The sequence below is a fragment of the Paramisgurnus dabryanus genome, chromosome 19 (genome assembly GCF_030506205.2).
Source record: "Paramisgurnus dabryanus chromosome 19, PD_genome_1.1, whole genome shotgun sequence".
Lineage (NCBI taxonomy): Eukaryota > Metazoa > Chordata > Actinopteri > Cypriniformes > Cobitidae > Paramisgurnus > Paramisgurnus dabryanus.
Window position 1 is genome coordinate 30,279,869 of NC_133355.1, and position 72,089 is coordinate 30,351,957.

The window sequence follows — 72,089 nt, forward strand, 5'->3', positions numbered from 1 at the left end:
TTTGCATTGCACTCCTTGTTTCAAATTAATATTTAATAATATCCAGATCATTGACTGTTTTTAAACAATTAGCCAACAGTGTCCAACAAAAGGAAAATTAGCTTTTATTTGTCGATACCAGGCTCTTTTTTTAGGAAATATGGTATAATTTCATCATTCAAGGATCAGCTGCAAAACATCAAGTTGAAGAAATACAAATACTGCTGACTCAGTATGTTCATAATCGTATATCTGTATGGTCGCCGTCATTTTAGAAAACAAGATGTGATGCTGGATGAACCCAACATTTTAATCAAAGAAACCCCAAATTACCCTTAACTCAAACCCTAACCATTTTACCCCTCAATTAGTTTGAAATAATAGTTTGAAGATCTTTTTAAAAGCCCCTAAATCTAAAAGGCACCCTAATCCTGCAATCTGATTGGTTAATGAAATTTTTGATTCAGGACCAACAATGGTGTTAATCCAGGATCCCATCTTACTTTGTAAAATCAATATTTACATAAAAGATTAAAGATTTTCCAGAGATTTTGTTTTGAATTGCATAGTGCAAAACTTTTTCGTGCAAGCGTGTGTGTTGGGAGGGCATTAACATCTTAACAAATGTATAATTGGACGTTCTCTCCTCAGTATGTGGGCTCGTATAAATGACACTCCCCCTGAGAGATCCTGATCCACTTTCTGATGTCACAGATCAAAACCAGTGCCGCTTCAAACAGCCGGGACCCCTGCCAGCGGGGGACCACACACCCCTCACTACAGGCTGCATTCGAGCGACCAGTTTCATATAAAACATCACAGTTGTTGTGGACTTGTTTAAAGCAGGCTCATGAATAGAAAATGATCTCGTTTTTTTTTTTTTTTTTTGGAACCCACATACAGTGCGGTATGGATAACCTCCACCCACGTCCAGCATGTTACGAAACACCTCAGATGTTATCCATCATAGCGTGGCCCTGGAGAATTCACACAGACAGCAACTATTATCACCTTCAACCCACCATCATCATTATGATAACAGACAGTCCGGTGGCCTACAGGAAGAGCAAGAGTTCAGATCTGCTGTCCTCTGCTGGCCTGGGGACAGCCGTTCTAGCTTATATTTACTTCATTGAAAAGCCGATGAGATGCTACAGTAACTCATAATTCGAGCACGCGTCAGAGCATAGACGGCGTGGAAAATCACGCAGTGATCATCGCATGGAAAGCAATTAAATAGTCGGAGGTCAAATCGCTGCACTTCTGGTCTCTAGTAGGCGTTGTATTTGCCTCCAGGTGGGGCATCATGTGACCTCCACTGTCGCATCACATTTTTGCTCATTTGCATTAAAGTTAAACTCCCCTCAACTTTGTCGTATTTCGAATGATCTCTTTTGCTTAAAATTGCTAACTTAGATTCAAAGTAAATGACTGCAACATAAATATTTGCTTTAAACAATGATCTGGGTATGATCACAATGTTGATGATGATTGTGTAAAGTTCATGGTCTGCACATCGAGAAGCACAGTGGCACAAATGTAGTAGACGTAAATACATATCAGCAGAGTTTTTAGGTCCATACCCGCGGTTATCGGAGTGTATGCAAATCAGAGGTGGTATATGAAATGACAATGAATATACGATCATGAATAATGCAACAATATCTACGAGTTTTTGGAAAACCCTTAGAGCTGTGAAAGAATTTCAGAATAGAATGCATAATAGAATAAGAATCGAAATAGAAAAGGTTGGGGGGGGCTGTCACAGTGCTGTCACTTCCTCTGTCAGAATAAATCCATCAAACGCTGGGAATAAATCAGGCTGCTCTCATTTGCATTCAGCGTGGTGAGAAAAGCGGGTTCAATAACACATGCTGTTTTGACAAATCCTGCTCTCAGGGATGAAAAGGGCCCGTGAATCCGGAAGCTTCTATTGTCTGCTGTTAATGGCTGCGCTTGATACTTGAAATGCACGTGGAGACGGAGGCCGCTGGTGCTACACATGTGAGATTGGACACATCAGTGATAAGAGTTTATGGTGACAATAGTTTATTGTTCATGATAGCTAATGCATTTACTGATTTTAACAAATACAACCTTATTGTAAATGGTTTTATTTTTCTTTACAGGACAAAAAATGTCAAAAAAAAGTAAATAAAGCAAAAAGGTCCTTATATGTACCATTTAGGTACAGATATGTATATGTTTGGTACCTCAATACTATTATGAATTAGGCACAAATGTGTATTTTTTGAAAGGCTCCTGCTACCCCAGCGACAGCTAGGGACCATTTTCGGACCATTTTCTCTGACAGTGTATAAATTCACATGTTAGTTTATTTGAAAAGGTTAATAAATAAAATGCAGTTCTGTGTTTTCAGATATGAAAAGATTTTGAAATGAAGAATTGTCACAGCAGCTGTTTTCATACCTCATACAGTAGTGCCCTTACTCATGCCTTTCAACAAGCACCAAAAAGGACAAAAGCAAAACAACATGAGTCTTGTAAAAACATATACACTGTCAGAAATAAAGGTACCTTTTCCGTCATTGGGATGGCACCCTCAGAGGTTTTTTGTACCTTTATGGGTATACAATACATTTAAAATGTTGCACCTTTTGGAGTACAATATTATACGCTACCCTATTGTGGACCAATTTTGTACCAGTGAAATGTTAGGGGTATAAAACACAGTAATTTTCCTAAAAAGGTGCAACATTGTTTAGGGGTGATCCCGGACAGGGATTATCTTAAGCCAGGACTAGGCCTTAGTTTAATTGGGAAATATAAGTAAGGAATAATTGACGAAGGGACATTGAATTATAATAAAATAATGCACACCCAAAGTGCAATGCGGCACGATGTGAAGCGTTACACCGCAGGTGTGCATTATTTTCAAATAATTCAAAGGACTGGAGTCAATTATTCCTCTTATACCACGGTTACCACAAACATTGCTCTGGTGCCTATTTTTAAGACATTTGACAAGTTAGGTGTGCGGTTATCAGAAATTAATGCATACCCATCAAAATACAGCATTCAACAGACCCGTGGTATAACTAGTTTTAACAAGCATGCCTTACTAAAACATTACTTGTGTGCATTTTGAGGCAAAACAAATGGCACTGATGTATTTTAAGATATGTCAGTGCAAGTTGTATTTTTAGTTTGTACAGCTCTCAACATTTATTTTAGTCCAGGATTAGTCTAATCCCTGTCCGGGAATCCGTCCAATAATGTTTGGTATACCTGTAAACATGGTTACTGTCCCATTTTTTCTGATAGTGTAAAAATGTACTTACACTATTAAAAGTTTTGCTTTATACACTTGACTGAAAGAGTTCTCATGATCTTGAAAGATATTTTAATCTGAAGGTGCATGCTTAAATGTTTACATTTCTTTTGTAGACAAAAATATAATCGTGCCAAACATTTTAATTTCTTTCATTAGAAAACTTTAATTTTTAAAAATGTATTATATTTTTGAAATGGATGACTTGCATGCGAACTCCTTTAATACAGTTTAAAACATCTCAAAAAGCTGCTTGATAAAATAACAGGCGATAATAAAATGAAATAGCTTTGATTTATTTTGAATGCTTTTAGGTCTCCATATAATTATATTTATCTATTTCCGTAATTATAATTTTTTATAAGTATAATATTATTCTACACTTTAATCCCGGAAAAGTCAAATTACTTAAAAAAATTTAGGAAAGTTGTTTCCCTAATAAAATTAAAAAGTAATTTGAAATAAAACAAGAGTACATTTAACTTAAAAATTTTAGTAGCCTAATTCCAATATAATTCAGCAAGTTGATAAAATGTAATCTTAAATTGATTTAACTTGAAATAATTTGTAATATCAATTGCTCTGTCCAACATCTCCATTTAGTTAACCGAAATTCAAAGATTTTCTATTCTTTTATTAATTTATTTTACTTTTAGTGTTGTAAATGGTATTATAACACACAATTCATGACTGACTAAACAAGTATATTCCTTACAACATCACATGTACTATTTTATATGCTTAAAAGTTAAATGAACTTAAATGAGAAGATTTGTTGTCCAAAACTCAAAATATTAAATTTTGTTTACGTCATTGTTTAAGTAAAGGCAATATTTGGGTTAACAGTAGAAAATGTTATAATTTCAAACAGTAGTGTATGTAACATCTACTATTTGTGACACGTGTCTGATGCTGTTTGGCTGATTTCAAATAAAATCAAAATTATATATAATTTAATTCCTCACACATTTGTTCCACCTTCTTTCAGAAGACTTGAAATATACCCACTGTACAGTTATGTAGTCTCCTTGTTAAGACCATGATAAATGTGGTCCCTATCGCTGTTGTATGGAACGGAGCTGCCTGAACGTGATTACAAAATCCTCCATGAAAAAAAAGTGATATGGGTTTGGAATGATATAAGAATGAATAAATGATGACAGAATTATAATTGTTGTGCAAAAGAGGATTTTTTAAAGATAAATTAGAGTCTGGTATGGTTTTTATGGTGATAATTGTTCATGGGGGTGGGGACCGGCCATGTTAAGAGCATGTGTTTCCAGTCGTCTTTCTTTTTGGTTTTTTATTTCTCTCACGACTCAGTTGTCCGTTTCTCGCTCACGCACAGTCGCCTGTGGAGGCGAGGCAGAGCCAGAGATGAGCGGAGTCAATTAGACGCACAGCAGTGTGTGTGTTTGTGCGTGCGTGCGTGTGTGTGTGTGTCAGAGAAAGACATGGAAGAGTATATGGCACTGCAGATGTGAGCGTTCCCTCAGTGAGAAAGCTTCCATTGGGACAAGGACAGCTGTGGTTCAGCATCAGTGCTGTTAACCAGCCTTATCACACACACACACACACACACACACACACACTTTACATCTGCACATACTCTATGATCAAATTTAGTGAACTGCTAGGCACTACATTTTCAAAAGGTTTTTCAAATGAGATACACTCTTTAAAATAAAGCTGCTGCACGATGCAATAGAAAATCATTTACCTTTAACATCTGAAGAAGCTTTCTGTTTTATAAAAGGACTCAATGGTTCTTTAAGGAACCAAAATAGTTCACTATTTTTATGTTTATACACATCATTTAGTGAGACAACAATGGTTGATAAATTTTTATTATAAATTTACAGAAAAGTATAACTAAAAATAGTTTAAAAAAAAATAGGAATTTTTCAGAATAGCCTATTCTGTCTGTGTAGACAGCAGACAAGAAGTTAAATTGTTTTTTAACATGAACTGCATTTCCTCTTGTCACCGTATCAAATTCTTTAGCGCACACACACATACATCCACCAAGTATTATTCTCGTTGACTTTAATGCCATCCAGGGAAAAATTTTACTGCTGGGAAGTTGCACCACAACACACTTGCACACTTAATTCTTCTTTATGTTTCATTTAAGTATCAACTTTGTCTTTCAGCCTTGTCTTTTTGTTTTTCCTATGAAGCTCCTTGGGAGAAATTAAATTATACACAATTGTTAAGAGCACAAAGCTATAAAATGAACGTGTGTATCATAGTTCATAGTGTCATGTCATATGTCTTCTGAAAGTCATGACTCCGGCGGTTCCCATCATCCTCCACGCTCCCTCACCTGCCAGTCATCATCCTCGTCATCTCTACTTTTTAAGGTATTACAATATAGAGTGTGTTACCTGCCTGTCTATTTCTTCATTTATTATTAAAGTTTATCATTATCCTTGTTTTTCCGAGTCTCCAGTCGTCTCCTTCCTCACACATGCCTAATAATGAGACTGAGAGATTTGGGTCTTAAATTGTAAGTGGACGTACTTCGGATAAGCAGATGCAAAGTCTGTGTTTGATGTTTGGTGCTATACAGTTGAGATAATAAAAAGCTTGTGTTTTTATGTTTACATTGTAAAAAATGACATCAAATCAACTTATATGTTTATGTTACTTAAAGGGGCCATGTCACAAGAATTTTTTAAGATGTCAAATAAATCTTTGGTGTCCCCAGAGCACATATGTGAAGTTTTAGCTCAAAATAAAATATAAATAATTTATTATAGCATGTTAAAATCGCCACTTTGTAGGTGTGTGCAAAAATGTGCCATTTTGGGTGTGTCCTTTAAAATGCAAATGAGTGGATGAAGTGCAAACACTGATCGCAATGATGGTACTGTTAGTGATGGTCGTTTTCGAAGCACTGCTTCATGAGGCTTCGAAACATTTACGAATCTTTTGTTTCGAATCAGTGGTTACGTCATAACTGTTTCGAAACGTTTCGAAAATCCGATGGTTCACCACTAGGGGGAGTTGATCACATGACCAGTGTCGAATATGTTTAGGTGAACTCGGGTCAGTTTTATTATGAAAGTTTATAAAACATTTATCCTTCTGAGTAATAACACTGCCATTTTGTCTACTTTTTGTTTATAGACAGATTTAATGGGGTAGTTAGTTTTAATGATTTGTTTGCCCTAAATAAAACTAAAAACACATAATAGACTTTTAACTATGTCTTAATTAAGTTAAATAATTTTTTTAACATATTTTAATACAAATCTTGCTATTATTTTGTTGAAAAAAGTGTAAAATGTTTGGACATATCTGCTTTTACACTATTTTGACCAGCGTGTGTGGTGTTTCGAACTGCTTCGAAAAACTGAATCAATTTTCGGAGCAATTGGTTCAATTGATTCGAAGCTTCGAAAAGCTTCATTTCTCCCATCACTAGGTACTGTAGTTTGTTGAAATTGAAACTCAATTGTGCTGTGAATTATTTTTTCTCTCACCCACTTTTCTCTCTGCAATAAATGGCAGTGCTGTGATTGGACAGTGCAGATTAAGGGGTGGTATTATTATAATAAGAGCTCCTTATGACATCATAAGGAGAGCCACATTTTTTCATGTGCTTGTAGAGAATGGTTTTCCAAAACTAAGTTACTGGGTTGATCTTTTTCACATTTTCTAGGTTGATAGAAGGACTGGGGACCCAATCATAGCACTTAAACATGGAAAAAGTCAGATTTTCATGCCATGGCCCCTTTAACAAATAAAGTTTTGTTAGTAAAACTTAAAATACTAAATTGAAATAAGTTGCAAAACTATTTGTTTTTACTTAATGCTGCATTTTTTTACCAACCTGATATCACGAATTTCCGTGGCATAGTCACAGAATTTTTTGCTCATTTTTCTGTGGCATTCTCACGGATCTCCGCATATTTCAGTGGCCCTGCCACGGACTTTCTTTTCCGTGGCATTCTCGCGGATTGGTTACTCAACTGTTTTGTCCTATTTTCTTACCATTGTCGCTTCGGTTTAGGGTTAGATTTACATAAAATGACATCCCTACCCAAACCCAACTCTAACCCCAACGCCAGGCAACAATTGTTTAAAGTTTAGAAAATATAAAAGAATACATCAAAAAAAAATAGTATAAACCAATACTTAAAGTGACAAACTAATGCAAACACCAAATCTAACCCGAAGCGACAATGGTTTGAAAATAGGAAAAAGCAGTTGAGTAACCAATCCGTGAGAATGCCACGGAAAAGAAAGTCTGTGGCAGGGCCACGGAAATATGCGGAGATCCGTGAGAATGCCACGGAAAAATTAGCAAAAAATTCCTTGACTATCCCACGGAACTTTGTGAGATCATGTTGTTTTTTACGGTGTACGGCCTACGTCACAAACACACACACACACACACAAACATATGCAGAAGGCAAAAGGCTCAAGTTCTGTTTTGTTTTATTTTACAGGCCACAAGATGAGCAGATACATCATTTAGAAAAAGGAAATAAAACCGATATTTGTCAAAAATATTATACAATTTTCTCAATACAGATTTTTGTACAGCATGAAACAGAAATGAACTGTAATAGAATCATGGTCTTGTCATAAAGATGAACGAAATACAAGAGCTCCATATCATCACCCACAAACCCATCTTTATACCCAATAAATATAAACTGTGTATATTATATTATTGATAGGCCAGGCGTAGTAAATACCAGGGCACGATTTCAATGAATTTTAAAACTCACATCAGGTACGTCACTGTGCTACACACACACGCGCACACACACGCACGCACACACATAAAGTGGAGCACATAAGTAGGTGTGGGCCAGCAATCAGTATTACCACTGGATCACAACAGATTCCTGGACACCTCCAGAAAAAACATAAAGAAATGAAAGGGAGAATCGGATCAGGATGGGGCTTACTGTCCTTGGCAGGAAAGAGAAACAGTGTGAAAGAGGGATGGCTATCTGATCGGGCTGTGTGAGAAACACTGTGGAGAGCCACTTGACATTTGGCCTGATTCAGCTCTGCTGAGGAAAAGCTACTCTGACAGACTCCCTCTCTCTCTTTTTCTTTCTTTCACACTCTCTTTCAAACTCTATATGTGAGGGCTTTTTCTTTCAAGCAACACAATGTCGTCCTTTTCAACTCATTCGCTTCTGTAACCACCTTCGTTTATCTTCATCAAATTTTAAGCAGAACATAAAGGTTCGCTTCAAGTCGTGTGTCCGTAAAAGACGGCATCTTTTTTCCCAATATGAGGTGGAAAATTGCACTAAAACACAAATCATAGTAGACAAACGCAAGATACAATGGTACACAAAGAGTGGGCAAAATTACAGGAACAACAAGGACATAAGACGCTGTTTATTTTTTTTCTGAAATGTTGGAGGAAAAAATTTCTCTTTAACAATGAAGAATCTGCACTCTTGAATCTTATATAAAGATTTGATTTGATGATGGAAGGTGATTTTACCCTGCTATTCATAAAGTGACTCTTGAATATATCTAGTATTGTGCTTGGAGGCATTAAACTTATGAAATATCATTCTTTCACCATCTGAAAATCAGTATGTATCAGTATTTTAGGCACTGTTAGATGAGTCTCATTTCTTACGTGCGGTTGGACCTTTTTTTGGGCACATATACAGTATATAATTCATTTCTATTTATGTAGTATCAGTTTGTAGCTGTATTTGTAATGACTTCAATCTTTTTCCATGTTTCTCTTGCATATCTAGTGGCTCAAATAGGATAAGACATTTAGGAAATACACTGTATGTTTCCTCCAACCTCACAAAGTCATAATTACAACAGCAGTCTTTCCTTTGAACCCTTGGTGTTGTGTTGCATTCAGAATGAAAACTACACACCTTAACTTAATCACTGGAGGCTGTGTGATCACTGAATAAAGGCGTTACGAAAGGGAAATGTTTGCAACGAGAAGAAATGTTTCAGTAAGAACTTCAGCAGTGTAGGACACATAAGCTGGTGGAATATAATCAATCCGTAAAGCTCTATAGCCGGATATAAGACGACTTCCCTTTGTAACCTTGAGGGAGAACCAGCATCGAATAGTTATTTAGTAAAGTTGATGCAATGTTAAGTCATTAAGGATAAATTTCCAAATTCCAGCTCTGTATTAAATTAACACACAGTTAATGGGGTCAGACAACCCTGATAGCAATAGGCTCCGGAACGGATCTGCAATGGATCTGCTCCGAAGCCGACAGCTCCGGTCTGGATCCGTTGCGGATCCGTCCCGGAGCTTATTGCTATCAGGGAAGGCTTCAAATTCAATCAATCAACATTGATTACCTAAAGTAACACTACGTGGGGAGGGGGATAATGTAGCCAAAATGAAGCCAGCGCGTTGGCTGCTGACACGGAGAAGTTAGGCCGAGGTGAACCAGGAAAAAGCCACGCACAGGATGTGGTGTTGTGTTAGATCGTTCCTTATTTCATTACAGGAAAAGCTTTAGAAATTCACGGAATGGAGAGGAAGGGGCATAGTGAGAATATATTTGCATTTCTCCTTTCCCCCTCTATCTCTCCATCTCCGCCTCCCCCAGCTCCCCCACTTACTGCAGAGAGTGACTTTAATCATCACTTTCGCCAAAACACATTAAGCCGTTGTGTGTCCGGGGGAAAAACAGCCCTGCGTACTCTGAGCATCACATTCTATTTGCAACAGTGATGCATAGCTGGTGCATTACTTTGGAGATTAAAAAGGATATGCTGAATATCAATAGAGTGTGGCTGATGGATGACTGTCCTGGCCCACAATAAAGGGACATCCAATAGACCTCCATAGGAGGAGGTGCGCACATTTAGCAAAAAAAAGCAGCTCCACACTCACAATCGCACACACACACTCACACACTGACGAAAACGCGAATGACGGCACAGACACTCAGACAGCTATAGCGACTGCTCAATCCTGTACTCATGTTTAGCAAAACAACACCAACGCTTAATTATTTATTTACTTTTTTGTTCAGGAAGGATAACAAAGTCGTTTGCATACATTAAACCCAGGCCAGCAGACAATGCGATTCCTCCCGGGTCGCGGGGTGGTCGTTACAGCGTCGGAATGGATGGCGACAGATGTAAAGTGCTTCTGAGCCTGTGCCCAGAAAGAGACGGAGTTGACGAATCGACCACAAACCGAAGGACGTGAACCACAAAAAGGACTCTTAGGGCGCTATGACATTATTCCACAGCGGGGGAAATGGATTCGGAGGAAGAGGGGAGGGAATCGTTTTCATTTTAAGTAGATAACTATCCAGAATCTGACATCAACAAAAGGGAATCTTGGTCAAATTGTTAGTTTCCGTCCCCAACTTGACCTGCTGCCCTTCAGAAGGCAGTACGGTTGAAGGTTTGCCTGCATTTAGCTCACCCAGGAACCCAGCTCTGGCTGTTGTGTGATTGTTGAGATCCTACAAATGCCCCCATTCCCATCCCCAAACCCATACCCATGCCAACCCCCTGCGACAACGACCCATCAAAGTTAAAGTCCATTCCCTCTGTCGAGTCCATCAAGTCATTCAGGAGAATCGATTCTACATCGCAATCCAGACTGCTCTGGTGCACTTCCATTTCAAGCTCAGACTGCAACCGGCTGTGAGGATCCTGGTGAGGGTTAGCTTGATGGTTGCCATGGTAATTGGGATTCTGCGATGGGTGGTGGTAATACCCGTGCCAGGGTTCTGTCATCCCCTGGAGAAGGTGGGCACCCGGGTAGGATTGATGGCGAGGGTGGGATGCTGAGGCCAGGCGACAGGGGTCCTGGGGTACATCCAAGACACTGGCAGGGTTAGGAGGCAGGGCGGTGGAAGGGAGGTGAGCACGTGAGCCATAAAGGCTTTGTGATTTGTGATTGTAGGGTTGTAACATGTCATTGCTGACCCTGGGAGAAAGGTCTGTTTGTCTGGAGTTGCTGTGTTGCATGTGATTGTGCATGTGATTGGGACTAGCATTGAGTTTGTGCTCATGAGACTGAACATAGTCGTGGCCACGGTGGTGCTTGTGGCCGTGACTGTAGTCGAGACCCGGATGATGCTTATTATGAGCTGGATTGGGATTGTGGTGATGGCTTGGGTTTGGCTCGTGCGATACTCCATGGCCGTTGTGAAGACTTTGACTGGGATTGTGGCCATGCTCATGATTATGATTGTGATTCTGGCTGTGATTGTGACTCTGATTGTGGCCATGAGAGTGCACGGCACTGTTAGATTGTGACAGAAGTGAATGGGATGCTCCTGTTTGCCCCACAATCATGTCCTTACCACAATACTGTGGCCCACCAGTAAGCAGACTTTCGAGGGCATTGTTCTCTGAGTATGCTCTAAGGGCACGCTGGAAGCTGGTAGGCTTGTTTTCCTGAATGGTCTGCATAGGCGTATGATGCCTAAGCATACCCATAGATGGTTGCCCGTAGACGGTTCCACAATAGGACGTCTCTGCCTTGGGCCCAGGGCCATAGTGGTAGCCATTGCGCTTGACTGGCAAAGGCTGGGAGTAACCTTCGTCCAAGCTGATGGCTCCCGTTAAATCGGCTAAGTGCGGGAGCTCGACAGATGGACAGTGTCCCCCTGTTCCCAGGGCTGGAGATCTAGTGCTAGTGGGGCTAGGGTAAAGTCTTGGGGAAGCTGAGCAGGAGAGCCCTCCTTCCTCTGGCTCATCAGGCTCTGCCTCAGCCAGAATAGGCGATAGACATCCACTTAACGTCGATGCAGATGAACTAGTTCTGGAGTGGAGGTCTGTCCACGCGTCATACTCTTCGCTCCCGACTCCCAGTGCCCCCTTACCAGCTGGGCTTCCATGTTCTGGTGATCCCTGTATTCCAGGCCCTCCAAGCTCTCTGCCCATTCCCACAGCTCCTGCTCTCTTTCGACTCACTCGGCCTCGGCTCTTCAAGTACTTGGTGCCATTGTCCATGGAAACAGCTCGTCGACGGGGACCTTTGCCCATTTTCCCGCCCTCAGGGTTTAGCATCCACCAGGAACTTTTTCCTGTTCCCTCATTTTGCACACGGATGAAACGGGTGTGTAAGGAAAGGTTGTGTCTGATAGAGTTCTGTGGAGAGGAAAAACAAGAAGAAATATATATTAGGAATTTATAATGAAATTAGGAATCATGCTATCAATTAGGGTTCCTTTACAATACCATACCAGGATATAAACATATTTTAATATATTTAAACAATATGTAAATCGTTCCAAAGCATCATTCAAAAGAAAGTAGTGCATTAGTATATATATATAGGTATTCGAAGTGACCTGATTCAGGGTATATCTTATCTTTATCCCTATTATTTAATCTTTTTCCCTTTAATAAAATTCTATAAAACAGCATTTGAGGGGACTGAGTGCAAGAAGAGGTGAAGCCCCTCTTGGCTGCTCAGGCAAATCAATACTGTAAGCAGACCAGCTCCTCCAAGCCGCACGCTTTCTCTGACTCACACTGCAGCCAGCCAAGCCGAGTCCACACGCACATCAAACCGTAGTCAAGGTTACCCAAATGAATCACACGTGGCAACCTGATCACAGACGCCTCTATCGATTGCAGTCTTGGGAAAATATGAGGGAAAGCCAGAGAGTGAGACACATAAGAAAGCAAGAGCGAGGCACGATTTTGGCATTCTAGGGATCCTGGAGGAGCACCAGACAAAGGAAAGAAAAATCACAGAGAGAGAGAGAGAGAGAGAGAGAGAGATGCAGAAATGTTTTCAATGGTATGAATTAGAGAGCAGCACTAAGTACCACATTACACTATGATACAATGTAAGAACTGTCAGTATTATGAATATCATACGTTCATTCACATCCCTTACATTTATTTAAGAAATGTCAAGAGTATGAGGAAAATCAAGTGAAATAAAATGCATTTTTGTGAATCAACTTTTGTAAAAATCTAATTTTCCACCTAAAAAAATGTGGAAAAAACAAAGAAGGGCAATCTACCATGGCAGTATGTTCAGTTATGACAACATCTCAGTTTCTATCCATCTCTCTGTGCAATAAGTGACAGGGCCAAATCCCTCAATCTGCTTCTCCATGTTGAGTGTTCTGGCCACAGTGCACTTGTGTTCACACCATACAGAGAACTCAAGCGATCTCCCTCAGTCTCTCCAGCAGGAAAATCCTATCTGTCTATCATATCCTTAACATTACCAGCAATCCATATAATGTGTTGACATGTGTACACAGCAACATTAATGTAGTGAGAGCACACTCACACAGCTTCTCGTGGGTTCACACCCTCACTCGCACACTCATTCATCTATTTCGCTCAGTCCCTGCTGCATTTGTTCATCACTCCCTTTTCAATCTCTCTCCATTCTGCCACAAATCACAACACTGATTTCATTCACCTGCTCCGGCTGAAGAAAAAGAATGCAAATAAGACAAAACAAATTTACTTCCTGTCCCTCAATCATCCACAATACAATTATGCTTTGAGTGTGTCTGTCGGCCCATCTATACTCCATAATCCCCATCGCACGGAAAGCAACCTCTTGTTTTCCATAGCGATTCTGAGATCCATTACCGCTCACACGAGCGGTCAGATATCCGTCACTGAAAAGAGCCAATTACCTTGGCGAAATTTACACTACAGCTGGATATCGACTGTAAAGCAGGCTAATCTGAGAGCGCGTGCTGTTTCGCTGTCACCTCACACCTGAGGGGCTAATTCTTCCCCTAGCAGATTTTCAGCTTTTTGCGACGCTTCCATTCGGAGCGGTGAGAAATTGGATAAGCAAGATGTATTTACGTCCCCTCGCCCCCCCAGGAGGAGCCTTTATTCTCCACCAGCCATTCTGCCAAATTACATAAGCCCCCGTGCCAGCGAAAGAGCCAGATGCTTCCCGGGTCGACTTAATCAAAGCCAAATTGAAGCGCGGTGTCACGGGCGGGAAGCGAGGTGATCTGAGCCCTACGCCCTGACAGCTTCGGCGACCACGCTCCGTCGCGGTGGTAACCATGGCTACCGTGGAAACCGCGGAAGAGAGGAGTTACGTGGGGGATGAGAGAGGCAGGTGCCGTTTGATGCTGCAGGTAAACTGCAAACAGCCTTTCATCTCTGACAGTCAGACGACTCGCCCCACTCGCAGGAGAGCTTCAATCATCGGCAGTCACTGCGTCGCTCGAGCTGTCTCAGAGGAACAGTGATTAGCAAGTCAACTATAGGCTGCATGACTTCACAGTAGCTACCAGCACCCCGCAACTCCGCGGATCAGCTCACCAAACAGCCGTCTACGTGTGAGCTTGTTGTAAAAAGCTCGCGTTTTTAAAACATGACAACTCTCAGACTTAAAAGGCCGCGAGTCGTCGTTTAGAGATCCACGCGTTACCCTCGCCGGCTCCGTTAAGTCAGTGGGAGGAAAGAGAGCGCGAGGTGCTTTTCTCTGTGCATGCTCGATGAAAGAAAATTATTCATGAAGTCACAATTGCTGTGGTAGTGTGGTCTGTGGTGAGGGTTATAAATAGCAGGTCTGTGGTTCAGAATTTGACCCAGACACCTTCAAGCTCCTCTGCCTCTGAGTCATTCGCCGGCCAGCCACGCAGCGTCTACTCATGACCTGCTTTGGCTGACTCTGATGCACACAAGTGCTTTCTGAAATTATCTGCAACTAGAAGACACTTCCTTACTGAAGCTTATAAAAAGTGATTGCACGCTGCCAAAAAAACATCAGCTAGTCGCCTGTCCTGGTCTGATCCGAGGCACTTGTTTGTTCTGTACAAATGGGCAGAGATGCAATGCATTGACAATGGCATTTGCATTTATGCATTCGCAGACGCTTTTATCCAATGCATTACATTTTCACATACATCAGTATGTGTGTTCCCTGGGATCGAACCTATGATCTTTTGTGCTAGCAACGCAATGCTCTCCCATTTGAGGAACACTGGAACAATGAATTAGGGTACACGGCTCTGATACTGCATTCAATAAGGATAAATACAAGCACGCAGCGATACAGTGACCTCGCTGACCTCCAGTTTCAGATTTTTCCAGATAGAAATCTCTCTATACTCTTAAAAAAGCAAAGACTCGGCACAACACTCACAAACAAACATTTACACCTTATTTAAACACAACCTGTACACTTTCAAATATGCCAAACAAGTCAGAAAAATCTAGCAATCAGTTTTAATCCCACTCAGCCCGAATAATCCAAAGAAATCCGAAGCTAATCCTGGTTAAATCTGGCTGCCCCGTGGCTGACTGTGACCCCTGAAACATAACAAAGTAATAGGGATTGAAGGGATCATATGCTCACCGGTGCAGGAGGTGCACAGAAGAGTGATGATGGGCTTAATAATTGCCAAAATATCAGGGGAATTTTATCACATGACTAAATGGACTATCAGATCCTGGGTAGTCATGTTTCAGAGTCGAAGTAGCTTTATTTTCATTTCAACCATATACAGCTTGAACACAGGGAAACGAAATAGCATTTCTCTATGACACTAAACAACTCAAGAATACAACCCACTTGTCACACTGTATGTCATTAAATTGTCTTAAATCGAATGAAAACTATTATTTTGAAAGTATAAAAGTAACGAGAACTAACCATTATACACAGATTATTCTCACACTACATAAGACAACACAAAGTACAGGTGTAAAACACCACATTGTTACCTCATTTCGTAGGATTCCAGCGAAAAACTTCAAGTGTCAAATATTTAATGATAAAATTATAAAAAAAAATTCAGCCAACCTAACCTACACCACAGCACAATGATGCAGGCAGATACATTTACAGTCATTATTTAATATATAAAAATATTAATATATTGCACCATAAAGGACAAGCATATCATGTCTTCTAATAATCTCCAAAACAACATATTCAATGTGTCGTAATTGTTCCTAAGACACACAAGGGTTAATTGCATTTGACATTTTTGACATTGAACCGAGTAATGGGCTCATCCAAAAAGATCTGGATACAGCAGAGCACTGCCATTTGATGTTCAGGATAAACGGGACATTAGAAAGGGTTGCATTTGTCCTTAATGGGATTCTTAAAAGTTGTATAATTTATGCTAATATAGAGGTTTATGAACCAAGATCATTACCTATTTGACCGACTGGCGCCACTGGTCACCTCCACCCTCTTGTTTTCGTGTTAGGCACGTCTGCCCATGACGAGTTATGAAAGTCGTAAAAACGACCGCTTTTACGTGGAAAGTTCTGGATTAACAATGCCCTGACACACCAAAAACAAACCAACATATTTTGGGTGGTTTCGGGGGACGGTTTCAACACTTACATTAATGCAGTGGTTTACCGCTGGTTGGAAAACAGATCAGAAAACAAAGCAGAAAAGAAATCGGGAAGAAATTATGATTGTACTTGAAGGGTATACGAACAAATGATATGTAATCGCCTTAAGATGTTAAATTATGAAAGCTGTGATAGCCTCAAACACACACTGTAAAGATGAATACTCAAGGTATACGATCCATTCACAAAGACATTTAAACTGATGTCATGATACTGAGTTTCATCCTAGGGTTCATGAATGATTATTTCAGATTAGGGTTCATTATTGTGGCACAAAATCGTAAAAATCACATTGAGAGTTTTTTTTAAGTTCCCTGAAGTACCAAAGACTGTGACAGCTGTTCAAGCAGCGAACATATCCTTTAAATTATTGAAGTTGTCCGGATTATTTTGGACACTCAGTTTTTATTTTTGTGCCATCACAACAGGTAGCCACGCCTACAGTATGGCCAATCCTCATTGATCATTGATTTTGCTTCATTGGATTAACGTACGTATGCCTAAATATCTGCATGAACAGAAATATTTTACTCCCGGTTCATATGTATCCATGCATCTTTCGGTTAGAGTGTTTACTACTGGAGAGGCTTGTTTTTCTTTGTTTATCTCATCAGTTCATGCTTGTGTGACTGTGGCGGATAAACGTCTGATGTCATTACTGTCAGTATTGATCGTGTTCAACCAAGGTATGTCAAAACTTGTTGTTTACGGAAAGCATAGTGGCGACTTACAAAAGGCGTACCACTCATAATCGCAATTGCTTGGTAACTTTTTTAAATTATACAGCGTGCTGCTGTATAGCTTGGTTGTACAGCATTGCATTAGCAGCGCAAAAAGTCATGGGTTCGAACCCAGGGGACACACTGGATAAAAATGTATGCTTTGTAATGCACCCCAATCTCTTTGGATAAAAGCATCTGCCAAATGCATAAATGAATAAATAAAAATCCAACATCAAAGCCAAACGCCTCTAGTGGACATTCCATCAAAAGATTCAGTGTTATGTACAGAGTATTTTAGGTTATGCTATATCGATCTGTTATCGTACCTCTGTCAGGCAGCATTTTCAATCAGAGGGATTACTTATTACATCACACCTTGTTAGGACAGAGTTAGGCCACATTTACATTGCATGTTTAAAGTGACTTAAAGGTGCAGTGTGTAAATTTTAGCAGCATCTAGTGGTGAGGTTGCGAATTGCAACCAACACCTTAATCCACTGCTCACCCCTCGCTTTTGAAATGCATAGAGAAGCTACGGTAGCCGCCACCTGGAAAACATGTTATCGACGGAGACAACTTATTAAAAAAGTTTGTCCGTAAGGGGCTTCTGTAGAAACATCGCGGCACAAAATGGCAACTTCCTGGTAAGGGGACCCTCGAAGATAAAAACATCTCATTCTAAGGTAATAAAAACAGTTATTATAAAAAGGTCTTTATACACCACTTATAATATAGTTTTGTATATTATTAAGCATTTCTGTCAAGAGATCCTTTTAAAAATTACACACTGCACCTTTAATTCCGATTTTTTTCCCTCATGTGGCACAGATTGGATATGTGTAAACGTGTAAACAGAAAAAAGTGCATAGATTCCGTTATCTCTGACTGGTTTCAGACCTCATTCATATGTGGAAATAAATCTGATATGAATCGGATAATTGCATTCGCATCCACAATGTAAGTAGACAGATCGGATATTCGACGTGTCATGCGTCATTGAAAATGCGTCACTGGCAAATGCCTCAACTTAACTCTTCTTAGCAGCACAATGGAGGACGACGGCTCCACTTAGTAAAGTAAGTTTAGTGTCTTGTTACAGCAATAAATCTCTATAATCTTGTATAATCATTTAGTCTGCTGCAAAAAAAAATTCCTCTGTGGTTTAAGCTGTTCTGGGTCAGTATGTCTACCTTGAATTGTTTTACCAAGTGTTTAGTCTAAATGCAGATTACGATGATGTAAGGGGGTCGTAAAAAATCTGATACAGACAACAAATCGGAATTGGGCATCAAGATTTGCAGTGTAAATCCAGCCTTATAGAGTCAAGTGTCTGCATTTCAGTACAAACAAATGCTTATGATGCTATCTACGTCAAAGTTTTAGCAAACAATGGTAGGATTCGCCAAGTGTTTTTCATTTTAAACAGCGCTATAATTTACAGAGCGGTGTCCTCGGAGCATTCAAGGCGTCGTTCTGTTTTACATTCTGCCCGGTGTTCCGTTGGACGCGGTCCGGAACGCACGGCTCGTGCGTTGGGGGATTGTTCTGTCGAGCATTCTTGTGTGCTCGCAGGACTGGAAAAGCTGTTTTCAGCAGCGTTCACCCATTATTTATTAATCCATTTCACACAGCCAGCAGTCATTATGCATGCTACTGTCAATGAGTATCTCTCTGCCTCGCATTTATTTGATAATAAGCACAAGTGGGGTAGGAGATAAAAGCGCTGACTGCATTCATTGTGCGAGAGGGAGAGCGCGAGAGAGGCCTCCTGCAGGCGAGGAGACTTAAAATGAGAGTTCTGTGTGGGAACAGGGCGCGTCTGCTAAGCCTGTCTGGAGGCAATCGATGGAAATTAGCCAACGCTAAAGATGCACTTCCTGTAAGTGATGTCACGGGCGACGCTAGGCTGTTTGGGCAGAAAGATAGAACTTGCAGGCGTTTAATGGAAAGCCCAAAGGTGCAGACAATGTGACGGCTATAGCAATGTAACCGGACAAAAACGTGATAACAATGTACTTTTTATGTAACATAAAATGTATTTCATCCAGCAAAACACTTGCAATAAAGTTTTTGTGCTCCAACACTTCCTAAAGTAAATTCTGTCATCATTTCTTCACCTCGTATTAAATATGAGATTACTTTTTATAAAACACAAAAGGACAATTTCTGATATTTCCATACAACGGCAATTCATAATGAACAAAAAAGCATTCAACGTTAAAAAAAAAGTGTGGTGCACCGACATCACATGGGTTTTGAAAAGCATAGTCCTCAGTAAAAAATGACTGTATTGTCATTTTCAAGTAAACTATTCCATTATTTTTTTGTCTTCAAATAAACAAATGAACAAAGTAAAAAAATCGAAGCACAGCCTAAAAACAGAGCAGATCATTACAGCCAACCCTTAGGCGACAGAAGGCCTTTCTCTCTGCCTGCTTCCCTGTGGAATGCCCACCCTCCAGAGGGACCGGGGTGTATGGGAGGGGCGGCGTCTGGAGCTTCAGCCTAACCTGAGAGAGGTAGACCGGGCAAGGAAAAGAAGTCGAAGCCCCCGGGGGCCTGTAGGTGGGAGCAGCCAGCTTGCGCGCTCCGTCCCCTTGGACCGAGCTCTAATTGGAGCTTCTGGGTGAGCCAGGCCAAGATCCCTGGGAGAGGGGAGAGCCTGAGGGGGGAGGGAGGGAATCGAGAGGAAGTGAAGGATGGACGGATAAAGAAAAAGAGGGGAGGGAGGTTTAAAAATAGAGTGGGCAGATTAAGGAGCATCTGAGAGCCGTGCAGGGGATCGGAAAATCCGCCCTGCGTGCCAGAACTGACCAGACCTCCGGGCTGTGAAAGCCAGTTCTTTGCCGTGGCATAGCGGGGCACGGCATAGCGCAGCCCCCCCGGCATACGTTTGCCCGGTCGTCGCGTGGCAAGCTGCCCGGACTGGAGCTGTGCTAAGAGCAACATTAGCCCAAACCAAAGACAGTCCCTAGCTAAGCTTTCACACAACAGGTGGAGAGTACAGACACCTGTGGGAAATCACACAAACACACGCACACACACTGCTGCATTACACCTGGCTTTTATATGCACACATGCACATGTCTTGTTGCGGTATAGACTATGTTGTGTTAGAACAGCAGTTAAATAACACTTAATCTGACAGGTTTGCATCTATTACAGTATGGTGATATAATATTAATAGTGCATAAATGTATACAACAAAAAAAATGCTTTTCAATATAAACATGATTAAAGTCTGTGTACATTCAATCCAGAGAATTGCTTCTAAACACATTACACATGTTAGAAATACTTTACAAAGCTGTTGAAGTTACCATTTGTCTTAATTTCTGAGTTAAGGATATTTTCTCTGGACTCGATGGGTGGTTGGTTAACAACACATTTTTTTGTGGTGTGACAAACTGAGAACACATTTAATATCAGACTTTGCACATACTTTGAAACAGAAATATGTGAAAAGTTTTTTTTATGATTTACTGTTCACTACATGAAATCACCCTGCATGTCAATAACATTCAGTAAAAATATAATCTTTATATATACAGGTATCTTTATATATTGACTGAGTAAGTCAAAGATGTCAAAGATTAAAATCAATGTGAAATCACACTTTAATGCGTCTCATCACATCATTAGATTATAAGACTGTAGTCTGGATTTCACAGACAAGGTCACATGCCTGTAAATGAGAAGCTAAAGTGCATAAAAGAATGATCTTGTCTCAATCATAAATAAAAGGTTGTGCTTAAAATAAATGACTAAATGACAAAATGTAAATGTAAAACAAGAAAAAATATAAATTGTAAAAAGACAAAACTTAATTTAAGATACAAGTCTTCTTAAATGTCTATCCCCAGCAAGTAATTTAGCATTTAAAAAACGTATATAGCCGTCCAAACAAGCCCAGAGATCTAGGAAAAATTTGGGCTGTCAGTGAAAATTTTATAGATGTCTAACCATAGCCCCATAATAATAAAAAAAGAAAATAAAAACTATAAATAAATGAAAACACCCTATAGTCACTGTTGACTTTGCTAACATGATGGAAAATCTCACACGTTATCAGTGTTGGGTAAGTTCCTCAACAAAAGTAATGAATTACTAGTTACTTATTACTTTCTAAATCCTGCAGTATTTAATAGATGATATAAAGATATGCATGAAATGGCTCTTTTAATTCTTTCAAAAAATAATATAAAACTGCATAAATTATTCTGAACACACTTTAGGGTGTAATTTCTAGGTTGTAATTTTTAACTATTAACTATTCTATAAACTATTTTTTTCTCATAATTACTGCTTATTAATACTTAGTAAAGTACTGTTACATTTAAGTATTTGTAGGAACTGGGTAGGATTAAGGATGTAGAATAAGATTTTGCAGAATCAGGCATTTATATGTGACTTTTAACTCTTTCCCCGCCATTGACGAGATACTTCGTCAATTAAGAGAAAGCGCTTTCCTGCCAATGACGAGAATTTCTGGCTTTCTGCAATACCGCTATTACCGTTTTTATACTTCCACAACTTATACAACCCGGAAGTAGCCCCTCACGTGAGAAAGAACTCTGTGTATGTTTTAAAGAACGCTCTGCATCTGATCTCGATCAAAAGTCCTTCACAAAAATTTAATTATCTCAGCTTTTTGCTCAAAATTGGGTGTTTTTGAAGAAACCTGTTTTGATGAAGGTATGATGAAACAGGTTTTTTTTTTTTAAACAGATGGTCTGTTCTTTCATTTAACACATTGTTTGTTTATATATTTAAAGAATAAAATTTTCTGGAAGGCATTAAACTTTTGTGAAAATTATAAAAAATGCTGGCACTGGCTGGCAACTTTTTTTTAAAACGCTGGCGGGAAAGAGTTAAGTACCAATAAACAGCCAATATTTCAGTAATATTAATGCTAATAGCCAACCAGTTAAAAGTGAGAATTGGAAACTAAACTAGAGTGTTACTATTATTCTTATTAACTTACCAAAGTATTTAAATTGAGAATGATACTTAAAAACAACATGCATTTTGACATTAGATGTTAAACTTTGATGTTAAATCCGCTATTGTATTATATTACAATATAATTACAATGTATCTAATTACTTAGTAACTAGTTACACCCAACACTGCATGTTATTATGCCAAAAACAACAAGAAATTCATGTTTATTTCGGCAAGAAGTGGGTTACTCATAGGCTGACTATATCGGGTGTATAGTAAGCCTAGATGGTGAAATAACGGTTATTGCTTGGGTTATGTTTTAACAGTTATTAGATATTTACTAGACAATAGGATAAAAATTCGATGAAAGAATGATTTGTTGTGTATAACATGTAATGTATGTAAGCGTATAACATTTGGAATGACAGGCTGCTTGGGAATAATTCATCATGCAAATGTTTGCATTGCCATTCTCTTAACAAACAAAAACACAAGCGCGGACAGCTATGACTGACTTTATCATTGAGCACAAAGTCATCCTCTGTTCTAAGCGGAGCATGCACAATTAATTAGTAAATCATTAATTAAGTCACGCATCGATTATTTGGGTTGCAGGGCGTGGAATGAGCTGATCGCTTTAATCAAAGCCCAAACAGACAGGGATGCACCTGGTCACATGATTCTTAATTAAAACCCTGCTACATTCATCCATTTACTATAAAATATATTCAAGTTCATGTGAAAGGACAAAGATTCATGTAGAATGCACAAAACTCAAATTTGGTGTTCGGTATTAACAACACGAAAAGCTTTGAGTCTCTTTATGGCATACAAAAGATGCACTATTTTACAAACGTGCACGCACACACACACACACACACACACATACCCGTGCTCTGTTAGCCTGGCACATAGGGTCCGCTCATTACAACAATGCCAAGCTACCGGTTGCTAAGGAGACCTGTGGGAGAGGGAGGGATCTTGTTGCTATGGCAGCAAGCCCGCTTGCTGCCAACTGTCTTTCCCCATGAGACCTGACCATAGTAGACAGAGAAAGAGGGGAAAGAAAGGGAACTCGGCGCTTGAGAGTGGAAGTGTGCGTGAGGGTGTGATGGGGGTGTAAGAAAGGGTTATGGGTAAGATGTTGAAAGAGAAAGACTTTATAAAGAACGCAGCAAGCAGGGTAGCGATGGAGGAGGGGTTGCAGACGAACCACAAAACCGGGGGAGAGAATGTGCTGTGAAAATTGATAGAGTTCGAAGACGGGAATATAAAAGACTCGCTTGTAAAGAGGCCAAGTGAGGGCGCCTTCCGGAGCGCCGTTTTTAGACATTCTTTCCCATGAAACGCCTCGCCGGCTTACCGCATCGCGTCCTATTGTGCTGCTCTGCCAGTGACGGCTCAAGATGGCCGTGAACTAACTCCAATTGTCCAAAGTGAAAACTCGAGGAGAGTGAACGTCACCCGCCGGCATGAAGTGACCCACCAATCAAATAGAGGGCAGAGCGTTCCTGTAACTCAACAGCCAGAAGGTTATGGGTTCTATACCAGAAAATGCACATTAGGGTGGTTCTTATTTTTCAACTTTTAAAAGTTCATGCACTCACACCACCAATATGTTTAAATACATTAAAAAACTGGGGGCTGTCACAATTATGAAATTTGGCTGACGGATAATTGCCTAATAAATTGTGCCGATCTATTGCCTGTTTTAGGGCTTTGCCGGTTATGACGATTAATTGTCTGTTATATTGTTTTGACATTTCATTCTCATACGTTTTGTTTGTTCATTAAATATTTTTTTAAACATTGTTATGATTATTAAATTAAATCTTTTGCTAGGTTTAACTAGCAGTGAATATTAATACACAACACATATTTAAAAGTAATTATTTAATGATAATAGTTCATACGGCTTATCAACGTTTCGCAGCATTTCTTTAAATGCAGTTTTTTACACTGTATTGAATGGTTTTGCAATGTATCGCATTACAGTACACTGTCAGTGAAGGAACGGCATCTAATACCATCTTGATTATACAGGCGCTACAGCTCCCCTTTGTGTTTTTTAGAGAGATGTGCAATCATTGCGGTGATTTGAAATCATCGATGAGGTCAAACAATCGCGATGAGACGATTATTTAATCATTGTGACAGCCCTAGGTTGCTCAAGACCTTTGAAGTTTAACGCATTCGCGTATTATGTGATACTTTGTGCTAGCATGTATAATAATTTAATAATATATACTTATGGCAGCAATGGACTTATTTGAGCATGCTCCATGCAATTAAAACTGTTTTAGTTGTGATATGTCTTTCAAAGCAAGAAAGCTTCAATGTGTATAAAGCACAATATACAATATACACTGAGACCCAAAACCGGGGAGAGAATGAAGCAACACGAAGCAAGTCCGCTATATAGTGGTTATCAAACTGGGGGCCAAAGCCCCCTGGGGGGCCGCAAGATAGTGTCAGGGGGGCCCCAGTTTTCTAACATTTTATAAAATACATTAATTTATTAGAAATTCTGTGTAATTAAACCTAAAAAAAGGCTACTAAACCAACAGCACTACTTTGAATAATTTAATATGTTTTGTTTAATTAAAATTTTACGTTTAAGAACAAATTTGTCTCACATTTTCTTTGGGGGGGCTGCGAAGGAATGCACCATACATAAGGGGGGGCCGCACGCTGAAAAAGTTTGAGAACCACTGCGCTATATGGTTACTTGGATCAGAAGAGACTGAAATAACTGGAAAAAGTTACCCTCCAAGAAGCAAGTTTTATGTGTGTTTGTGCGTTTTTAAATGGTACAGTTTTTGCAAAAAAAAGCAACCTCTAGATATTGTAGGAATTTTGCACAGTGTGCAACACATTTAGGGGGTGAGAGTTAAACATTAAAAAAAAAATTGACCCATTATAAGGACCACCCTTAAGGGCAATTTATAGTCGTGCGTAGGTCCTACGGCGTAGCCGCGACGGCGTAGGTTCCCTGTCGGTTTTCATTTATACTTGTGCGTCGCCGTCCGCGTCGACGTGCAAACACACCCGCAGACCGCTGGTAGGCAGTAATCACGCGTGTAACCACAGTAGCAGCAGAAGTCGTCACAGAAGAAGAAGCTAAGCAAGTTAACCCACAAACTAAGAAGAAACAGCAACTTGTGTATAATTTGAGAAGACCAGCAATGATGGAAGTAAATAAACAAATGTTGATAGTAGTTTTATAAATGAGTTACATAAATAAATGGGTTCCTGTATATGTACTGATTGATTTTAACACAGAACTGAAGTGAAAACACAATGCTGATGCATTCATGCACCATATCATTTTACAGATCTCAAAACAGTAAGGCGATCGTAAAACGCGAAAAGTTAATTGCGCTATAAGCAAGTCCAAATAGGCCACGGATTAGTATTAGCTCTCTTTCTTGCTTTCAAGAGATCAGAGTAAGTTTGTTTACAACGCTTCAGTTTTTCTCTCTTTTTTTAGGGAATATACATAGCTTTTACATAATTTCACAAATTAACCTATTCGTCTATTCACTATTAATGAGAACAATAATTGTAAACGTAGCCATTCCTGTGAAAGCCTAGCCGAAGTCTTTATTTTGTGGTTTTCTACAAAAAAATAATCCTACATAATGTAAAAAAAACATTCTGTGAAAATGTAACTTTAATATCTTTAAAGGGACACTCCATTTTTTTTTAAAAAAATATGCTCATTTTCAGCTCCCGTAGAGTTAAACATTTAATTTTTATTGTTTTGGAATCCATTCAGCTGATCTCTGGGTCTGGTGCTAGCACTTTTAACATAGCTTAGCACAATCCATTGAATCTGATTAGACCATTGCGCTAAAAATAACCACAGAGTTTCGATATATATTTCAATTTAAAACTTGACTCTTCTGTAGATACGATTTACGAACTATACTCTCAAACTGGCGTGATAATCAATGACTTTGCTGGTGTAACATGGCTGCAGCAGGCGTAGTGATATTACATACTTCCCGAAAATAGTCCCCTTGGTTATTTTCAATAGCAGGGGACTATTTTCTGGCAGTGGGGTGGTTACAGAGTCGGTCCGCACGCCATGCTCATGCACCCAAATTCCTGCCACTTCTGCCGACCTGGCTCTTCACAGCAGGGACCGTTTAAGATAAACCGATTTTGCCGCTTGTTGCATACCGTGTGAAACGCCTATTAGGTCATGTCAAAGATTGAAATCAATGAGCAAAACCAAACTTTGATGCTCCGAATATCATCATTAGATTATGAGACTTTAGCATGGATTTCACAGACAGGGTCACAAATTTTGCTTGCTGACACCCCGGAGTGTGGAATTAAATAAACTGGAATAAATAAGAATGGGGAGGAGTTTAGCAATTCATAAAATATAAACATCCATCCAGTAATTTACACTGCACTTGATATACAATACAATATGACAATGGAAAAAAGTAATTGTACTGCTATTTGTTGCAAACTGAGAATGTTACTTGAAAAGCAACATTAATTTGAAAACGCTACTTTGTAAAATGTAGTTAAATTGGCATAAAAACTACCACTGCCACTTTTAGATACTTTTACAGCGCTCGTTTCCTCATTAAGTGCTACAGCACAGAGCTAACTTAAGCAAATCTACACCTGATATGAGCGATGTGTCATAACAGGTGTGTCTGATAAAACACTTGACAGAATACAAATTAATTATGCTGCAGTGCGCAAAAGATTCATTAAACAACAAATTCAGGCGAGATGCGAGAAATCGCAACGAATCAACACGCTTGTGAAATTCAATGGTGATACTGTGACAACAACATCCTGGAACAGGCAGTGGCGGAGAAACGGTGGAAAAAAGTCGAAATACGCTACGAGAAAAAAGATGATATTGATCAAGCTCGGGGTCAAATGAGGAGAGAACGCGAGCGAATCTACTGTCTCAGATGTAAATTGGGTTTTTGGCTGCCGTCAGATGAGAATTGGTTCCATACTGCCTTGCTCTTTGCCTTTGTGAGTTTTTTTGGTTTGATTAGAGCTCCCTTGACAGTGCTGTTTTAAATGAGAGACACATATTCCCCGCGGATACTGTAAAGTGGGAATAAAGTTGCTTTCAGAATGAGAAAGCTATGGAATATAGGAATACTTTGCTCGGCTACGGACACAGACTGCAGACGGCCTTCGAATCGGGCTGTCTCTCACTACAGTGGATGTTAAAGACATCGCTCTGCCTCTCATCCCCATCTGTGTCTGTTTCTCATTCAGAGGGAATGTGGCGTCTGTCTCGCTCTTCCAGAGAACGGGAGTCTGGCCTTCCACACGAACACACACACACACAGTTATGCTGTCGTTTGTGTATGCACACATTTGAAGATACAGCCATTATTGACTTATTCATGCATACGTTTATTTCAGGAGCACAGCACATCTGGCATTCCCAATTCTCTTCGTTTTCCCAACCTCTTTACTGGGGTTGTACAGTTCACCTGGGGTTCTCGCATATTAGCTCTCTGTCTCTCTCTCTCTCTCTCTCTCTCTCTCTTGTTCTACATGGACGTCACTGTGCTGTCTGTCTGTGTATCACTTCTCTCCATTAGCTTTTGCCTTTTATAGCTCAGGAGACTTCAATGCCATTAGCTTCATCATGGAAATGTGAAAATAATGAATAATGTTTGGGATGGTGAAGCAAACAGAACATTTTTAAGAGAAATCAGCTTTTGAACTTCCAGGTGACTTTTATTTTATATTAGCCTGTATTTTTAACATTTAAATGTACACAATTTAATCTTGCAGTGTTTAGGACTTGGTACCATTCTTGGACCAGTTTTTAAAGGTCTTGGTCTTGTCTTAAGGGCGATTTATAGTTGTGCTTAGGTTCTACGCCGGCTATCCGTAGCCTGTGCGTAGCTCTGCGTAGCCTGACGCGCACCTCCCAAAATTTCTAACAGCGCGTCGGCTCTACGTGGACCGTAAGCGCTGTGATTGGTTCACCAAAACCGCTCCCGTCAGGTAAAAAAACTGCGTCATAGGTATTTCTGTTTGAGACGGTGAAAACAAAGATGAGCCAAGTTGAGGAGTGATTTAACTCAAACTGAAACATAAGTCGCTGTTTATTTACTTCCATCATTGCTGGTCTTCTCAAATTATACACAACAAGTTGCTATTTCTTCTTCGTTTGTGGGTTTACTTGCTAAGCTTCTTCTTCTGTGACGACTTCTGCTGCTACTGTGGTTACACGCGTGATTACTGCCAACCAGCGGTTTCGCGTGTGTTTGCAAGTCGACGCGGATGGCGACGCACAAGTATAAATGAAAACCGACGAGGACCTACGCACGACTATAAATCGCCCTTTAGACTAAGACGATATTCAAGACCGGTCAAGACCACAACTGTGGGGATTGCAAGTGCATTGTCTGAATTATACGTTAGCATCATGTGATTAGATGTAACGCTTTCTACTTTAAATGCAATTAATAACTTCTTTATTTTGTTACTGTTGTGGTTATATAAAAAACACTGAAATTGTGTCAAAATTAAGTGATATCATACAAATGCCAACAAAAGTCTCCTACATCTCAGATATTTGTCCTCAGAAAAGACCAGACATCTCACAAGCTTAGAGTTTTTGAATGGATCTGAACAGTCACAAACTAAGCTCAAATTTGCCAAATCTGTGTTCAAAATCCCCCTTTACATGATGACACCTTTGACTCCGCGACAGCACCCACGCATATTTCAATGTTCCGGTAAGATTTTTTGTTAAAGGTTTAATAGTTAGGAATGAGATTGTGTGGGTACCTAAATCTAGATCTTTTTACGATTAATAGTGCAGCCCTAATATGAACTAAAACACTTCTTATTAAATTTACACAAACTTTACTCAGATTACTTAAGTTATACATCTAAAGTACAATTGTATAATTTGATTAAAATTTGTATTTCTCCTAAGCAATTTTATGAAAAACATCTCAGACTAAGTTGATACTGAAAACTCTACTTTTGTCTTTGTAAGCCACTCAAAGTCTTGATTTTGTCTTGACACATAGTGGTCTTGAATTGGTTTTGACTACAACACTAGTCTCTTTACAAATATTTCATTATTTTGTAGAGATTTCCCTTCTGTCTCAGGCTAGTTGGATAATCTCTCTGGACTTGAGACTGTGCATGTGATTCAGCATATACTCTATCATGAGGCTGTTTACACTTGGCATTAACATGCGTTTTCATCGATCGGATCACAAGAGGACGACGTTAATGCCAGGTGTAAACGGTGTTCAAAACGTTTTGAACGCGTCCACTTTCGACCACATCCAGAGGTAGTCAAAACCACTTTCGATCGGATCGCTTTGGAGTTGCGGAACGCAAATGTGGTTGAATGCGTTCGAACAGCCACACGCGACCGCCTTCTCTCCGCCCATTTATCTAATCTGAGGTATTAAACACAAGTTTTACGTCTTTTTTTTACTTCTGGCGTGAACATACGGTGAACAGCACTATTTTTAGCCTTTCATTGATAAAACTACTGCGGGTGTTCACCATAGTTTCGTTTTCGTTAGTTTCAATTGCGCTAAAAATTCAGAGAAAGCTCCAACATATAAACGTACAAAACTCTGTGCAGCATGTTTACTTGCTAAACAAGCAGCTGAATCCGACATAATATTAGTTTGCGTCCATATAAACTCATAATTACTCCCGCTCGCGTTTGAATGACAGCAGAGAGACTCGTCCACCGTCTCAGGGACCGTCCCCTCACAGTATTCAGGACATAAGCGGTCGAAAGTGGACAAAAGAGACAGATTTAAATACCAGGTGTAAACGTAATGTGTCTATCTCGTCCACTTGTGATCCGATCGATGAAAACACATCTTAATACCAAGTGTAAACAGCCCCTATAAGACAAAGCAAGGATGCATGCAGGTTGTAGAAGTTGTGTTACTCATGCTGTGTTTACATTAGTACTACATTTCCATTTTAAACTAGTGTTTAGTTTCAGAAAAGATCTCTGTCCACACTATACATGACTGGCAACAGATAAAACATGATATTTATGCACACTGGGCATCCACGTACAAGTGTAAAAGAGCTTATTGCTCTTATATTAACTTGCTTCTTGCTTGTGAAGGCAGCCACCGTTTTATAAAATGTAGACTTTAACTGCACAATGACTTTTAACCTTTTCAGCAGTTTGTATTTAATTTCATAACTGAGCCCCTGGCATGAGTTTATACTTCAATTGACGGGAGCGGACAGAGCAGCACCCCTGCAGACAGCTCAAAACAGAGCCATAATAACACTAAATATCCATTGGGATGTATGTCAAAAACAAGTTGGTATAGCGTTTATAATCTGTAGCAATAGTTGGTGGCACAATAAAGCTAGAAGTATAGTTCCGTTCTTACCATTTCGTCTTCAGAATAGTTTGCTCGCACTGTAAACGCATCGCCGTTTTTTTGTGTAACTGCACATCATTTGTATGCATAGGTTGCGCATGCATGCGCATGTTGCCCATGAGATGCATTGCATATTATCGCAATCAGTGTTGGGAAAGTTACTTTAAAAAAGTAATTAATTACTAGTTACTAAAAATATCTTTAATCATGTAATTCGATTACTGTACAAATTACTTTCTTCAAAAAGTATTTAATTACTTAGTACTAATTACTTTCTAAATCCGTAAAGATAGGCCTGAAACGGCTCGAATAAATCATATAAAAGTACATGAATTATTCTGGTCACACTTTTTAAGGTCCAATTCTCACTATTAACTGACTATGAAAGAGGACATATCATAAAAATTTATTTTTTTCATGTTTAAGTGCTATAATTGGGTCCCCAGTGCTTCTATCAACCTAGAAAATGTGAAAAAGATCAACCCAGTAACTTAGTTTTGGTAAACCATTCTCTGCAAGCATGTGAAAAAATAGGTCATTGAAATGTGGCTCCCCTTGTGATGTCAGAAGGGGATAACACCGCCCCTTAATCTGCACTATCCTACCATGGCACTGCCATTTGGTGCAGAGATCAGCTCATTTGCATTTTAAAGGACACACCGAAAAACGCCACATTTTTGCTAACACCTACAAAGAGGCAATTTTAAAATGTAATAATAAATTATCTATATGATATTAACTTCACATACGTACTCTGGAGACACAAAAGATTTATTTTACATCTTAAAAAGTCTTGTGAACTGTCCCCTTTAACTACTTTTTAACTAATTGCTGCTTATTAACTCATTCCCCACCAGCCTTTTTCTTTTAAAGTTGCCTGCCAGCATTTTTATGATTTTCACAAAAGTTTCACAAAATGCATTCCAGGAAAATTTCTCTTAAAAATATATAAACATACAAATATATCAAATGAAAGAACAGACCCTCTGCTTTCATACAAACAATAAAAAAACAAACAAAACGTGGAAAAATGTTTCATCCTATCTTAATTTTTCTGTTTATAAACTGTTTATAAAAATAAAATATGGGTATTTTTCATCAAAAATATTTTTTTTTGCGAAAAGCTGAAATATTAAATTTTTTGTGTTAGAGATCAGATTCAGAACGATTATCAAAACATACACGGAGTGTAAAATTCATAAATAACTTTTTTGCTTCAGTTTTTTATAAATTGGGTAAGAGCACCATCTAGTGGATAACTGCGCTATTACAGACTACCATAAAACCTCATCAGGAACACGTTTTTTTTTCACGCAAATGTTTTCTCTTAATTGAAGAGATAACTCGTCAATGGCGGGGAATGAGTTAATCATTAATCAAGTAGTTGTTAAGTTTAAATACTGGTATACGGGTTTGCAGAATCAGCAGACCTGCCAACCTTGGAAATTTTTTTTGAGTACAGTAGCATCGGCCGAAAGGACAGAACACGGGTTTTTAACATATAATTTAACACATGCACGCGCACATGCACGCACACACACCTCTTGGTAACTTTCAAGGTAACATGCTGCACATTGCACTTTTTTCCCCATCCTGCCATAATCTGCTTTAAAAATAATTATAAACGTGAATAAAATCATGTTTAACTAAATTTGCCTTACATGGTGATTAATAACATTATTAATGTTAAATACTGTATTCTCCAAAGTTTAGCATGTCTGCACAAACACTGTTAAAAGTGATATTACTGTTAAATAGTGGGAGATGGTTAACCCACAAATGACATTCTGTTATCATTTACTCAACCTCATATTGTGTCTAACCTTCATGATCTCTTTCTTGAGTGAAACACACACAAAAACAATTTAGAAAAAAAATTGTTGTTTTTCCCTGACTAGCAAAAAATACAATGAAGTGGGGACCAGACACTGTGGTTATCAACACTCTTTAAAATAACTTGGGTATCACACAATAAAGAAACATAAATGTTTGGATGGTCTGTTCTGTTATGTAAACTATGACTGAATTACATTTTTTAAGTTAACTATACCTTTAAGACAGTATTTTAGAGTTAACACTGCTTCAAATTCAACCATAACTGTGACAGTAGTGCTGTAACTGTATGTCTTTCTGTAATTTATTGTAGCTTTGTTTACAGTGCAGTACAGTACGGCATAGGCACCTATCACGTGGGCGCTCGAGACACGAGATATTCTCCATTTATAAAACTTTATTTGATGTGGTTTGTATATGACGTTTTATTTTATTGACATCAAGAGCGCGTTATTTCAGAACGCATTTAATCCGCTTCACTCGGATGTCAGGTGGATTCCCTAGAACTTTCCGTTTTTATTTGACTAACGTTAAAACTGGATGCTCTCCCCCATGGTAAAATCATTGTACTTTTTCGTAGGCGCTTAATTATAAATGATGCTCATTTACAAATCAGAAGTAATGTTAGCGCATCTTGCGGTCAAGTGCACGTTATGAAACGGAGCCCGCGCGACCGTCGACTTCAAAGGATTAAGCTAATGCATTATTTCATTATTTGCACATCCACCCTGACCAGTTTACCTTAGCGGGTCAGACGTCTTGACTCTCCGTTGAAAAAGATGGTCAGAAACTGCGGGTGGAGGAAGGAGATCACGCTGGATGTTGTGATTCCATCGATAGCAGACTCTTGTTACTGATTGGCCATAAGACTTGTCAATCATCCCCACTTTCTATGTGGTGGATAAGCCCAGTGCTATGATTGGACATATTTTTCTTTTTTCTGTTGCTTCTTTTGAGTACTTCGCGCGGCAAAGGGCGTCATCAGGTTTTTGCGTAGTTTAGAGTGACAAATCGTACCACCGTACTTTGAGGTCAAAATGAGTACCTGCTACGCAAAATGCGTACAGGTTGGCAGGTCTGAATCAGGCATTAATATGTGCTTTTTAATTATTAATAAACAGCCAATATCTCAGTTTTGGGTGTTTGTGTCATGAATAAACAGACAATATGCGTTCAAACTGCTGGAAGTCAGCACAGCCTGCAGTTCTGTCTTCATGTTATTGTTTACAGGGTCATAAAGCAGCTGGACTTTATTATAATTTGGTAACGTAATGGTCATGATAGGGGCTTGACGAATCAGGGAAGGATACACAATGATCCAGAGGACCCAATCACATAATGCCTTTGTTTACAAAAGACTCCGTTTAGGTCCATCTACATTGCAGCGCAACCCCAAAGTTTTCAAACTAAAACAGGCTCTGTACAATTTACAAACGTCTTTGTTATGAGGGTAAGTGTGGATGCCGAGCGTAGCCATAGCATATACAGAGCTATAAAATTACTGCCCAATCCTTCCCAAACCATTCTGGATCTCTTTTAAATCTGCACAGCTGATGCTATTACCGGGGTGTCTTTCTTTGGGAAAGCTCACAAGACTAACCCATTTAATCTCGGTACTGTCTAAGAGAAACAATTGAGATGCTGAAGAGATCTCATTTGTGATGTTTCCTCTCGTTCAGTGGTCTGAATGTATGGGAAAACGTAAGGTAGCTCCACATTTCTTCGAACAAAGACAGCCCAATTAAGTCAGGTTGAGTTAGGGTCCGCGTGCAGGAGAGAGGGGCGGAGAAACCGAGCGGCAAAGACAGAGGCAGTCCATAAAAGCGTGTAACGAAGGGGAAAAAGAAGAGAAAATAGAGGAAGATGGCTAAAAGAGGAGAGCGACTTTGTAGCAGAAGCGAAGCAACTTCTCTTTTTTTTTAGCTCCTCAATGGGAAGACGTATGAAATATTAATAACAGCTCCAGCCATCGACTTCAGAGGCCCGCGCTAAAACTTACTGTCTAATGAGACTCTGCTCATGAATTGCTAATGAGGATGCTTGGAATGTGTGTTTTAAGTGTTTGTGTGTGTGTTGTGTGTGTGTGTGTTGTGGTTGGGGGGAGGGGTCATTTGTGTGTGTGTGTGTGCGCTCGGGGCTGCGTGGTGGGGGGGTTATGAGGAATCTGAAGTCTTTGGGAGACTTAACGGAGAACTTCATTAAAGGCTGAAGTCTATACACATGCAAACACATAAAATCAGAATATTCAACGGCCTTTAAACACACTCACATATCACTTCAGTGTACACGAACAACTGAACAGACTCACATCTACTGACTATATATATAATCACTTATTTTCTGGAAGAAAACTACTATCATGATCTATATACATACATACATATACGTACATACATACATACATACATTTATACATATATACTGACATATTCTGTGTTCCTGAGGTTCAATTGTTAAAGGATTATTTCACTTTCATAAAAAAATCCTGATAATTTACTCACCCCCATGTCATCCAAGATGTTTATGTTTTTATTTGTTCAGTCAAGAAGTATTTTTTTTTAAGAAAAACATTCCAGGATTTTTCTCCATATAGTGGACTTTAGTGGACCTCAACAGTTTACAGTTTCAATGCAGCTTCAAAGTAAACGATCCCTGCTGAGGCATAAGTGTATTATCTAGCAAAACGATTTTCATACTTTTATGAACTGTTGAACTAGGGGTGTAAATCGGACAGTTCATTGCTATATGATACAGTATTGATTATATTCGCCAGCTATGGTGTATTTGTCGATACAGCACACGTTTCTACGATCCGATTACGATTCGTATGGTTAACTCATTCGCCACCAAAAAAAGAATTATGTTTAAGATCAGATTCAGACCAAATATCAAAACATACACAGAGTTTAAAATTAGCAAAAAAAATAGCAATGCGCCATCTAGTGGATAATCACAGTATTACAGATTAACATGAAACCTCATCAGTAACACAGTTTTTTATGCAAATGTTTTCTCTTAATTGATGAGATAACTCATCAATGGCAGGGAAAGAGTTAATTTATCAGTACTTTAATATTGCGTGCCTAGTTAAGAAGTTACATTTTTATAACTCACGAATGCAACCAATTTATATAACATGATGAATGTTTAATTAAACTCTTAAAGAAAAAGCACAATTTATTTAAAAAATACACATTTTTAAATAAAGAAAAATAAATAATGAGGGGAAAAAATGTCACATAAAATTAAGTGTATGATGGCCACAGTCAAAGTCTTTAATGTTTCAGCTGGTGCTGGCAAAGGTTTCCTACCAATCTGTTTGTCCAGTCCATTTTCCAAATACAAAATATTTCCCGCGTTTTGCGTCCGATAGCAGTCGCAATGTCTTCTGCCTCTTTCGCTGTGTTCACTTGTTAACACTAGCACATGAAAAATAAACGGAAATGCGTAGAGGAATAAGGACACGTAGAGTGTCAAAATATAGGTACCTAATGTCGATATTTTATGTGTGGCATCGATGCATCATTTCGTTAGAAATTTATCGATGCATTGATCCATATAGATGTATTGTTACACCCCTATTTTAAACCACAACTTCTCGTCTTGCACTAGCCGAATGACACAGAGGCACGAACTTACGTATTATGTAATCCCGTCAAAAGGTCCTACAAGTGTGGAGAAAGAGGACCGTTCCGACGTTGTTGTAAGTGGAATGATACTAATTAATATCTTTGTGCCAGTTTATTGTTTAAATGGTCCACAAATGTGCATTTCACATATGTGACCCGTCACGGAAACCAGGGACTCAAGTCGGCAGCACAAGTTTCGAGAAAATGAGAAACAAAGTTTTTTTTTCGAAATTTGTGATTTTCGTTTTATTGCAGAATCTGTTAGTTGAGATCACGAAGAAGCCTCTCCATGTTTGAGATAGCAGTTTTTGTATATTTAAAAGCGTACATTTTGCGGTTAAAATAGGCTTGTTTTTCCGGAGATTCTAGCGTGCAGCGGGGGGCGTCATTGTCTGTGTGTATATTTACATACTGTATAAGCTTGTGTTTTCGCCTCCGCCCACAAAGGGAACAGCGTGACTACTAAATAAGGATAGTTCGCCCAAAAATGAAAATAATGTAATACTGACTCACCCTTATGTCGTTCTAAACTCGGAAGACCTCCGTTCATCTTCGGAACACAGTTTAAGATGTTTTATCGTTAGATTTAGTCCGAGAGCTTTCTGTTTCCTCCATTGAACATCTATGTACGGTTTCCATGTCCAGAAAGTTAATAAAAACATCATCAAAGTAGTCCATGTGACATCAGTGGGTCAGTAAGATTGTGTTGATGCATCGAAAATACAGTTTGGTCCAAAAATAGCAGAATTACGACTTTATTCAGCATTGTCTTCTCTTCCGGCTCGAGCGTGAAGTCACGTGACTGTAGTGACGCGCTGCCCTGTTCCTCAGACATGTTTGCCAAGTTTTTTTTTTTTTTTTTCAAACTTATAGCCTGCGTCTCCCCAGACTGTAAAGCTCGGGCGCACAAAACAAAAGAAAAATAAAAGAAGCTGGGGCGGAACAAATAACAGTCAGCTGCATCGTACGTCAGCCGCGTCACTGACTTTATGCGGCGCCGCAGTCGGATGACGTCAAAGTACCGCGAGAGCTCTTCAAGAAATCTTACGGAGTAGTTTAATTTCGACTCGCTCTCGCGGTACTTTGACGTCATCTGTATGTCAGTTCTTGCAGCGCAGCATGAGTCCAAACACACAGAAGTTACACAGATATAGTTGTATTCTTCATATAATTGGCTACATGTTTTGTCTATCAATATTTTCCATGAAGTCATTGGCTGATGGAGGAACGAGCGAGCCATTGGTAACCTCTCTAAAGGATGTCACGTTTTCGACGGCGCTGTTTGGATGATCTATTATACTACTTCCCTATTTTAAATACAAACTTTGAAGGCGGGTTCATGTGTTTAACGGAATGTAAGCTCATATACCCTTACATGTTACGATTTAAATAGTCTTCAGATTATATATTATATTGTATTACCAGACATTCATGCGAAATCTGATGTAAACAATCTATATTTCACGGATTATACGCATTTGTGGACAAATATGGACATTGGATAATCTGAAACAGACTGGATTCGACTTGTGATCCCCACAAAGGTAAAAGAGTCATGTTTATTTTTGCGGGTTGTCATTTGGTCATAAAATACTACATATGATGCTAGAACATCTCAAAAAGGGTTTTACAGGGGGCATGGCTTAGCTAAATGAGATGTAAATGAGCCCTATTGTCTTCCCCAGCTGAAAAGAAGAGTCCCTTTCGTCTCGATTTTCTCGGTTTGAGTATTTCTGAGTTCCTATATTCAAATGGCCACAACTTCTCCAAATCTTATCAGATTTCCATGTGTTACACATCGTTGGAAAGCTTAGAAACTGCACTTTCAGAATCTGTGAATAACTCAAAATGCCCAGATCCGACTTGTGTCCCTACTTTCCGTGACTGGTCACATATGTAACGTTTGACCTTTTGACGTGACACATCTTGGATGACAAGGGGGTGAGTCAATTATCTGGACTTTTTAATAAAAGTGGAATATTCCTTTAAAGCATTGTGTTAGCAGCACAAAGGATGTGAGTTTGATCCTCAGGAAACACATACACTGATAAAAATGTGTAAATTGAACGCATTGTAATTTTTAAGTGGCTGTGAATACAAGCATCTAACTTAAAAAAAACAGTATTAGGTAATCGGAGTGTAATAATCATTACAGTGCTATTTAAGCAAGTATGTGTATCAGATATTCATATTAAGATGTATATTAGTGAAACTATACACATAATTGTCTGTGGGATTCCTATAATGATGCTGTAACAAACTGTTGATCCTTTTCCACTGCTTTGGTGATCCAGCAGAGAAATACGAAGCTGTGTGGACCGTATTTCTCTGTCAGTGATCAGTGAAGACTCTGAGCGTAAGACATACGACCTGATCTCGTTTCTGACTTCTGCCATGTGCTTTACTGACACTGCTATGTGCAACTGCACACCTGAGCCCATATGAACACTCACAATGCTTTCTATAAACAATACGGGGCTTTTCTTTCACAATAACATGAGTACATTTGTGGGTAACGTTACCATGGTTAAAACAGAGTATATGAACTCTGAAATGCTGAGGTCTGCTAATGCACATGCGATGGAGAGATAATGCGTCAGTCTGCGTTTATTCATCTGTGATGTAAAAGCGAGGGACCGCGATATGTCGCTCTTCATATATGCGTGTATGTGCGCATGTGTGTGTTTATTTCCGCCCGAGTTGGCGCTGTCGGCGGGCATCGCTCAGATTCAGCTCGGCACACTGAGCACATCATTAATGGAGACAGGATGAGAGAGAGAGAGAGAGAGAACAGAGAGGTGAATGGTGAATAAGAAAGTATACAGGCACTTAAAGAACTAAACGGACAATGGTTAGGTTACTGAAAGGTTAGAGAGAGAATTTGCTTGTCTTTAGTGTATTCTCCTTCAATACAGCATACTATCTTAAAAATAGTAATAGTAACAGTACATGCAGGGTGCGATTTGCTGGGGGGGATGCGTGGGATTTCCCCCTTTCTGGTCAATGTATCCCTGCCTCTGCTTAATTATTTTTATCCCCGGTGGGGATAAATTTATCCCCCCCTCAAAGTGATCAGTGCTACTACACTAGTGGCGAGACGGATCACAAAACTTATCAAGGATCCGTGGTTTGAATAAAGTCAATTTTGTTTTAAAATGCGCTGCTTTGGCTGGCTCTGATACAGCTGCCGCGCAGCCTCTCTGTATTCACCACTCTGCAGACTTGCTCAATGTCCCGCCCACGGCGCTACCTGATTGGTTACAGACCCGGTTACACCTCACGAGTAAAAGCCTATCAACACATGCGAGATGGTTATGGAGCTGTGTGTCGAAACGATGGAAGGCAGCATATTCATCCGCATATTAATAAAGCGAGAATAAACATCACAATCTGATTATCTGTTTATGATGACAAGCAGAGTAAGTGTCCCAGTCACACCACTGAGAATGGCAGAAGTGACACATGATAAATGCAGATGAGGCGTTTAGCGAGGCGCGGGCGCGTCCAGTTTGCGCAAATGAGGCTAATTGACATAATGCATCTGTCTTTTCTATCATTTCACTGTAGCTCAGCATTGCGGTGTAAAGTTAATGTTATTACTTTAAAAGCAGCAGTAAAGCTGTTTCTACTGTTATGGTTTAACTTTGCAATCAATACATTGTTCATATATGTTTAAGTTGACACTACGTTGTGCCATACAGTTTTGCCATTCAAGATTTAATTCTTGCGTGTTTTTTCGTTGTGCATGATCACAGTTCATATGTGTGGGGAAAGATAAACTATTAGTGTAAAAATATTGCGTTAGGCTGCTTCATGAGTTAAGAATTTTTTTACAATTCCTGCAAATGCAGTGATGAAGTTAATGTTCTCATGATTTATTTTTATGAATTAAAATGTTTTGAAATGTGCTGTGAACAGACGCATTATGTCAAGAATGATAAAAAATCGTCAATAAGCTCATAATTTGCGCTAAAATAGTCTAAATGTTTAGTTTTAAAACCATTTTAAAAAGCTGGTTATTTTGATGTTTCTGCGCAAGTTCAGCAGACAGTGAGGTTCGGGTTTGTTCCGATCAGAGCTCGTGAGCGGAGAGCGCATTTCTGAATATTAGAAATATTTTAATTAGAAATATATATAAAAAAAATATATTATAATGGATTTTTGTTAGGTCGGACAATGATTACCAAATTTCTCTCTCATATTGCTCTTCATAACCACTGAAAACAGTCAAAAAAGTAAAAACTAGTGGTGGGTTCAAAATAACTCATGACGAAATATGGTGAGTACCCACCGTCGCCGAAATCGACGCCTCTGAAAACATCCCCCCCTCTGTTTTTTTCACAAATCGCACCCTGAGTACATGTAAAGCACAATACACATTTCAAACATTAATATGCTATATTCATGTCACATGACCTCATTACCTGCATGTATAATTCAGTGGCGCTCGGTTATCAACTATCCAACACTGCAAAAAATGACTTTCTTACTTAGTTTTTTTTTGTCTCATTTTTAATACAAATATCTAAAAATTATTAAGTCAATATGTATTTTCTTGATGAACAAAATTACCTAAGAAAATAATTTTAGTTTTTAAACAAAAAATATTGAATTTAATTTAATTTGTGCTTAAATACAGAGCCCTTAAGGTGACACTGGAGTCAAAAAAAATCTAAAGTTTAGTTACATGTGCACGAAACCTTCATGTGCAGAATTTTTTTTAAAGTTTAGTTTTGCGTGCAAATGCAATACTTTAACGTGCACATGCAAAACTAAATGTAATAGTTTCACGTGCGCACGCAAAACTAAACTTTATTTAATTTTTTCTCCATATCCCCTTAGGGAAAAATAATAATCATCTGCCAATGGGGTTAGATTTTTTTTCTTAAATTAAGTGATTAAGAAAAAAAGTTTTTTGCTTGTTTTATGCATAAATTCACTTAAATTGTATGTATATATATATATATATATATATATATATATATATATATATATATATATATATATATATATATATATATACATAAATATATATATATATATATATATACATAAATATTTTTTTTTGTCTAAAAACTAGACTTCAACATCTTCATTAACGTTTGTATTTATATTCGTACTTAAAACAAGAAAACAATACTACAAAAATAATTGTAGTTTCTAAACAAAATTTTATTTAAATGATTTTGTGCTCAAACAAGCAAAAAAAAAATCTGCCAATGGGGTAATAATTTTTATCTTAAATTAAGTGATTAAGAAAAAGTTGTTTTGCTTGTTTATGCATAAATTCAATTAAATTGTGTTTTTTTTTTTGTCTGAAAACTAGACATCTACGGAGCCCCTAAGGGTACATGGAGCAAAAATTAAATAAAGTTTAGTTTCATGTGCAGATTTTTTTTTAAAGATTAGTTTTGCGTGCTCACGTGAAACTATTGCGTGCTCACCTGAAACTATCGCACGCGCACGTGAAAGTTTCACGTGGGCGCGTGATAGTTTCACGCGAACACGTAAAACTAAACTTTAAAAAAAAATTCTGCACATGAAGGTTTCACGTGCGCGCGTGATAGTTTCACGTGAGCACATGAAACTAAACTTTAGATTTTTTTACTCTATTGTCACCTTAGGGGCTCGGTAGACATCAACATCTTGATTGAAGATTTTTTATATTCGTACTTATAACAATACTAAGTAAGAAAGTCATTGGCAGTGAAGCTTCCAGAAGATGTCAACAGTGGTCCAATAACAGCGACACTCCAGGGTGAAACATATCCATGCATTCATTCAACATACATTTTTATTTATACTTTATTTATAAATTTTTTATTTCATTTTTTATCTTCTCTTTATTAATCTTGTCTTGCCTATGAAATGTGCTACTGTATATAAACAGTCCTTGGTCTCACTTGAAATACCATGTCAAGTCATGCTTTGTATCGCAGGATCTCAAAAAAACTTTTTGGTAGATGTAACGGTTTAACTGGATATATTATATACGCAGAATAATAATGCATATAAGTACCCTTATGAAAATGAACCATGGTTTTAATACAGTTAAAACCAAAAAACATGGTTACTGTAGTAAAACCATGGTAACCACAAAATAACCATGGTTATGACAAAAACCATAGTTAGTTGGTTGGTGTAGTAAAACCATGCTTTTGCTGATAGTAATCAATACACCAAAAAAAAACATTGTAACTACACTTTTACCACAATAAAACCATGGTTACTTTTCGTAAGGGTGGTGTTAGTATGTTACTTTGACCATAGCTAGTGAAAGTCAAGGAAATGATCCAAAAAGAAGAAATGGTAAATGGTTAACAGACACAAACGGAAAGAGAGATGAGTTTGGGAACTGGATGGAAATGAAAGAGGGGCGGCTGTGTGTTTGCGTGACTGTGAACAGTGAGCCGGCCGGGCTGCATTCTTCTCCAGACAAATACTGAGAAGCCTGAAGCCAAAGGCTGCTGTTCAGAATGACACTACTTTACCCCTACTATTTCTTCAGTATGCAGTACACTGTGCCGAGTATACAGACAGTTATTTCATTGCATTACATTACATTCAAGTTGTAAACTTATTTATATACATTAATAACATTATTGCTGTTGCTTAAAAATAGTTTCAGGATTGTTTTGCAGGAAGAGATGTGTTTTATTTCGATATTGAGACACACACTTCCTTTTGCCAAATCATATAATGATGAGGTATGAAATATAATGCTATGGTATGCACACTGAAATGTTTTTTACTCAAGGGAGGTGGCACCAAAATCAGACCATTGGTTGTGACATAAAGCTAAATCTATTCACATTGTATAAAGGATCGTTTTAACCACATGTCTTTCTGGTTCCTACCCCCTTTCCCAAATTTTTTTTTGTCCATGTTTCATTCCCTCTGGGTTTTCTTAACCATTCTCCTTTCATTGGCATAATTTAATGCGCAGATTAATGTTACTGTTACCACAATGATGGAGTTAAATGGCAAGCCATCAAAGACAATAGTGACTTATCAAAGAATTCGAAATGCGCCTATAAATCAGTATGGAAAAAAACTCAACCAATTAAAAGAGTCTGTGATGTGTGAGTGTCGTAGCGGTAGAAATGGATCGTTATAAAGAAAGATCTTAGCACATATAAGATAAATGTGCTCCTGTATAGCTTAGTGCTAGAGCATTGCGTTAACAACACAAAAAGTCATGGGTTTGAACCCAGCCAAAACACATAACACACTGCAAGTTGGATTTGAAGTCAACAATCGATGTTTCTTAAAGAGGGCATCTGATTATGAAATACAATGTAAAACCCAATGGAAATGCTATACATCTTCTTCAGGATTATCTGACTAGGACACTGGTGGTAAAGAGATAATAAAGAGACGATTATGAGTCATTAAAGAAGGAAAGCAAAATCATGAAAACCAGAGAGACACAGATGAAAAAGAGGCGAGCTGCAAGCGAGATACGGGAAGACGTGGGACACAGAGTTCATTCCAGGCTATGTGTCGTGTCTGAGAGTTAGCAGTGACATGGGCAGCATATTAAACGCTGTAGCCTGACCCATTTTCATCACAGTGACAAACAAAATCCACACACTGTCTGCCTCAGAAAAAATGGCTACACACACACACACACACATGTCACAATAACGCTAGCTTATCTACCATTTAGTTATGCAAAAAAGTATGACAGAAATATTACAAAGGATACCGGGGAAAAAAACATATATTTTCTGTTCATGGCACGAAATACCACCTAGAAAAAATCTCATCACTCTCTGAGCTTACCAGCACCAACAAACCTAGTAATGCGATCTCACTCTCCTAACAAACCTGATCTTGTCTTGTCTGTAATCTATAATGTTTGCTTACAAGCATCAAAATTACGATTGTTCATTTTTAGGGTTAATAATCCCTAACCTTAAATAGCTCATACTGTACCACCTGATTTTCAGGTGTGGTTTATTTTGATTGGTTGATAAGCATTTTTATTGGTTTGAACCACAAAATCTTGTGATGTCCATTCCAGAGGACGCTGGGTCTGAAGGGGTTAAATTTTTGGGCAAGATGTGTCATACACTATCAGAAAAATTGGTGAAAGTGTGAACGGTCCCCTTTTTAAAACTACACCTTTGAATCTACAGAGTTCATATTAGTACCTCAAAGGTACATATTAATACCAAATGTGTCCATATCTGTGCCTAATGGTGCATATAAGGACCTTTTAAAAGGGTACACATTTTGACAATTTTTTAAACAGTGTACTGTCCTAAGCAATAGTGATGTAGTACTCGAGTCCGATCTCGAGACCGATTTCTGCTTTCTCGGACTAGTTTCTGACTCGTTCCTTCAAAGAATCGGTCTTGACTCGGTCTCGGATCACGGTGGGAGAAGAAGGACTCGTACTTTCAGACCGAGTCCTTGAGACCAACGAATTTTTATGTTCATATAAAAACCACACAACACATAACAATAATAATAAAATGCAATGTTGACGTGCATTATTTGAAAATGACATCCCAAATGCAAAGATACTGCCATCAGAGCCGTGTATTTATCTCTAAAAAAATAGGCAGAAGATGATGCATGTGATAGGGATTTTTAAAAGCATAGTCCATATTAAGATGTTAAGACTGCTCCTTTAAACAATTCCCTATCTAGCTTAGTCTGTAGGCCTAACTGTTGATTATTAACTGGGGAGATATTAAATCATGAATATGAAAACTGACGTGTTTTTATGGTCTTGGTCTCGACTCAGTCTCGACTCCTGAAGGACTCTGTCTCGACTGCGGACTTGCTTCATCAAAGACTCGGTCTTGATTCGGACCCGACTCTATTTGAAAACCAACGGACTCGGTCTCCACTCGGTCTCGACCCTTCAAAAAGACTCGGTCTTGACTCGGACTCGGCATAGGCGATCTTGTCTCCATAACTACTAAGCAATAAGACCTTTAATTTAAGCTGAGAGACAATTAAAATCCTTACATAGAAAAAAGGCACCTAAGACTTGATGGTGGGCTTGTTCGTTTATTGTGGGCCAGTAAAGGCCTCCATATACTTCAGAAGAAGTAGAAGGACAAACTGATGTAATGTTATTTAGACCAAAACTTTGCTTTCCTAGTTCTGATAGAGTTGAGAAGAGTGAACTGTTATGTCAGGGTAAAAATACCTTTCATCTACCATTGGTCTGTGGTCATTACATAATGGGTGAGTAACATATGACTAAGTTGTTGAACTCTGCTGGTCTAAAGTGGGAATATAGCCCTATTTCTTTCATTTCACGCAGGTCACACAGTAATAATTTTTTCAACAATATTAACCATACACAACAACAACTATGAATACTTTTGAGTGTCACATTGAGCTGTTTCTGCATCTGTATGATCAGTAGTGACCTTCAATTCCCCATCGATTGTGTCAAACCTTACATCATGTGAAAATGTTAACAAAACGCGATTTCAACTTGTAATATACTGTATGACTGTTGTTGCAGGACACACATGCCCAGTGACTATTTACAAACTCAATCTAAACCCCGTCTCCAAATCAGTGTTGTTTTGTCAATGATGACGAAATTATTTCATTGACGCACCTTGTTTGTATGACGATAATGTGACAATGACAAGCTAAAAATGGCTCTAAGGTGACGAAAACATGACGAGACGCTTTCGAGTTTTCGTTGACGAGACGAGACGTAACGAAAATTATTACAAGTCTGACATTCACAAGGCATGCCATTTCTGCCTATTTTGAGTGAAATCTGTCTGATTTTATCTAAAAAGGATCTTGTATCTATCCTTGTTTTGAGTACGCCCACCACCCGGCTGCAACCATGCCGCGCATGCGCACTAGATTTCACACAACAACAACACACCTGCGGCTGTGGCGAGTTCAAAGGACCGTGGCGATGACGCCAATAAACGGAAACAAGAAGAAGATTTATGGACATACTTTCAGTATAATCCATCAGAAACAAAAACGGAATGCATATTTGGAGACGACAGTAAATGTGTCCACAAACTAGGTTGGAAGAATACCACCAACCTCAAGCAGCACCTAAAGGCTCATCACGCTAATATTGTTTAAAGGTAACTAACAAGTCACGCTGTTAACACATATACATTCAATTTTACTCGACAATCAGCTTGTGACACATTTCATGGTAAGCTTAAGGTATTACATGTATCTACCTAAGCCCATTTCCAATACTTTTTAACCTAAATTAATTTGTTAAAGACTACTTTTTTACTGAAATTTACTTAAACTTGACTAAAAACTTTTTGCGTTTTCATCAACTAAAACTTGACTAAAACCTTTTTGCGTTTTCATCAACTAAAACTTGACTAAAACCTTTTTGCGTTTTCTTTGACTAAAACCTTTTTGCGTTTTGATTGACTAAAACTTGACTAAAACCTTTTTGCGTTTTCTTTGACTAAAACCTTTTTGCGTTTTGATTGACTAAAACTTGACTAAAACCTTTTTGCGTTTTCATTGACTAAAACTTGACTAAAACCTTTTTGCGTTTTCATTGACTAAAACCTTTTTGCATTTTGATCGACTTAAACTTGACTAAAACCTTTTTGCGTTTTCATTGACTAAAACCTTTTTGCGTTTTGATCGACTTAAACTTGACTTAAACCTTTTTGCGTTTTGATCGACTAAAACTTGCCTAAACCCTTTTTGCGTTTTCATTGACTAAAACTTGACTAAAACCTTTTTGCGTTTTGATCGACTTAAACTTGACTAAAACCTTTTTGCGTTTTCATTGACTAAAACTTGACTAAAACCTTTTTGCGTTTTGATCGACTTAAACTTGACTAAAACCTTTTTGCGTTTTCATTGACTAAAACTTGACTAAAACCTTTTTGCGTTTTGATCGACTAAAACTTGACTAAAACCTTTTTGCGTTTTCATTGACTAAAACTTGACTAAAACCTTTTTGCGTTTTGATCGACTTAAACTTGACTAAAACCTTTTTGCGTTTTCATTGACTAGAACCTTTTTGTGTTTTCGTCGACTTATAAGTTTATAAGTGACTAAAATGTGACTAAAACTAAAAAGCATTTTCGTCCAAAAGACTAAGACTAAAACTAAAAGGGCTGGAAAAAACACAGCTCCAAAATCCATTCAGAACATCTTTGTTTCTTCCCTTCAGAAGTTCGTTCTTCTACTGCATCTGAAGTATATTCCTGCTTTAAGTGACCAGAATTTTTTCATCAAATTAAAATGTCAAATACCTCAAAGTCCAATATTGTCCATTCACTGATTTTAGATTTTTAACTGTATATCCCTTAATGACATGAGCCACCCAAAAGAAAACATGTTTTGACCCTTTAAAGTCTCTTCCTGTGAACAGTTCTTCACCAGAATAAGTTGCAAAGTGAACAAGATTTTATGCAAGTGTTTAAAAGTCTAGCTCTGCGAGAAAGCAGTCAGTCGTATACGCTCCAAATTGGCAAAATCCTCTTTTCAAACCTTGATCACGCCGACGGGCCGCACTGGCAGTCTTTCCTCTGAGCATGCATTAATCATGCCTGCTCTCCTCTCGCCCATTACATCTCATCAATCTCAGTTTGCCCAGTGGTCCGATGGGGGGGAATCTTATGAAGATCTGATTAAATATGTAAGCACCTGATAATAGCGGCACATGCCAGGCTTCAGAGTCAATTGTCTTTAATGCGTGTGGGTGCTTGGAAGTGTCAAAGAGACTGCAGCGGGTGTCAGAGGTCATGAGTGGTCTATTGTTTTTCCACAGTTTTATTTAACTTACACTGACTCAGATGCCGAACCGCTGCGGACGGCAACGCCAGGTCAGAAATCACATCTGTTTGACAATAATATACGATCCACTTAAGCTTTTTCTGCAATGTGCAGAAGCTGTAATAGAAAATGTGCAAATGGTCACGTGACACTCGAGTGTGTACGTGTGTTTGTGTGTGTGTGTGTGTGTGTGTGCGGAGCTTCATGGTTTTAATTAGGATGGAATCAGAGCTGAATCCATGCAGTCGTGATAACAAGCCTCATCTGAATTATTAACAAGAGCTGCAAACCCCCCCCCCTCCCTCCAAACCCGGATGTGAAATCACCTCAGACTGTATATCTCACACATGCAAACAAACAATTTCTCAACATGCATATAATAATGCCCAAGCAGTGTCAGACTATATATATTTTTGACCTTTAAAGACCCCATGAAATTCCATGATGAACACAGATGTGGAGATATTTCCTGTCGAAATATCAAGTGTGAGTAAAATATTTAAATATCCAATCAATTATTAGTTGGTTACCCTCGCCAATGTGTTATTAGGGGGAGGGACATCCTTATTTTAAAAGACCTCATGATTGCACAAAATTTTGTATATGTGCAGGTCATTTTTTTCCAATTTTACCTGAAAAGAAACAATCAATAGTAGGGATGCATGACGATTAATCGCAACTAATCATTTGCAGAATAAAAGTTTTTGTTTTTGTTTAATCATATATGTGTGTGTACTGTGTATACTAATTGTGTATATATAAATACACACACATACTTGTATAATTTCAAGAAAAAAATATATTTATATATAAAGTATTTATATCTATATGTTATATAAATTATTGATACATACTGTGTTGTGTTTGCTTGTTTTCTAGGTTAATATTTTTTTGTTTTCTATATAAATACAAAAATGTATATACACATGTAAATATTTCTTAAACATATACATGCATGTGTGTGTATTTATATATATATACATAATTATTATACACAATACACACACATATATGATGTAAACACAAACTTTTATTCTGCAAACGATTAGTTGTGATTAATCGTTATGCAGCTCTACTTAAAAGAAAAATCATTTTCAAATGATTCTTTTGATTTGTAACAAGTGAAATTTTGATTGAACTAAACTGGTTTCTCTGGACAGTCTTCACTTGTGATCTTGTATAAAGCTTTGAAGGTTTTTGGTGGACGTTAAATGTAGCACTGAGAATCGTAACATTGAGCATCCACCATTTTACAACGAACAGAGTCCTTACCACGTCTGTCGTGTTCAGGGTGATTCTGGCAATAACATCCTTCAAATTTCCATGGCTAGCCCATCCGATTCACATTAGAGCATCTTGGGTCATGTGCAGTTTGGATTAGTCATATTCGACCGCAATACATCTGGCAACACATAAGGTTGCCAGGTGCATTCAAAACCCTCTTCCGGACAACAGGATCTTTGACCGTCTCAAATTAGTCTTAGGGCGTAGTCACACTACCCAAACCACACCCAAAGCCTGGTTCGCCTGACTAGCGTATTGATTAATTGTGCTCTGGCCCACTTGTGGAGGTGGGCTCGGCTGCGGTTAACCTGGGTTTGGGGGCAGAATGCACAGTGCGAGTGCAAATCGCGATTGAGGGCGGATTCGAAGGCGAGACGTCGGTTGTCTGACAGTCATTAAATATCATCTGCTTTCGTAAAAACCTTCTGGTGCAAGCAATATGGTTAAGAATATCTAAGCGGCACAAATGCTAGATCGACTAAGCAATATGATAAGACGTTTGAGTATCATCGCGTCCCAAATGACTCAGCCACAAACGTAACATTACGATGGGCTCCCCTGTTGACATTGAGCTTTACTTTCTCTTTTCTACAATACAATCCTAATGACAAAAACGAACTCGAGCTCGGATCAAAAAAGAACAGTGTGAATCCAAGCCCACGGATTGCACTCGGACACGGTGTCTAAAGGGGCGTGTACACCAAGCATTTAAACATGGCTGAAAATGCCAGGCGGATGCCAACTGTAGGCACCTGCCAGCTTTTTTTCAGCTGAGCACTTTGGTTGCGATGATACTTCTGCTTTAACAGTCATTAGACGATGTGCCGGTTGGTTGTTGTGATATTTGTCCCACCCCTCCTCTTCTGTGATTGGATAGCCGAATGAAAAGTGACATTGACAAGCTGAGCGTTTCACTCAAAGTTGAACATTTTTCAACCCTCAGCCCAAAAAAACGGCGCTCTGCAAGGATAAAACCCCCAGCTGCTGGTGTTTTGTAAAAACGCGGCACTTCCATTGAAAGGCCTTGGTGCGCATGACCCCTAAGGGTGCATTATGTGAGTTCGCCCTTACAGAGTCAGACATTTCACTATGTTCAAAAGTCAGATCAACTTATCATATTTTGGCTAGTAATTGCCCACACACAAAAAGGAAGAGACAGCATGACCGGTTTAAAAAGACCAAACACATTAGTGGTCATGAAATGTATGGGTTATGATACATGTTATAATTATATATTTCAAATAAACAAAAAAGAAAACAACGAATATTGTCACAACCAGCAGCTGTTCATTGTAACAGTCTGGTACCTTATAAAAAACATTATTTGCTGGTGGACTTAATATAAACCCCTGCACCCTGACTCCTGTGTAACATTCAACTTCTTAACTACATAAGAGGCAAGTCTCTGCCCAAGTCAGATGCCAGGCTGGCTTACTGTTGCAGTCGTTTCTTACACACAGTCTTTGTGGTCGTAACAATGACAGTGTTTCTCCAGAGCAGCGCAGCCAACTGAACCGCATCTCTGGCCAAATAGTCTGGCACTGAGACCTGGCCTGCATCAATGCCAACCGGGATGGCAGAGGTGCTCAGTCCCCTATTAGAAAATTACTAATCGTGTCTCTTTTTATTTCTTACACAGTCTTTACTCGTGTACCAGGATTTAATATTATTGTTTATTATCTCAACTGATTCTAGTAGAAAGGAAAGCGAATAAACAAAGAACAAACAGAGGATTTGGTGTTTCAAAAGAGATCTCAGCAATGTCTAAACTCTGCCGAGATTTGCCAAGAAGCAATCAAAAGTCAAATATTTTAATATGATTCTCCAAATTTCCAACCAAAGATCTGAGCTGTGTTTTTCACATTCATTATATAGCTGTAATTAAATGTTTCCTTTGGATATAGATAGAGATAATATATAAATGTCTGGAATAATGTAGAACACCACACATGTATAGAAGTGCTATATAGAAACGAAAAACAAAGACAAACACAATAATAAATACCTTGGAAGGATAAAGAAAATCTGATAGCAGTCACCTCTGGTAAAGGATGTGACACACTTTTGATAAACAGTTACACGAGATGCCTCACATCTCTGGGCTTTTCTGAAAACCTCATTTACGCCTCAGATACGCAGACACATTTAAAAAGAATGGGAACATGAAAGTAAAACACTCCAGGATGGCATCACTCCATGAACCACAAACATTGGTCATTCGAATGAGTTGTGCATTTTTAGCGTTCTTTTGGGCCCTCCTGCCCACTGTACAACAGTCATAATCCAACCCCTCACTAAAACCCCAAACCTATTAATAGCAGCTAATTGCTGCCAAAGACGGCACGGCTGAGTGTCCGAGTCAGGCCAGCCAAGAGACACAAAACCGACTGCCACAATTAAGACAAGCTACTCTCCGATGGGATTACACAACATTAAAGCGAGCTTTAATGTATTTGATGTTTCTCTGCTGTTATGATCTATCTATCATTTACTCATTCAAATTTGTATAAGAGCAAATTAAGGACGTCCTGTCCATTTGTAAGGAAACATGTGTGTGTTTATTCATATCTGGGTGTACGCGAGTATTGTTTGTGTGAGTGTAGGCACGCATGTGTCAGAATTAAATGCGTATTAAAATTCAATGCCAACTGTTCCAGGGCCAACATGTGTGAGCATGTGGGTCTGTTTTCCACAACCGTATTTTGATTGAATCAAGTTGTTTTTCTCCGTTTTTGCCTCCTGCCAACCAATCAAATCTCTCGCCCTGTTGCAAAGCCTTATGGGAACATATGACTGACATACAGCTGCGCATCCCTGGGTGGCACAAACAAGTCAAGAGGAATTAAACCCGATTTAATTTCGGTTTAAAACTACAGGCTTAAGATTAGTTTAGCCAATCTCTTTGTTCTCTATCCCAGTGAGACAACAAGCATTTAGCAAGGGGTAAATATCCCTATTGGAAATTTAAAATTCTCCTGTTGTTTTGATGATGCAATAAAAGGCCTGCGTAGATCAACTATTGCACATATTTTAAAAATAGTTTTAAAAATAGTCTGTGGAGAGAAGATGAAACCAAACTCATATCCGGACATCCTCTTAAACCAAAAACAAACAAGTATACCTCTTTTTAAACGTCTTGTACTGTATTATATTGATATATTTATATTAATAATATATGTAAATTGTTAAAATTACATTTAAAAACAATGTCTATAAAATATATGATTATACAACACATATTTAAAAAAAATTGTTGTTGTTTTCTTAAAGGTTTTGTATCTGGTCAATAAGTAACCGAGTGCAATAAGTTTTAGATCCAAATAGGTTTTGGTAACTTTGAACATTATCTGTTTTCACTGTGAACAAAAAAGCTTTAATTTACCACAGATCAGTTTTAGTATGACTGACATTGTGCCTGTTTTCTGATTTGATCCTGGTGATGTTTGCCAGAGAGCCACAAACCATGGAAATAAATATTCAATTTAAATTTAGTGTCTGACTATGATTTTCTAACTTAGATGTTGGTGCTAAAGAGAGAGAGAGAGAGAGAGAGAGAGAGAGAGAGAGAGAGAGAGAGAGATACAGAAGAGACAGAGAGTGAGCATGTGTATGAAATATCAAATCTGATGTAATTAAAATCTTTGAAACATATGACATAAAAATGAACAACTGTAATATCCAACGTGTTTTCTTCGTTTGCCAACCAATGTGGTGTAATTGTGCGGTCGCATTGGCTTCACTAAATAACACTTTTCGATTATGTAATGGTTTAATTACAATTTTATACAGCCTGTTTTATTTCCCATAGGCTTCTGGCTGAAAGTCAGGACTGGAGAGGAGACTGAAGGGAAAGCGGGAGGTGGGAGGGGGATGTTTGAGGGATGATGTGTGCTGGGGATCTCAAAGCAGACAGACAGGCGTGCGTGCGTCCGTGCGTGGCCGACGCGCGGGAGAGCTGACCGGACCCACGCGTGTCCCCCAGGTGACCTGCCGTCCTCCTTCATCGCATTTCACATGCACGGCGCGAACATTCAAATGCAACTCGTTAACAGCGTTACGGTCAACGTCAATGCGTCATAAACGCCTTATTGCGTCACGAACAGACAAAATTATAGATGTACGATATTGTAAGGCGATAGAACCACTAAAGCTATGAACCCATTGAACTCTACCGCCCCACTCTATATTACATTTTGAAAACAAATTAAAAAAAAACATTGTGGTAAACCCAGAGGCTTCCCTTCACCAAAATGTGCCAGTGACACAGAGAGAGAGAGAGAGAGAGAGAGAGAGAGAGAGAGAGAGAGAGAGAGAGAGAGAGAGAGATGACTACAATCGCCGGTACCTGTGTATATACGTATGTCGCATGTGCCATAATTTTGATCATGCTTGATATACGTACTGTATATGTAAAGGTGCACAGCATACAATGAAAACATTTGATCGTCTGTAATAAAAACGTACCTTCCAACCGGCAGAGCTGTTACTGTCTCCTTTATCCTTGAAATATGGCACGAATCGCACCATCCAGTCATATATCTGTGATAAGGTCAGCCTTTTTTCTGGGGTGCTCTCAATGGCACGCGTGATCAGATCCGCGTACGACTGGTTACCCCACGCGTTCCGTCTGGACGACTTGGATTTACGCAGCTGCCCGGCCACATCCAGCGCCGCGCCGGACATGCAAGCAGGGGCGGCCGCGATAGGGGCAGGGGCGCCGGCTGGATGCTTGAACTCCGTCGGCGCCCCTCCGCTCCGACACGCCGGCACGTTGCGCGGCTCCACTTTCACGGACGCTACGGGCAACGCTCGGTTCTCCTCCTCCGGGCACGGTAGCGGCCAGGTGCACGACCTCGGACGGCAGTGTGGTTCATAGTCGGCTTCCAGTTCAACCTGATGCGCGTCTAATCCAGTGCTCTCCATCATTAACATGCTGCTTCAGAGCTTCAGGCAAGGTCAACAGCGGGTAAAAAAAAACAAAAAGCGCCCTTAAATCCGAAAAGGATGGATGGACGGGTCTGTATGTATCTGTCTGTAGTCTTTTACGCCAAATGCAATACGCGAATAAAAGCAAAAGCGCCGAGAGCCGTGAACAGACTGGTCATTGTATCTATAGTCTGCTATAAAACACTAAACGCGCAAATGCATCCGATGCATCACGACATGCAACAGTCTGTCTTCCATATTACTACACAATTCACATGCGAGCGGGTGTCCATAGGGCAGAGGTGCTGAAATCACACACCCATCACTGGACCACTGTGCCAAATCTCAGTCTTTCACATGTAAAGTCCCTTTAATCGCGCGCTCGCACCAACTGTTGATCGCTCTGACAGACGCGCCGGGTAGAGCTCGCAAATCTATCTCATCGAGGAGGGCGAAATCAATGGACTTCCTCTGGAGTCTGGCCACACTTTCCGTTTGTCTGGAGCTCTGCCTTGCTGTTTTCCTGCAGATTTGCAACCGGTTTCTCATACGAGCGCAACCACTATCGCTACGCGAGCGCCCTAAAAATAGTGTCGCGTAAATGGTGCCCGCGTCTTTTAATAATAAAGACGCCGCTTCCCAAACCAAAATTTCGTGGCAACGTTTTTTTTTCTTCTTCTTCAGATAAAATATTCAGTGGAGCATTATTAGCTTTAACGTCGGTTCACGCCTGTTTGCGGATGACTAGACGGCTCTGTAGCGGCGGATAAATGCAGCTACCAGATAATTGGACGGCGCGTGAATCAAGTCACTCCCTCCAGAACAGGTTTATCCAGGGGACGCGCATCTTCTAACACACAATATCTGTACAGATTTACATGTGACAATGTCCTCATAAATGTAGGCTACCTATGGCATAACGAAATTTTTTAGCACGAAAATCTGGAATAAGTGCATTTTATCTTTTTTTCTTCTTTCAAATTACTTTGCAATAAATTCACGAATAATCTCTATGTGACATGATGATCCTCGTTGTAACAATGTAGGCGCTTGTATTGTGAAACGCAATGCAACCTGTTGCGCGGACAGACTGGGATGTGACCAGAGCGCGTAAAATCCCTTCATTCACAATGTGAAGTGCGACCTGCGCTGGACATGAACGCGCTTTTACGCGCCGCTGCTGCCCACATGATGCTAGTCCCCGTGATAAAACACTCCAGAGAAGCTATTCACAGATGGATGTCAGGAGATAATCTCCAACCCAACATCATATTACCCACGAGAGACACTGCAGCGCCAAAAAAACCTTTGCCAAATGTGATTTTTAGGGCTAGGGAGTATGAATCTTTTGGAAATTATGCCTATTGGCAAGCGCTTTATGTCACTTGTCCCCTGTTCTCTTGTCTGTGAACAAGTGCGGTGGGCGGGACGCGACATTCAGTGTACAGCGCGTGTGTGACTCGCTGATAAATTGACCGAGGGGATTCCGCCCACGCCGCGAGCCAGAGCGCGCGCGCGTATCACAGTCTATTTAATCCGACAGGCGGGAGGGACTCGCAGACAGCCTCCTCCAATCACGGCCCGCCTTCACACCGCTTCTCTGCGTTTAGTGGCTGTCGCTTGGCACAGGTGGGAGGGAACGATCCGCGTGTATAAAAGCCATAACCCTTTTCTCGGGTGGAAAATCCCCCAACGGTGACGTCAGGTGGACCATTGACAGCTGGTCGTCAATGGCAACCTAATCCTCTGATGCTCTGTAGTGGAATGTTTCATCGTGATTAAATGCTGCTTTGACCACACAAAATGTAGAAAACTGAGGGAACTGGAGCTACACGCAGAGGAAGGTTGGGATACGAGAGAGAAATGTTGTAAATGAGAACAAACAGAGGTTTAATTTACAACACATGGGCCTGCGGTTTTTGGAGAGGAGACTTTTATGCTCCGCAATGAAGTTGTAACAGGAATGTGGCGTGACTCCTACAGTATGGAATGAAAACACAGAACTTGAGCCAGCTGAACAGATTTAATGGTGTATTCCTCTCTGCCATGAACGAGCCTGAGGAAAATACATTGAGTTGTTTGACAATCACAGACATTTACGGAAATATGATGGAGACCGGGGCTAGTTTTCAGTTTTCACATAAGGAAATAGTCACACCACACCTTGAATATTGGGATGGGAGGACCAAAACATTCAGGGCTATGTGTAAATTAAAAAATATTAAATGGGGGGGCAATTTATCAATTTTTGATAAATGTCTGTTGTGGTTACGTCCCGGACTTAGACCATATACAACAAAAAAAAGTTTGTGAATTATTTTTATTTCTGTCTCAGGAGGTAGGGCGTATTCTCTTCTTGGCTCTACATGATGGATTTTTAGAACATAAGAAACAGCATCAACAAATAAATCCATTGTTTTAACCACAAAGATTTTGTTTAAATAAAGTTTGATCGTTGCAAAAAAAAAAAAAAATGATTATCTGTGACAACACAGAACACACCTGCATCCACCCAAACCCTGTGACAGGGTACAGTTACTGGGTGCATTAATATCGTCAACATTTTTGATTTAATTAATATATATCTTTCAATAGCAGCGGACTATTTTCAGGCACTAAGTAATTTTATTGCGCCTGCTGCAGCCATGTTACGGCTGCAAAGTCATTGATTTTTACGCTAGAATGAGAGTATAGTTTCTAGCCATATCTGCCTAGAAAATCACAACTTTTCATTTTCCGTTGGTCTCAGTACACAATGTAACTACAAAGAGTCAAGTTTAAAATTGGAAAAAAATCAAAACTCTTTGGGGGTTTTTTTTAGGCGCGATGCTAATGGTCTAATCCGATTCAATGGATTGTGCTAAGCTATGCTAAAAGTACTAGCACCAGACCCGGAGATCGGCTGAATGGATTCCAAAACAGTAAAAATCGAATTTATAAAACGGGCAGTTCTGGTCCTTCATTCTGATTGGTTGAAATGCGTTATAAGCCGTAATAAAATACCCCGGTAAACCCACAGTTCAGACTTTAATCATTTAATCTTTAATTATATTTTTAATTTGTCTACAATTGCACAATTATGGCGATATCCCGATAAATGTCAATAAATATTGTCGAATCATCTCAATAAATAGAAAATGTTCCCTGAAGGAGTTTCTACCTCAAATTCATATTTCCGCTATTCACTGGGTGGCGATCTTACCCAACTTAAACACTGACGCATTCACTCAACACTAAAACACCGTCATGGCTCTGAATCTGATCTCTTACAAAAGCTTTTCACAAAAATGTTTCAGTCACACTTGATTCTGAGGAACTACTTTGTTTGGCGGAAGAGTAATAATTGTTATAATATAATTACAACTTTTTTTTGTTTTATTTTATTAAATCCTGCTATGCATATGAAGTAACCATTTAATAAAAGCAATAAGCCCCGCGAAGCAGTGGGATTACAGTGCATTTTATAACAGCAAAGGGGGTTTTAACAACGCCCCTTAGCTGTTATAAAATGCACTGGTAACCCACTGCTTCGCGGGGCTTATTGCTTTAGTTTAACTCTAGGGGAGCTGGAAAATGAGCATATCTTTAAAAAAGTTGAGTGTCCCTTTAAATGAAGTTCTAAGCATTGGTTTTGGAGGAGCCTAAACATCATCAACACCATCTCCTTCTTCATGGTTCTTTCTTTATCCGTGCAGTATCGTTGTGGGGTGGTAAACTTGGGGATAGATCCCCAACCTCATGTTCGGTCTCTCCGAAGGTTCAGAGCTCCCAAAAAGAGTAAGCCAAGTTCATTTACCATTAATCATAAAGACTGAATGCACATGCGAACTAGTAAATTCAGGCTATAGGCATTTGCGAGTATAACCAAAACAACAATGTCGGCCTACAGGACTGTGTTTTTAGGGCTCACGGTCCTGAGTTTATTAACGCTCCTCCGCCAAAGTTCACAACATTTTGGGTCACTTGTAGTACTAATAAACCTACCTCATCATCCGCCTTAACAAAACTGCTCGATGCTTTAACCATCTTGATTGTTTGTATTTATCGCTCTATAGAAGAAAGTACATGTGTGGAAACAACATGGCCATCCAGCCACAAGCCTGACACGTAGCCTGGCTAACACCAGACCAGTCTCAGAGAATGAGACGTGATCTGGGAACCCTATGCTAATTTTCTCGTATTTGAGGCGTGGTTTACGAATGCCCAGAGCCGTTTATTGGGCGCTACAAATGTCTATCAAATGCGTCGCTAATAGCCAACCGTTTCAATTATACCAGATGACGTATGTAAAGCTACATAAATTCAAGTGTCAACAACTTTTATCGGTACGTGTGCACACAGCTGAAAACTATTCAACTAAACCGTTAGCTGTATATTGATATTGAAAAGCGATACAACTTAGTGGCACTGTGACAACCACAGTACAGGGCTACAGGCATAATGACAATATGATATTAATAAATACCACTTACCATTTATAAGTCAAATGGACTTCATCGACGATGATGCCTAGCAGGTTGGTCCTATAAACTCAGTGGCTATTATGTCTTGCCATATCCAAACTTCTTGGATATAAAAATAGTTTTACGCCAAAAGTTTCTCTTTATTTAAAATAAACTTGCGTTCAAAACTACTTCGAACACTATCTGAGGCTGCATTGAAAAGTAGCTTTGCATCTACTGCCGTGTTGGATTAACAAAACTGCTTCGGTGTGTCGCATAGACGTCGTCATCATCTTGCTGCCCCCTCCCCGTTCTGTGATTGGTTCCCTATTTCAGGGGGAAAATGGTCCATAGTTCCCATACTAGATTTTCAGCGTGAATAAATTTGCGCGCAAGGCAGCATGGGGAAACCGAGGCTTCCTGGCATGTAAAATGTGAATCTTTTTGACACCATTGTCATGTGTACATGACATTTTTCATTTCACTACATCAGGGGTGTCCAAGGGGAGTGCCATGGTGTCTCTGCAGAGTTTTATTCCAACCCTAATCAAACACTTGATCAGGCTATTCAAGGTCTTAATAGACAGACTAGATACTTTGAGGCAGGTGTGTTGAGGGAAGTTTTAGCTAAACTCTGCAGGACACGGGCCCTCCAGGACCAACTTTGGACACCCCTGCACTACATCATTGTCATATAAACATAGCCTATATCCCGTGTCATTTTCCCATCCCATTTACCCTTTGGTTTGCTTCAATGTTCTATTTGCTTGAACAGAGCTACTGTTGGACAATTTCCCCACTGCGCAAAGTGACGTCGGAATGACGTCTTTTTCATGTAATTTTATGACGTCCGAATCCGTTCCATAAAAGGGGTTGTTTTGTAACGCCAGGCGACGTCTTTTTTTCAACGTCTTCTCCATGTCTAATTGTTTACATCTGTAGGACCTCCTAAAAAGAGACATGAAAAAAGCGAAAAGAGATGATCGTCTCTGCACTTCACCCATCCACTGCAACACCAAAACACTTCAGTCATTTCCTGCCAGCTGTGGGATTCGAACTATCGATCTCTGGGTTACAAGTAAGTCTTGCTAACCACTCAGCCACACAGCCATCATAACATCATATATAAGGCACACTTATTGCATTCATAGCATGAACTCAACATTATGAGAATAGGTGAGAATATTATCATGTTAAATTGTTAGTATGGTCATATACTTTTAATTTAACAAACTACACATTTAATTACAGATTTTTTATTGTACATTTAGATAAATTTGTATATAATTCAAGAAAGCAGAAAAAACAGTACTGTATAAATAATATAGACTATTTGTAAGTATTAATCATTTTGGTACAATAATGCTGATATTTGTAATTAAACACATTTTTATAGGCCTAATCATGTAACATAGGCCTGTCATAGACGTCCAAAGAATTACCTTGTTCAAACGTCAAACGTTGCCTGTAAAAATGACGTCCAAATGACGTCCAAAAAATTACCCAGTTCAAACGTCAAATGTTGCCCATAAATATGACGTCCAAGTAGGGTCATGGTTGGACTTCCAAATAGTGAACCTAGTTTGGACGTCGAATAGATGTCCAGAATTGGTCATGGACTGACGGATCCAATATAGACATGATCTGCACGTCTATCCGACGTCCTGTGTTTAGTGGGTCAGTGGCCCCAAAATGCTTCGTGGTACATCTTTGCGTATTGGCCTTTGCAGAGGTGTCAAGTAACAAAGTACAAATACTTTGTTACCTTACTTAAGTAGAAAGTTTGGATTTCTATACTATCCGACTTTTTACTTCTACTCCTTACATTTTCACACAATTATCTGTACTTCTTACTCCTTACATTTTAAATAGCCTTGTTACTCCTATTTCATTTCGGCTTGTTGCGCCATCCTGATTGGGTGAATTTGATTGCGGTTGGATGAGAGGTATATATCCAACATATAAACATATAAAGGGGTGAACATACAGCATGCTCTAAAAGGTGCTTTTGTGTATCAACTTGCTGGATATTCATTACATAGTTACCTAATTTACTGCAACATAAAGGATTTCTCCGTGCATCTTTGTTTAGATAATTATTACAAACGTGTTAAAATGTCTTGTTAGTAGCAATGCAATACAAATTTAAATATTTACAATTTCAATACTTTATGGGCGCATTATTTGCACGCACCTCATGAGCATGGTTTGCATCTCAAGGCTTGCTTGTACAAGCAAATGGTAAAGACAGCATGCAAATGCCAACTGAGTTTATGTTTTCTTGCACTTGAGCGGGCATTTTAACACAAAATTATCTTAAAATGGCCTGATTATGGTAGTAAAAGTCTTTTACACATTAAATAAATATAAGAAGTTGAGAAATTAAATGTGTGTGTAGCAATATATTGGATCCATGCATTTAAAGTGACAGTACACCCAGCATTTATAGGGGCGGTTTAGATTAATCCAGGACTAGGTCTTAGTTATTTTAGGACATTTAAGCAGTTTTTTACAAACTAACCTTACAAAAAAAATAATGGTGTGCATATGAAGACAAAACAATGTCATTGATTATGTTAAGATATGTTTGTACAATATGTTTTTAAATTAAGGCAGCTCAAACATACATTTTTGTCTGGGACTAAAAGCCCTGTCCGGGAAACCGCACCTTAGATTAAAAGCCTGATGCTGTTTTTAATGTAATCAAATCACAGACAATGAAAATGTTCTTGATTGAATAACTTTTGTAACTTTATTGAGGATTAATCCAATGTACACCATAAAGACTATGCAGTATTATCTGAATACTCTCTTCAGTTTCTGTACTCCACCTGACAACTACAGACCAACCTGAAAACATGAGCATGACTGTTTATTTCATTTGTATGTTGTTCTATTGTATTTATTTGTGCTATTGCTCATAATTTGATCTTTTTTAAATCTTAAACAATATTTGAAATGTATATGAGTTAGGCTAGTAGTTATTTAAGAAGGTTATATGGGTTAAAAACAATAACCAGGCATATTTTATTTTATGTACATCATTGTCTACGTCAGGGGTCTCCAACGTGGTGCCCACGGGCAAAGCACATTCTCTTAATAGTCTCAATTGTAATATTTATTTATTTTTATATTAGCTTGCCTTGGTTTACGTATGTTAACATTTTAAACAATATTAAAACATATCATCAAGTAAAATAAAATAAAATCAACAAGTAAAACAAAAAAGTTTTGAGTAGACTATATCAAAAAGTAGCCCTTAAAATTGTATTATCCATTGTGGTAGACTTTGCTCACAAAAAGGTTGGAGACCCTTGGTTTACGTCTACCATGTTTAAACCAAAGTGATATGGCGAAGAGAGTAGTCAGGAGATTAATGATGATGACAGCATGTAGGATGTCTGTGCCTTGAATAGCGTGAAGCAACATCTCCAGGTGCTCCTTTGAGAACCAGAACAAGAAAGTTATGTGTACCCCTGAACACATACCATTCCGACACCCTATTGGTTTGTACGCAATCAATCGCGTCTGCACATGACACGTCACACTCCAGCAACGAGGACATAGTCAGTGTTGGGGTCGTTATTCAAAAAAGATTATTTCTTAAAAGTTATTATTTCTCCACTACTGGCTCATTTATCAAACGGGTGTTTTCTCTTCATCCTCTGCAAATGAAGCTAGTTCGGTAGAGAGATGTTTGAATAAATTAGCATTTGCGATTGACAATGTTGTGATAAGTAGGCTATACTAACTTTATAACTCGTTACCCCCAACACTGGACATAGACGGGTACACAGTTTTTTTTGTCCGTCGCCCTTACAGATTCCTGCAGCTAAGCTTGGATGTACATTTACATTTAAATCAAGGTTATTGATAACATGCCTCTGAAGTTTGACTTTTTGCACCATTACAATACTTATAGGCAACTAGTCATCATATTTTTGATCAAATTTATTTTTTAAAGAAAGAACCTTCATTTTTGGCGCTGAATGTTTGGTCTGTCTGAAACATATTTTCATCACATTAACCATCTGAAATCTTGTGTGGATGACACATATGGCTAATTGGCTAATGTGGATAATCTATTGTGACCCACCTTTGGAACTTCATTTGTATTTGTGATTCAGTTACTTAATGGTTAAACTCCTTTTCTGTGTTATCAGAAGCTTTGGGTTGATCCTGCTGATCTTCTTAGCAGCTCCACGCTGAATCTCTGCCTGCAGAAGCTCTGATGTCATTCACAAACTTGTTATTGTTTATATTTTGATGAAATATTTTGTTAATTTGATTATATGCTTAGTAACTAATAACTGTATTGTTCTGTCAGCTTTTACCGATTTTAACATGTTTACATTGTTTTTGTTTTTTTAATTAGCAGAGATTTGGGTGAACCTTGGGTGAAACGCAGAGCTCGCCAACGTCACTTAACTTAGCCGTCCAATCAAATTGGAGGAGGGGGCATTGTACAGCGACTAATAACTGAAGCAAAAGTAACATAGCAACCAAAGCACTCAGCAGAAAAATACCGTCAAGCATGGTTGTGGCTAAAAGGGATACAGCAACGTCCCAAATCTTGTGAAATCTCGCCGGATTAGCGCTGTTTTTATCCTACCTAATCCTAACCCCAAAGCTAACCCTAAACTCAACATTTCGTGGGATTAAGGACGTAGCTGTATCCATGGGCGCAGAATACAAGACATCCCCCCCACTTTGAAATAAAGTGATGACACTTTTCAACTCGGGTTCTGGCTAGAGAGGATACAGCTACGTCCTAAACCAATGAGAAGTTGGGTTTAGGGTTAGGGTTGGAAGTAGGATTAGGATGAAAATCCAACGCTCATCCAACAAGATTTTGGCCATAGCTGTATCCCTTCAAGCCTTCAACTCCCTGCCACCATTCACGCCTATGTTTTTTGTTTGTTACTTAAATTTGAGTAAAGTAACATGTAGCCATTCACAAGTGAGCGTTATAAGGGTGAATCATCTTTTGCGCATGAACGTCTTGTTGAGCTACAAAATTGAAAGGACGGTAGGGGGAACACCATAGACCTGTCAATGCGTCGTCTCAAAAATATGCGTAATTATATAAGAGACAATTTTGATATACTGAACCCACTGATCTATATAAAGTGCTATATATAGAGAGAGAGTAGCGTACCCCCCACTTTTAAGACGCCCCTGACTGTATCCCACCTAGCCGGAACTGCTGTTTTATCCTAATTCTATACCCTCAACTCAACATATTGCGAGATTTAGGCTGTTGCTGTATCTCACAGATGGTGTTTTAAGAAAAACAGTTGACGTTTTTAGGCACGTTTAGTGGACACACGGACAACTCGGATTTAAGATCCTCCCACCTCAATCCGAAAATTATGTCTGGAACAGCGCTCTTTTAACGAACCCTAAATATTTAAAATGATTTGATGTTACGAAATAATTTGTAACATTCATGTTTTATGTTACAAAATACTTTTAATGTTACTTAATTCAGATGTTATTTCTGGTTTTGAGATGGAAAATATCTTAACCCTCATATGCCCCGATTTTCCTGTTTACATTAGGGGTCCGTGGGGGTCAAAATTACTCAAGAAATTGACAGAGTGATTACAGCAAATATATACATTTTTAATTATACAAATAATATATCATTTTTTTGTTTGTTTTCGTCCCATCTATACATTAATGTTGTGTTTTGGGAGATATGAAGTACTTTTGTATCTGCAAACAGTACACAACAATTGTATTTGAATGTGGTGAGAGAACAAGGTACCTTTTAGTTACCTGTAGCTTGCTTGGACATCATATTAGACAACAACGAGGACAACAATGGAAATAATTTTGTAACTTTCTTGTGTTATCCTCGACAGTTCTGATAAATGTACAATGTTGCTGTGATGGTATCTTGTTATGCATTTTATTGTTGTTAATGTCTATATAAAAAAAAAATACACGATTAGTCTGCATGTAAAATAAAATATTTATAAAAAAAACCACACAAATTATGATCTAAATTTGATTTAAATTGTTTTTAGATATTAATCTAGATGTTATGTGTTGAATTCAGCCATCTGCTGGTTAGAAAAAAACATAAAAGAAATAAATCATTTTGACCAGCAGAGGCCAATAGAGACCCATTTATTTCACTGGATGTGGCCAACTGCTCACATCACTACTTTAGTGATACATTTTGTGAATTTAAACATTAGAAAGGACATTAAATATAAATATTATTTCAAATACTAGAATTTTTTGTAGCTCTTAATGCATTTTGAAATGTCTGTTTTTACAAAATGCCACAAAAAAATTGACTGCATGTGTGTGTGTGCTTGCTTGTTTGTGTGTGACTTTGTCTTTGTGTGTGTGTCTCTGTCTTTTTGTGTGTGTCTGTGGGTATGTGCACGTGTGTGTGTGATTGAGCATGTCTTTTCTACATTGTACTTGTGATCGAGTACCAGGCCAGGTGTTGAAAGTTTCAAACTTTTTTTGGCAAAAAAAAAAAATTGCATTTCCTATTAATTTTCAATTGGAGTCATTTTGACCCTCAAGGGCCTCTTTTGTAAAAAAAAATACACATCTTTAGAATGACCGAATCAAGCCCAGTTTTTTATATGAATATTGACAGATAAAGTAGAAAAGTCACAAAATCTTATTCCACTGAGATGAAGGGACCCATTTTTTAACTAACGAAAAGTGGCTTATGGGTCATTTTGACCCCAAGGGACTTATAAGGGTTAAATACGAGTTACACATCTTTAGTGTCTTGTTTGTTAAACTTGCATGTACAATACAAGTACAAATTTACAATACAGGACCATGTAAAATGCCTATGAAGAATTATGTTATTGTTATGCCATAATATTTGCTCACAAGGTCAGCGTTGTGAATTGCTTCTTGACGTATTCCTGCTATTGAAATCAAAGATAAATGGCCGATGAGATGAAACATTTGAATAAATATGCAAGAGCCGATGTCAAAGCTTTCTAATTTCATCTCTGTCGAAAGATATATGACACTGTAACCGTTTGCCCTGAGGGAGACATTCAAAAGAACAGCTAACAAAAGCACCTGATTTGAAAACTGAGCTTGACTGAGATGTCTTATAAATTTGGATTTAAATCTTGCAAGATAATTAATAATAAAACATTAATTTATACTAGTCGAATAAAAAAGTAAACTTCTTTTCCTTCCTTATGTTGATCGCTTGTGGAATACTGCTGGAAACAGAAGCCACGCGTATACACACGAAACCTTTGTGTAATCTCAGCTAGGAGCTGGAAGAAGCCATCATCTGTGCAAAGCAGATCTTCAATCTTTAATTGCCGTTCTCGGCTGTTCAGTTTTTATCTCACTAACACTGTCACTTACGCACACACTCCTTGAGGTGACTGAGAATGTCTTTGACAGCAAATTAAATGGAAGTAAACATGCAGTTGCTGTTGGGTTTGAACGGGCCTCGAGCACTCGCATCAGAGCTCTGTCAATGAAAAGACACTGTGCTGAAAGTATCGTGTGATGCACTGAGGGGTCCGCGATGCAAACAAAACTAGGGCATCAACTGAATATGCTTAAAATGATGTACAGCGAGATGTCGCCAACCCTGCATCCGTTTCCTTCCTCGGTCCGTGTTTCTCTCTTTGTAATGTTTTAATTAGTGACATGTGAGAAGTCAAGCAGCACTATTCCTGTTGCGTACACTTACAGGGGTAGGAGTTGAAAAAGACCCTGAACCCTAAAGTCTGGTACACATGAGATTCATTGCAGCGTAAACTGCAACATCAGGGGCTTTCACATGGGCAGCTTTCATGTGAGGTTTTAACCTATTTCAAGCCTCAACAACGACATATAGTGGTTTTGATTTTAATGAAATGAAATTTGAGCAGCCATCACTTTAAAAAAAAAAAATATTTTTAAAGGTTGTTTGTTTTGCTTATAGTTTAATGTTACACATTTGTTTTAGCAGTTGCAGTGAATAACACTGACATAACTAGGTAACTCTTTGACATAACTTAATCTTTTCTTTAAAAAAAATACTCACCTCTGTTAAAAAGCTTAACTGTTTGCTCAGTTTACTTTATCAGGATGAGTTACTTAATTAACTTAATTAATTTGTGTTAGGGAAATATCACTCATTTTTGTCAACTAACTGAAACTATGGAGATAACTGAGTCAAATGAAGACAGTAAATGTTAAATTTTAAACTAGATGAAAGTTAAGGGGGCATTTTATTTTTTGTTATTTTGTAATGTTGAAATTAAGTCAATAAGTATAGTCAATAAGTAAATCATGTGCACATATTCATGCATTAAACTCACTAGTGCTTCCTGTTGGCATCATTCATTATGGAAAAAAAAAATATTTAACAAAAATATTCTTAAAAAAAGCAAATAAAGTTAGTTATTTAGTTACAAAGTTAGCTACAGCTTATGTTCAGATAAACCAATTCAGGGGCTGTCCACACGGAGACGCGTATCACTGTATACGTATAAATTTGTTATCGTATTGGCGTTTCATCCACACAGATCCGGCGTTTTGGGAGACGGAATCAGCTATTTTTTTAAACCGGGTCCTAAAGTGGATTAATCTGAAACCGACACCCTTGCGGTTTCGTCTGTACAGCCAATCCGTATATTTTGTGAAGCGAAAACGTCATCACATCACGTGTCGGAAGCGTCACACGTAACAGCAGAATTACAGCGCCCCATACTGGTCCGGCATATATACTACACCGCTTTCAGTCGGTTTCAGTGGTTTCGTGTTTACGGATTATTTTTTTAGAGCAAGGAAAAAAAATGATCGGATAGGGAATGCACCGGCTTCGTGTGGACATAGCCTCAATTGTGTAGTAAAAGGTATCATAATTTTATAAAGTTAAACCATAGACTATAAAAAAGTCAGTTCAGTTCCATTGCAATAAACTGAAGTAAAATGTCTGACGATGGGTGCTGACATGTTACACAAAAACGTCAGTTTGGAGCCAGGGCATCATCCGTGGAGCCTGGAGGCGGAGCTGCGGTATCAAACCTCTGCTTAAATGCTCTTGCGCCCAATTTAACCACGCCCCTGAACTTCTCATTTGACTGGCTTGCTAAAATAAGGTAAGTTAAAAACTTGAAATACAGAAATGGAAAATGAACAGTTAGTTATATCTTCCCTCGAAGCTCTGACAGTTCACTCAGAGAAGCTGTCAATCACAAATGTCAATCATAACAACACGCCCCGTTTCTATAGCATTAAATTACTAGCTAATATGAAACATATCACAAAAATGAACAATTAAACTTATATCAGTGTGATAAAGGACCAAAACCATCTTTTGGAAAATTTTGACCAAGTAGCTTCACTTTTCCATTTCCATTTAAAAATATCAAATGTTAATATACATTTTAAACAAATAAGTCAAGCTGCTGTTGTTTTATTTTTCATTTTAATACAACCATTTATTAGCTTTTTTTAATCTACCAGTCCTAACTGAATACAGATAGCAGTAGATACTAATACAGACAATAATAGTCTCATTTAGCATCATACAGTTATGAAACCAACTAATTGCTCTACAGCAGTGGTCTTCAAGCGATTTTAGGCTAGGGACCCCGTAATGGATGGAGAGGAGGAGCAGGGACCCCCAGTACGTGTATCCAATTAGGACTGTCTTTATTATTATTTATCATACATACTTGGTTATTATGGTAATGTTACAAAGAGACTAAAATAATAATTTTTAAAACTGAAAAACATTATTTTGGGTGAATTTATATTATTATATATTTCTATTATTTTTTTATTCAAACAATATTTGGAGGACCCCCGATTATACCACCAAGGACCCCCAAGGGTCCCCGGACCCCCTGTTGAAGACCCATGCTCTACAGCCTATAGACGGTTTCATCGGACGCACGTGATACACGTCTGGATCCGAACCTTACTTCCGGTTTCGTTTTTTAATGTTCTGACTATTTGCTAAACTGATCTTTTGTACAAATGACTCGTCGAAAATAACAAATGTTTTGGTTTCCTAGGTAATCTATGTGTTGTTTTTTTGCTTGTTATATAAATAAACTACGTTTAAAGAACTTTGTTGTTATTTATTCTTAGCGGAGTTTACCGGAAGTTACGTGCGGACCGCGACAGCCGCTTGTTTATGTTGTTACTGCTGAAACCGTCTATAGAAGGAAACTCATACACTGCAAAAAAATTATTTTCAGTAAAAATATCTAAACATTCCTAAATACAGAGGCTTTTTCTTGATTAGCAAAACGACTGAAGAAAATAAGTCTAGATTTTAGACCAAAAATATCAAATTTAAGTGATTTTGAGCATAAAACAAGCAAAAAAATCTGCCAATGGGGTACGCAAAAAATCTTGAAAATTTTTCTTAAACACTAAATTGACGAACAATTCAAGAAAAATTTGCTTTTTTGCTTGTTTTATGCACAAAATCACTTAAATTTGATATTTTTGGTCAAAAAAACTAGACTTATTTTCTTAGGTCGTTTTGCTCATCAAGAAAATGCATCTTAATTTAAGAATTTTTTGATATTTTTCCTAAAAACAAGACAAGCATACTAAGAAAATGTTTTCCTGAAAAAAAATTTTTGCAGTGTGAATACAGAAATTATTTCATCAGCTATTGACAGATTTTGTTTGCTTGTTTGCTTTTTCTGGCATACAATGAAAACAAAGTTAACTAGATATTTAATTAGATATTTTAGTACTTATTAAACTGCTAAATAAAGTTTTATTTGAATTAAATTGAACAAGCACCAAAAACTAAGTACAAAATCATAGGTATGTATAATTTTTTTTCTCATTTTATTTGTATTATTTAGTGTCAAAAATAACCCAGCATTTTCTAGCGTGTACTATTAGTGTTACCCACAAAACACTCAAGGTTAGCACACAACGCGAAAAGAATGCAACAAATATTAAATAAACATCAAAATCACTAATAAAATAATAACAAGATTAAAACAACTCTTAAATGTTTTAAAATCAAATATATATTTAACAATATTATAAAATTGACATGCTTTGTTTTCTATCATATATAGTTTTTCATCATGCCTGTAAAAGGTAACAATTTAACAGGTTTTTATATTTATTTTCCCACCCAGTTCATCCTATGCCGATGTGTCCTGAGTTGCCTTCAACATTACCTCATCTTCTGCCATTTCTCCTTTCATCAACCTTCTTTACTCTCTCACACCTTGCTGGTGTTGCGTTACATAAGTCCCAGTTTTTGGATTGTTTGTATGAATGGGGCGGGAAAGTGTGGGAGAGGGGCGGTTGGGTGTTCCTGCCCCGGCAGAGCCGATGGCCATCGCAGGAATGCGTCTCCTCCTCGTACCTGGGACGCCGCCAACAATGTGGCCTCCCAATGTCACCGCATGTGGAAGGGAGGCAGGGAGAGGCGTTTGGCTCCGGGCTACGGGAGTCTGTCCAAAGAAAGAGTGCTGGGGTTCACTCCCTCTGGGGTTGGCAGCACACGATACTTTGACTAATACTTCCTGCTTGCATGCGTGAGTCGAGTTCCAGGGTTTTTTTCTTTCTTAAGATGTGGAAACCACATTGGAATACGGCCTACTGCTCACATACAGGATTTAGATCTGGAATTGTGCTTAAAATTGGAGAGCTTGAGATGATATAAGAGTGGGAATTGTGGGAACAGTTTTTGACTTTGTAAAGTCGGGTTCACACTAGCTGTCTCAGACAAAAAATGACAATTTCAACGATCGTAGCTCCTAACAGTCGTACAGTAATACAGATTCTTGCAAATCATTGTCAGAAATTTAGCATGACCCTACGACCCACACATTATAAAAATGCGACATGAAATGACGTATTGATTAACGCGGCTAAAAGTAAATGATTTATTGCGTAAACTCTATGTGATGACACTGTTGAGTATATAATGCAATAGTCAAGATAAATATTTATTTACGCTTATGTAAAGTACATGCAAGCTCTCTGTGCAAAAGTGGCATCCATTATTCACCTTGCTGTGTTTGTTTACAATTGTGCATCCTGATGACGTTTGCTAACTTGCGTCATGGCCTTCGAACAGTGGGTGTCATCATCGTACATACTGTACATGCCCTAACCAGGTTTATTAGATCCATGTGGCACGGTGTTATGATCTTATAAGAAGGCAGAAACCACACCGTCTGTAGCAAGCTTAAGAGTTTAGTGTGCATAGGAAATCACAAATTTAAAATCTTACCACTCAGCTGAAGAGGGTATTTCAAAGAGGAAGAGGGTTGTGAGTGTGTCTCTGCTATTTCGGTCACTCACCATTATAATTTCCCCCAGCTTCCACTAGCTCAGAGATGTGGTGAGAGTCACAAACTCAATGAGGTCTATAATACCTGGAGAAAGCTTTCTCATTTATCTCAATGACTGTTGCTTGGCTAGCTCATGCTGCCACTGGCAAGTATGCAACCTGCATGCTGCCATATTTCTTCATGAACACTCGGGAAACATTTTTTTTATGCTAATCACTCCAGACTGGCTGATGGGACCACGAGAGCGATGTTAGTCATTTCACTCAGCTTATTAAGAATTAGACCGCTCTGAAAAATCCTACTCTGTATACAATCCAACCTGATTTTTGCAAAACCTTTTAGGGGCAGACAGGGTTTAGATTAAGCCAGGACTATGCATTAGTTATATTTGGAAATTTAAGTAGATTTTACAAACAATCTTTATAAGGCTTCCCCTATGGGGCGAATTCTCAGACAGGGCTTATCCTATTCCCAGAATAAAATGTATGGTATAGCTGCCTTAATTTAAATATCTTAAAGGGGACTTTTCACACGCCTGTTTTAAAATAAAACAAATCCTCTTAAATGCAATTGAGCTGATCTCTGCACTAAATGGCAGTGCTGTGGTTGGATAGTGCAGATTAAGGGGTGGTATTATCCCCCTCTGACATCACAAGGGGAGCCAAATTTCAATGACCTATTTTTTCACATGCTTGCAGAGAATGGTTTACCAAAACTAAGTTACTGGGTTGATCTTATTCACATTTTCTAGGTTGATAGAAGCACTGGGGACCAAATTATAGCACTTAAACATGGATAAAGTCATATATTCATGATATGATATGTCCCCTTTAACATATATCAATGCCATTGTTTTGTCTCAAGATTCAGACCAGTATAGCTTTTTGTAAGGTTTGTTTGTAAAAATTACTTAAATGTCCTAATATAACTACGGCCTACACTGCAAAAAAATGATTTTCAAGAAAAAAACTCTTAGTATTTTGTCTTGTTTTCAGTAAAAACATCTAAAAATTATAAAGTCAAGTTTTTAAGACCAAAAATATCAAATTTAAGTGATTTTGTGCAAAAAAAGCAAAAAAAAAATCTGCTAATGGGGTAAGAAAAAAATCTTGAAAATTTTTCTTAAACACTAAATTCAATAACAATTCAAATTGCTTACCCCATTGGCATATTTTTTTGCTTGTTTTATGCACAAAATCACTTAAATTTGATATTTTTGGTCTAAAAACTAGACTTATTTTCTTGGGTCGTTTTGCTCATGAAGAAAAAGCTTCTTAATTTATCTTGATCTTTTTACTGAAAACAAGA

The 72,089-nt window shown here is 38.6% G+C and overlaps 1 protein-coding gene across 1 annotated transcript; it reads right to left on the reverse strand.

Annotated features, from left to right (window-relative positions):
* Positions 1–7,700: 7,700 nt before the first annotated feature.
* foxo6b (forkhead box O6 b) lies at positions 7,701–55,447 on the reverse strand. The gene is made up of 2 exons (XM_065290925.2): positions 53,600–55,447; positions 7,701–12,355 (listed from the first exon to the last, which is right to left on the reverse strand). Exons 1-2 carry the CDS (start codon positions 54,065–54,067, stop codon positions 10,673–10,675), a joined length of 2,151 nt encoding a protein of 716 aa, XP_065146997.1. The 5' UTR covers positions 54,068–55,447; the 3' UTR covers positions 7,701–10,672.
* Between the last annotated feature and the right edge of the window lie 16,642 nt (positions 55,448–72,089).

What these genes read in the sequence shown, in the direction of transcription:
- foxo6b (XM_065290925.2), bottom strand. Translation starts at nt 54,067, where the DNA reads ATGTTAATGATGGAGAGCACTGGATTAGACGCGCATCAGGTTGAACTG. An exon ending in ACAGCTCTGCCGGTTGGAAG is followed by an intron (nt 12,356 to 53,599) that starts GTACGTTTTTAT and finishes TCCTCTCCACAG; the next exon opens with AACTCTATCAGACACAACCT.